This window comes from Gossypium arboreum, chromosome 8 (assembly GCF_025698485.1).
Source record: "Gossypium arboreum isolate Shixiya-1 chromosome 8, ASM2569848v2, whole genome shotgun sequence".
Lineage (NCBI taxonomy): Eukaryota > Viridiplantae > Streptophyta > Magnoliopsida > Malvales > Malvaceae > Gossypium > Gossypium arboreum.
Genome location: NC_069077.1, coordinates 129,333,981 through 129,406,069, shown reverse-complemented (window position 1 = coordinate 129,406,069; position 72,089 = coordinate 129,333,981). Strand labels below are relative to the sequence as shown.

General features: G+C 32.7%; 5 protein-coding genes across 9 annotated transcripts; 2 read left to right on the top strand and 3 right to left on the bottom strand.

Annotated features, from left to right (window-relative positions):
- Positions 1–25,083: 25,083 nt before the first annotated feature.
- On the top strand, positions 25,084–27,479 carry LOC108468133 (uncharacterized). Its single transcript, XM_017768996.2, has one exon. The coding sequence runs from the start codon at positions 25,084–25,086 to the stop codon at positions 26,005–26,007; it is 924 nt and encodes a 307-aa protein (XP_017624485.1). The 3' UTR covers positions 26,008–27,479.
- On the bottom strand, positions 27,118–27,954 carry LOC108467883 (photosystem I reaction center subunit II, chloroplastic-like). Its single transcript, XM_017768697.2, has one exon. It carries the CDS (start codon positions 27,952–27,954, stop codon positions 27,331–27,333), a length of 624 nt encoding a protein of 207 aa, XP_017624186.1. The 3' UTR covers positions 27,118–27,330.
- A 7,772-nt stretch (positions 27,955–35,726) lies between these two features.
- LOC108469631 (uncharacterized) lies at positions 35,727–43,210 on the bottom strand. Of its 4 annotated transcripts, none has more exons than XR_008287105.1 (4): positions 42,251–43,210; positions 39,765–40,309; positions 37,095–38,597; positions 36,153–36,986 (listed from the first exon to the last, which is right to left on the bottom strand). XR_008287105.1 is itself a non-coding variant. In XM_053031753.1 (2 exons), exons 1-2 carry the CDS (start codon positions 43,094–43,096, stop codon positions 39,899–39,901), a joined length of 1,257 nt encoding a protein of 418 aa, XP_052887713.1. In that variant the 5' UTR covers positions 43,097–43,210; the 3' UTR covers positions 36,153–39,898. The 4 variants fall into 4 exon arrangements, 1 of the variants encoding a protein (XP_052887713.1); XR_008287106.1 differs by having other exon boundaries at positions 36,153–36,983; XR_008287107.1 differs by lacking the exons at positions 36,153–36,986; positions 37,095–38,597 and adding an exon at positions 35,727–35,951.
- Positions 43,211–43,356: 146 nt separating this feature from the next.
- LOC108469632 (N-terminal acetyltransferase B complex catalytic subunit NAA20) lies at positions 43,357–46,686 on the top strand. 2 transcript variants are annotated; one of them, XM_053031754.1, is made up of 7 exons: positions 43,357–43,496; positions 43,621–43,711; positions 43,959–44,091; positions 44,724–44,793; positions 46,150–46,210; positions 46,297–46,378; positions 46,461–46,686. In XM_053031754.1, exons 1-7 carry the CDS (start codon positions 43,419–43,421, stop codon positions 46,669–46,671), a joined length of 726 nt encoding a protein of 241 aa, XP_052887714.1. In that variant the 5' UTR covers positions 43,357–43,418; the 3' UTR covers positions 46,672–46,686. The 2 variants fall into 2 exon arrangements, with proteins under 2 accessions (XP_052887714.1, XP_017626071.1); XM_017770582.2 differs by having other exon boundaries at positions 46,297–46,632.
- Positions 46,687–60,829: 14,143 nt separating this feature from the next.
- LOC108468330 ((-)-kolavenyl diphosphate synthase TPS28, chloroplastic-like) lies at positions 60,830–66,300 on the bottom strand. The gene is made up of 11 exons (XM_053018227.1): positions 65,993–66,300; positions 65,721–65,904; positions 65,308–65,643; positions 65,110–65,222; positions 64,794–65,020; positions 63,587–63,702; positions 63,327–63,425; positions 62,999–63,214; positions 62,605–62,743; positions 62,268–62,462; positions 60,830–61,156 (listed from the first exon to the last, which is right to left on the bottom strand). The coding sequence occupies exons 1-11, from the start codon at positions 66,246–66,248 to the stop codon at positions 60,920–60,922; spliced, it is 2,118 nt and encodes a 705-aa protein (XP_052874187.1). The 5' UTR covers positions 66,249–66,300; the 3' UTR covers positions 60,830–60,919.
- Positions 66,301–72,089: the final 5,789 nt, after the last annotated feature.

Sequence of the window (72,089 nt, the reverse complement as noted above, 5' to 3'; positions counted from 1 at the left end):
CCTCCTAATTAGTATTTCAAAGCAATTTCATACTAGAAACTTCTAGAATGCAAGTTTTGTAACTTATTCAATTTAGTCCCTAACTTCAAATTAAACACCTTATGCATAGAATTTCTTCACGAAATTTTCACACAATCATGCAATCATATCATAGACCTCTAAATAATCATAAAATAATTATTTCTATCTCAGATTTGTGGTCTCGAAACCACTATTCTGATTAGGCCCTAATTCGGGATATCACAATACTTCTAGGTTTACTCAATCTAGTTCAATCTTTTCAAAGTAGGGTAGTTGATTTCTTTAATCCAATCCAAATTGATTTTCTAGATATGTTGCTATAAACAGTTTAGATATCATACATGAACTTACACGCAATGTATGTAAATATCAAAACCAATAATTTTATTACCAAAATTTGTCAACATAAAATATGACAAATGTAATAGCCCAATTTAGACCCTAATCGAAACGGTGGTTTCGGGACCACGAATCCGAGTTAAAAAAAATATAAAAATCGTTTTCTATGTTTATTTTGTGTGAATTTATATCTGTAAAATTTTCGTGATTTAATTTTGTCGTTTAGGTATCTAATTAAATAGACTTAATCGTGTAAATCGAAAACTTGATAGTTTAAAACATAAGGGCCAAATTGTTAGTGGCTTTCTAAGTTGGGGCATTTATGTTGTAAATATCCCATTAATATATTAGTGGGACATCATAAGACATAAATTACATGGTTTTATATTATATAAGTAATTAAACATTAAATTAATATATATCATAAAATAATAATAAGCCATGCTCATCTTATTCTTTTGACCGAAACCAAAAATAAGAAAGAAAAAAAGAAAGGAAAACCTAGTTCGGCCATAAACAAGCTTGATTGAGGTATGTGTTTAGCTTGATTTTTGATAATTTCTACGTTTCTGAGATCGTTGCTTCGACTACTACAAAACCTATGCTTGAATTTTTAATTTTGGTGAATATTTTGAGTTATGCCATTGTTGAAAGCTTGTGATTTTTGTTGTTTAATAATGAAATATAAAAGATATGTTTTAGATTAACATATTTTGTATTGGAGTTTTTGATGATTTTGAGTAATTAGGACTAAATTGCAAAGATAATAATTTGAGGGAATAAAATGTGAAATAAATGAAATATATGGATTTGTATGAATACTAGGAATATTCTGCCAAACATGGGTATATTGAAATTTTGCATATTTTGTGTTTTGTACAATAGGGACTAAATTGTAAAAAGTGTAAATGTCAGGGGTAAAATGGTAATTTGACTATTTATGTGTCTTTGAACTAAATTGAATGAAAATATATTTGAATGATCTTAATCTGAATACGTTTAGATCAAGAACCAAAGAAATCGGATTTGGATAGGGGGAAAACGAAAGTTGTCGACTAGTTGTCCCGTTCCATTTTATATCGTTCAAGGTAAGTTTATAAGTAAATAAAAGATGTTAAATTTCAATATATGTGATTAATAGATAGTTATATTGATTAAAAGTAAATTATGAATCGATATTGAAAATGAAAATAATCTATGTTTGATGATAAGTAACGAATAAATTTAGTATTTGAAGTGATGACATGAATTATATATGTTAAAATGTAGATTAATTGTATATTAATTACAAGTCTATATTCGCTAAATGAAATATGTATGTGATATTAAAATGTGAATCATGGTTAAATGTATATATATAATCGAATATTTAATGATAAAGTGACTTTGATTATGAATGATAATTTTGTTAATGAACTTATGTATAATTTGGCTGATTTTTAAAGTTGATACCTGCAAAAATATGTGGCATCGATATGTGACTTTGATATATGTGTGCGAGTAAGACCACGTTGAATACGTTGGCATCGATATGTGATTCTGATATACGTGTGCGAGTAAGTCCACGTTTCATATGTTGGCATCAATATGTGATTATGATATGTGTTTACGAGTAAGACCCTATCAGGGACAGTGGCATCGATATGTGACTACGTGTAAGACCACGTCTAGGATGTTGGCATTGTACGATTTGTGAGATTATCCGAGTGTCCTATCCAATTCCGAATGGTTCATCGGGCAAAGGTAAATTGAGTTTGAATGTGTAAAATGAGCCATATGCCAAGTATGAATTAACTCATTACCTATTTGAGGTAAAGTAAATAAGTACCTTATTATTTTTGCAAACCTTGAAATGGTGCAAATAAAGGATATATGCGAATGTGATATGTGTACTAGACTTTGTGAGTCAGTAGCTTATTTATCATGAATAATCTTTAATCATGTGCATATATGATTAGGTGAATTCAGTTACATATCTAATATATGAATATGATGAATTATATTAATACAGGGGTTTAAGTATTCAAGTGTAATCGGCCTTGTAATTATTATTGAAATGAAACTTAGTATTAGACATGCATGACTATAAGTGTTCGGCTTCATAATTAGCATATATACATGAAACTATGCAACTACACATGAGTTTATATGCTTCTGGATATCTGAAGTAAGTTACAATAATTAATTAGTTGTGGGAAATAAATGATAATAGTGATAATTTGGCTTCATGAGTGTTCGGCCAGTGTGACATTTGAGTGTGAAAATATATATTTATAATGAATTATAAATATTTGGATCTGAAAGGTTATGATTTTATAATTTAGTTTGATTTGAATAAGTTGATAATATTATTGAGAAGTTAAATTGCTTATAACTTACTAAGCTTCAAAAGCTTACTCTGTTTTTTTATCTGTATCTTATTTTATAGATTTCGGATTCAAGTTACAAGCTCGAGGATCGTCAACAAAGTCTATCACACTATCTACGACTTCGGTACTTAAATATTCGAACTCGAATTATGGAATGTATAGGCGGGAATGTGTTTTTGTAAAGTTGGATTTTCGATTATGTGTAATCTAAGCCATACGAAAATGGCTAAATTATTATGTTAGAATTCAGTTACGTTAGGTAAGGCTTATATTAATTTGGTTATTAAGTTGTGTGCCATGAATGCATAAAATATGTGATAAATATTATATGTCACGAAAATGACTTGCTTATTATGTCCTGGTGAGTTCTTAGTCGAAATATTTAGTGAGCTTGTTTATTGGTAATTGATGATGGAAGTTTTGGATGCATATGTATTTCTATGTAGCCAGATTCAGCTATGAAAAAGTAATGGCATAACAAGTATTTGGTATGTTAATTAGTTGTGATGGGTAAAATGAAATGCGGCATATTTTAAGTGGTGAGTGAGTATATTCTAGTCTGACTAGTTGGGTTGTTAAATGATAAACAATGCATGTGAATCATGAATAATCTAGTTGACTGCTTAGTATGTATTTAATGCTCAATTGTTAAGAATAGCCTTGGCTTTAGGGTAAATGCGCACTATGCATATATAAATGTTGATTAGGTTACATATAAATAGTTGGTTTTGTAATGAGCCTATATTGAGAGTGTAACCATAATTCAGATCATTTGTGATGAGGTTAAATACATATATTCTGCCGTACGATTCATGATGAATATTATTGAGTTTTGGTAAATTAAGAAATTACGTAAAAAGAAAGACATATGCATGATACAAATTTGGTGTTATTTGTGGACTAAGTTAAGACATGCGTTTATAATATTGAGTCCATTTATTTTAGCTAAGTTTTTATATGCCTTATACGTATGTAAAGGTGTTCATATTAATGGATGCTATATACCCATGTATGTGACTACATGAATTTGCTAAACTTGTGTAAGTTTGCGTATGGGTACATTGATATATATTATATTTTATTTTGCTTCTTGTGAGTGATGTGGCTATATATACATAAGATATGTAATAGATTTCACATATTTCATTTGTGTATAGATTATTATGTGCGATTAAAGTGTAATAAAGTTTGAATGTCTGCATATTTTTATAAGTATGAATTAAAAGTATATTCTATTATGTTTTATTAGTAATTGCTACAACTATTGATGTTAAATAATTGTTCTTAAAAGTTTATATAAGTGTATTCATGTGAATGTTTGGATTTGTGCTTTGAACGGTGATACCTCGTAACCCTAATTCGGCGACAGATACGGGTTAAGGGTGTTACAACAAATTTATGAGTTAAGCAATGCTCCATACTAATAGGCACTATTTTGGCATTGCTGATCCTCATAAACTGCTTCAACAATATTTATTTTTTCTTAAATTTATTTGTAATTCTTAGTAGGGATTCTTTTTTTTTTAAAGAAAAAATTGTTACTAAAATTTTGTTTAATGAATTTGAAATTGTTTTTGTTTATGATAAAGTATACTTTTGCCCTAAATTTAAATCAGTCAATAAAGATTATTTGAATTTTAGTGAGAATATCGAAAATGAATTTATATTGACTCTATTTATTTAATTTTTAAAATTTCGTTGTATTTAATACATCTGAAGATTTATATTTTATAATTATCATGAAAAATAAAGAGATGAGTAATTTTTTCAATAATAATTGCCGACTGAACTTATTGGGGAAAAGATAGGTACATAACAAATTTAAAATTCTTGGAAACAAAATCTTAAAATACCGCAAAGTAAAATAGCATTCAAGAACAGAAGAAAAATTTTAGAGAAATGAACCAACCATTCCCTCTCTTTAGCAAAATTTGAGCTGAATCGGCACCAATCTCCATGACCAGCATCATAAAACATTTCGAAAAATCAAAAAAGAAAAAAGAAAAAATAGATTAAAGATGATTCCCCAAAAACTTGGCATGCACTACTAATCATCAAGGTGGAAAGAGGCGAGTAACTTGAATAAGTTGAAGTGATACATATATGTTTTATTTTATTTGGTTAAAGTATTAGATAAGTGAACCTCAAGTTGTAGCTTATTGGTCGAGCGTTTATTTATCTTAAGAATAGATTGAATTTAAATCATCGTTGTAAAAAATATTAAATAAGTAAGACATATGTATTATTCTATAAAATATTATATTTGCCTTTAATGAAAAAAATTAAACTTTGGAAATTTTATAGCACTATGATATTTAATGAGTTCCGATATTTAAACAACAATCTATTTATTTTGGATTTAGATTCAAATGGTATATTTAAATTTAATACACATGATAAATATATAATATCAAATATTAAAGAAAAAACTACCAATAAACTATTGGAAGAAAATAGATTTCTTCCTAAACATTTCGATTGAGTTCGAATATTATAATTATCATTTTTGAGAAAATTTTACGTAAATATCACCTGACCCAAATAAGATTTAAGCTAATAACTTAAAATAGATCAACACATTTGTATGATTGTAACCATTATCTTATATTGTTTCTTATATTTTTGAAACTCTTTTGTTAAGCTTTTATGCAATAGTATTCATTTTTACACATTACAATACTCAGAATTTTCCTTTTCCAAATATTTCTAGCTTTCCAATTTTCATGATTAAAAGTGCCTGCTAATCTGTTATTAAGATCAGATTTAAGCAATCTTCTTAGAGCTCCCATTTAAGCATGCCAATGGGTATATCACCTTGTGATATTATCCAAATATGAACACTTAATTATTTAAGTTTGGAAAAGCTAATGTATTGGATATTGACCTGTTTCCCTTTTAGCAGATTCCCGTAGCTCACCAATAATGATCTTAGCCCAGTCCTCAACAATAAGACATAACAAAATATTTTAATTAAAATGTCTTAAGTTTAATCATTAATTGGCCCAAGTTGAGTGCCAAGATCTGCCACCCACCAAGATAAAGCAAAGGGCTGATATTAGTGCTAAGAAGAAGAAACCTGCGGCCCGGATGGCCGGATATATAAGTTGTGGTGGTGGTTTGAGGCCTGTTGAAGCCGAAGTGGGAAGACTGGATTGTCATTTCATTGTCTATACTATTTCTGTTCATAATATTAAATGCTTTTAGAGAATCAAAGTACTGTCTCTTGAGTGGAAAATTTACTGAGCAATTTTTTATCTTTGCTCTGCATCATGATTCGTACACATTTTACATGAATACTTCACTATTTACCTCTGCTTGGAAATATTTACAGCAGAGTTGAGACAAATTTTGTGTCTTTTTTTTCTTAGATGATTGAGTACTTATATAATAATGTTCTTTTAGGACATTGACAAGATTTGAAACTGTTTCAAGAAATGAACCCAGCTGTATAAATCAATTCCAACAGTGGTTCTGAAGATTAATACAAAGCAAAGTTGTTGGCCCCAAAATTATGTTGCAGAAAAGACTAAACAGAAGCTTTAGATTTCATAATTGTCATTAGTTAGCCATAAACATCAACTTCTTAAATGAACGGTGGGTATTTTCAATCCAGCTGGTCAAAGAAAAAAAAAACATACATGTGAGATGCATGCATGTTGATGTTTACATAACCATAGGCCTATGGGTCATGCATTTTAGATGATTTGGAGCTTTCAGCACATGGGAATGAAGGTGATTTCAAAAAGGGTGTTCGAATTTATTGTTTTTTTTTTTCTTTTATTTGAACCTGTTTAGTTAGCCAACAAGAAGGACATAATTGCAGTGGTTAGGAGAAATGAAGAGTTCTAATAATTACTCATTGAAACCAGGGGACAAGCAAACAAGACTGAAAAAAAGGCATAAACCCCATTTCCACCACTCAAGAATTGTGCTTTGTTACAGCAGGAGAGAGGAACTTGATTTAACAGCTAATTACCTAAAGCTAATAATATAGAATTATGACGATTCCTGTCGTAATATTTTAAGATTTAACCTAATTTTCATATAATTTTCTATGCTAAATTAAATTAATCCAAATTTGGTTTCTCAATAAAAGTGATGCTGTTGTGAGTACATAAACAACACTATCATTGATGTACTCATGTATTTTAAAAGTAAGTAGAAAAATGGGGGATTAGGCACTGACATGATGAGTTTGTGTATAAATTCAACGAATTAGTTGTTTATTGGTGGGGGCAAATATTTTATTATTTTAGTTAAAAGAAAAGTTCTGCTTGTTCCTGGAGTAAAGGACGATATAAGGTAAAATGATATAAGTTTGGTTAAACAGGATTGGTTTTGGTGTCCAATCAACAGAGCCAAATTTCTGCCTTTGTAGCCATTCTCAACCACTGCATGTGATTCACCACCACTTCCTTAGTATGGCATGTTTGATACTTGTAGTTTTTGAATTTAAATGCAAAAGGTAAGGCTATTTAACCAATCAAATTCTACCCTGAAAATGATATACAAAGAGATGAATCTGTAAATACAAGTTTCTGATGCAAAATGATGGTTTTCATTTTGAAATATTTTCAAGTATTTTGGGATTCAAGAGGCAATGAGTCATCATAGTCAAAACCCAAAGACTTTAGCTTCCCAACAGCCACATTTAATATGTATTGTATCCTCTCTTACTACTTTCACTATCAATTAAATTTCTAGCTTTTTGGTTCACAATGTACATAATCCGATCTCTCTATGCCAGCCAAAATTAAAATTTTAACTCATAAATAAAAGCAACCCTGACCTGATTAGGAGTGGCTCTTACCTGGTTAATAATCTGCTCAGGCAGTAAATTATTTAAAAATGAAAAATCAATATTCGAATTAATAAAAAATTGTAGCACCCTAAACCCGGCCCAGAAGTTATGGCCGGATCCGGCATGCCACATCAAAAACGTAAAAAAAAAAAAATTCCATTCTAAGTCTATAAAATCGTACTTGATGTTCAAAAGATTAATTCATTAAGGGTTAAAGTGAATGGAAGCTGTGCACCAGGTAGGAAACCGGAAAAGAGATGGTGAGTCCATCGAACTGCTTAAGTACCAAGCTCCCTTCGGATCCAATCCTAGACATGCATACCGCCATTGCCACACCTTAACGTCATAGATATTTCTAGGAAACCGATTTGATTAAGTAATTTTTAGGAAAAGTGATTAATCTTGGAAAATACCTTCATTGCGGAAGCTTTGCTTGTTGTCGTGTTATTTTGAAATCAATTGTTGTTTTTGAAAACGCGCCCTAAAGCTATCCAATTTCAACAGTTAAAATAAGTAATACCTATCTTAGTAATACATATTAAAACCATCAAAAATAAATAAGCGGCCTTATTACATTTAAAAGCCCAAAACCTCAAACGTAATTAAAAGGATGTCCAGTTCACGGAAGAAAATCAAACTTTCGAGCGGTGGTCACTCCGAATTCCCTCACGACTCTAAGCCCACTATGGTTGGGGATTTCTGCATGGATGAAAATAAAAGGGTGAGTTTGGGAAACTCGGTGTGCAAGGAAAACCCATTCAAAGCCCAAGTCACTCAAGCCTATTGGGCCTAAGCCCATTCAGTAACAAGTAGTACTAGGCGAGCCCTTTTGATTACAATAAACTGGGCCTTAGCCCTTATTCAGATAATGAGATGGCCCATAGGCCCATTTCAAAATACATGCAACATCAATAAACATATGCAAGCCCATTTGGGTAACAGTGGTCTTGGGCGAGCCCTTTTCAGATTACAATAAACCGGGCTTTAGCCCTTATTCAGATAATGATGGCCCATAGGCCCATTTCAAAATACATGCAACATCAAGAAACATATGCAAGCCCATTTGGGTAACAGTGGTATGGGCGAGCCCTTTTCAGATTACAATAAACGGGCTTTAGCCCTTATTCAGATAACAAGATGGCCCATAGGCCCATTTCAAAATACATGCAACATCAAGAAACATATGCAAGCCCATTTGGGAGACTACTCAACCCACCAACCACTACACTCCACCGTACCAGCCATACACTCCATGTGGGAATAGCTCAACCCACCCATTAACACTCCACGATTGCGACCTTGTTGCTTAGTTAACGATAAATTGAGGCAAAGCCTCCAAGACGTGGACAAGCCACTTTCGATTTCCTCCGTTAATATCCCATCCATGCATCGATAATAACAACATGGCATGCAAGAAATAACAACATCAAACATGCATTTAGGTCAATTTAACCCTAGGGGTATTTGGTAATTTATCTCTTAGGGGTAAAATTGTAAATTTTCCACTTTTAAAGGTATTTCAGAATTTATCTATTTTAGGGTTTTTCATGCATATTCCTACTTTTCACGTACTAACAGAATCACGCATCGAGGGTTCTTACGAATTGGGCCGTTGGCCCATCATTCCAATTTTGGCCCATTAAGCCCAAAAATATCGAGGGTACAAATCATGCACTTTGCGGTCCAAACATTGCAGCTTACTAAAACATTAATCGATTTACCTCACGAGCATTCGCACACTCGCAAATCTACAAAATACGGGTTTTGGCATTTGACTTTTCGGCTTTTGCCGATCTAGACTAAGAAAGAGGTGTTAGTTACACACTGCTTGCGACGATATCTTGACGAGATCCACACACGAACCGCCTACAATTGGATTACTAACACGTTAATCTAACTATTCAAATACAAACTACGTATTAACCCCTTACAATATTCGGCCAACCACACCTACAGATAATAGTAAGCTTATAAGAAATCAATAAGCAACTCATTAACAAATTTTTGTCAATGTTTACCACATAATCATAATCTCACTGCAAGCTGTCTTCCTAAACAACAGTCACTAAATCATTTATAACTAGAGCTACGAAACTCCAAATCAAGTGCCGTTAATTTTCCCTGAAAATAGACTCATATATCTTCTATCCATAAAATTTTCAGAATTTTTGGTTTAGCCAATCAATACCAGATTTTTCTCAAAGTTTCCCATGTTTCACTGTTTGACTAATCTAACCACTCTTCATTACGAATCAAATTTCTCATTGTACAGAATTCAAAATATGTTCTTGTTTATTTCATTAGAAACTAGACTCAATAAGCTTTAATTACATAATTTATTCAGCTTCTAATTCATCTCCCACAATTTATGGTGATTTTCCAAAGTCACGTTACTGCTGCTGTCCCAAGCAGATTTATTACCAAATCACTCTTTCATACACCTATCTTGCATGCATGTTATTTAAACATGTATATCACCAATCAATCATCACATATCTATGATTTTTACTTAAGCATAATCTCTATTTCATCATTTTAAAGCACAACATGTTAGCCGATTTTTCCCTTTAGCATCTAAGGCACATGCATGCTCATTTGTTTGGCTCAACTTTACATATCTTCCATTTTTCATCAAAAGAACATGAAACAACAACTATTTCCTTCATTTTAATTCATGACCAAATGCTCACAACACAACTAAAAATCAAAATATACTTCAAGAGTTAAGGTAGAATCAAGAAGAACTTATGAACCTCAAAATAGAAGCAAGGTACCAAGAACTTACCTTCAATTTTCCTCCTCTTAATGACCGAATACTCAAGAGCTTTCTCCTCTCCTTTCTCTTCTCTAACTTTCAGCTATGATGAACAAAGATGGACAAAACTTTGTTCTTTTCACCCCTTTTTCTTTTAATAAAACTTCATATTTCATCCATTTAATTCTTTAATACAAAAGACATGATATTCTTATCATGAAACATTTACCTAACCTATTATCATGGAACATTTACCTAACCCATTATCATGGAACATTTACCTAACCTATTATCATGAAACATTTACCTAACCCATTATCATGGAATATTTACCTAACCTATTATCAATTTGTATCAATTTGTACCATAAATTATGGATATCAAGTGTACATTTTGTCTACAACAACATGATGGCTGGCCACTTCATGTAAAATGGGAGGTTTGTCATGCAAATCCTCCTATTTTGCACTCCTATTTATTTGGCCACTTCAATTTAGCCTATAGCATTTTCAAACATTTTCACATAGGTTCTATTTCATAATTTCACCCCCTTTTTGTTATGGAACAAAAATTAACTAAAATTGTCGGGTTCTATCTTAAGTTTGGGCTTTCTAGAGGCCCACTAACATAATTAAACCTATGCCAACATTCACAGGATTCCTGAAAATTGGGGCGTTACAAAAATATTGGTGTATGGGGATAAAAATAAATTTATAAAAAATTAACAAAGACATCAAGATTTGTATCAATGTCACTTTTTTAAAGTTTTATTTGCCCTCACTTATATTTTAGTGTGCAAAAGAGTTACTGGAAAACAGTCCTCTGAGTATTGAGTAGAGCATATCAATTTCTATAAAGAATTTCTACAACAATTTTTTATAGAACAATCTAAGAATAATAGAAAATGGTCGAGAATCAAAAGAAACAAAAGTTCCTATAATTTTGGTGCATCCGACAAATGAAATTTAACTCCTTTTTATAAGAGTTCTTATGTTTCTTCAAAGAGTTTCTTCAAAGAGTCTCTTCATAGAGATATAACTATTCAAATGGATAATCATATTTTTTTAGCAATAAACATAATTATTCAATAGATCTCTATTTGAATAATTACGACCCTTTGTTATTAATTAAGTGATATAACTTCAGATAACAAGAGACATAACTCATCACTATGAATAGTGACAACTCTTAGTTTATAACTAAGTGACATAACTTTTGGATCACTTGTAACTTTTCAATTATAACTATTGGAACATTATAGATATTTTCAAAATGTTCCGACAAATTGATAAATTCAACTACCTTGGTTCCAAATCTTGAGTGTAATGTTAAATTAAATGTCCATACGAAGTTCACCTATCTAGCCAAAAATGAACTTTGGAACCATCACCTACTTTCGATTAAAATCATTTACCAATAACTTCCCTACCATCAATACTCTTCCAAGTATGTGGATGATTACTAGTTCGATTCACCTAAAAAAAGCTCTCAATAGAAAGATACTTTGTTTGAATCATTTGTACCCATAACTTTGTAAACTTCAATGATCAGCCTCCATTTTAAATTCACAAGCAATACTAAATTCCACTCCCCCATTACTTTCAAACCTAGAACACCCACCTTAGTTGGCAAACAAAGTACTTCCTAATTGACAAAGTGTATAGCATCCAATGTAAATCTCTATAAAAAATTACGCCAAAACATATCAATCTGATCTTAAAACTAATGGGCATGGTATAGGTTAATAAGGTTACAACTTACAATTTAGTCAAAACTAGTCTCATAGCCAATGAAAGTTGGTTAACTTTCCAATTAGCAAATTTCTCTTGAGCCTTTTCAAAAAGATACCAATACATTTTTTTGTCACTATCCCATGTACTCCCAAATATCTACTAGATTACTTGTCAAAGATATACTTGTTAGAACTATCCCAACATTCTCCCTTGAAAAGTTTCTTTGACCCAAACAAATTTGATTTATCAAAGGCTAACTAACTAGCTAAACCACAAAATAAATTCTTTTAAACACTCACGAATCAATTTAATCTAAGTATCCCAACTAGAAGAAAATATAATCAAATCATCAGCAAAAATACATAGGATATACTAAGTCTTCCACAACTGCTCGAATAAGCTTTAATTTTCCCCTTTCAATCTTATCTTGTATAATATGAGACAAACGCTCCATGCCAAAACAAATAAGTATGATGATAATAGATCTCTTTGCCTAAACCCTCTAGAAAGCCTAAAAGAGTCTATAACTTCTCTATTTCACAAGATCTGAAAGAAACTTAAACTAACACAACTCATAATTAAAGATAATAAGGTACTATTTAGACCAATATCCATTAAAATATCTTGAACGAACTCCCAATTAATCTTAGTATATGCATTATTCAATTCAATCTTCAAGGCTATTAAACCCACTTTACCCTTCTTCATTCTCATTGAGTGGAGCATCTCTTGAACAATCACAATATGTTTTGTAATTTGTTGACCTAGAATGAAACTACTTTAATCAAGAAAGATTAACAATGAGAGCACCATTTTAGTTGATCAACAATAATATTAAAAAATGACTTTATAAATAACATTACAAAGACTAACGAGTGAAGTTGACTTATATATTATGGCATCTCCACTTCCAAAATGATTGTAGTAAATGTATTATTAATTCTTTTTGGAACAACCCTTGAAATGAATGTTTCTCTCACCAAGTGAATGACTTCTTTGCCAACAATATCCCAATTATGTTGAAAAAGAGAGCTTGGAAATCATCTAGACTTGGAGCCTTATTTATAAGTTCCTATATTAAACACGACCTCTTTAATTTCATCTTCAAAAATTGTTTTATGCAAACCTTTAGAGCAAGAAAAGATAAAAGATAAGAAATTAACCTCAATATTTGATCATTTGCTCGCACCCATTGATTCATTATATAAATCCTTATAAAAAATTAACCTCTAAGTTTTTTAGCTCTAAGTTTTTTAGTTCAGTTTGATCAATAACCTAATTTCCCTGTCCATCTTTAAGAGCTTGAATTTTCCCTTTTTTTTTGTGCTCTCGATGTCCCTTTTATGGTCCATGTTAAGGGTTCATATTTGCCCTTTACACTAAATGTTATCTCCAAAGTTTGAACCTACATTTTCTATTGGACTGTAATGTGCCTTACCACTGCACCCAATACTTTTTGGTGTTATTTTGAGACTAGTAGGATTTGAACCTAGTACTTAATAGATTTATTAAAACTATTTAACCATTACATCACAATATTTTTTTTATAAGGACTAAAGTAAGAAAATACGAGATATTCCTATTCCCTTCCTATAACCATATAGTCCAAGCTTTTTGAAACTAAATAAACTCCTTTTATTGCAATTCATACTTGAGTTTGGTTAAGAATACATTATCAAAATCATATAATTTCTCTTTAACACCTTTTAGTCAAGCTAAAATTATTTTACATCTCTTAAAAATATTTCCAAAATGAAATTGATTCCATGTTCTCTAGTCAATTGTCATTTCAACTAGCTTTTCTGACGATCCCTTATTTGACTTCTCTCTAGGTGATAGAGAAAAGCTCTGCACATCAATCAAAATAGGATAATGATCAGGTTTTACACATGGTAAATCAAATAAGTCCACATTCTAAAATAGAAGTTTCCACCCTAAATTAGAATAGGCTTTATCAAGCATTTCTTAGATAAAATTGTTGAAAAAGTTGATTTAGAAAATAGTGTCAAATGCACAATGAAAATTAATTTTTTTTAAAACTCAAGCCTTGTGGTATTTATATTAATAAACTCAAAATCGAATTAGTATTTGTGCTTTGAGCGAGGCAATCTAGATCATTTTTTGGTTTTCTACCAAAGGATCTTCTCTGCTATCATCGAACCTCGACTTGCTTAAAATGTAGACTCTACCTTCACGAATTGATTGCACAGAATAAAAACTTGAATTAATTCTCTCTATGAGAAACAAAAAGCTTGAGCTCTCAAGAAAATAAAATTTATTTTCTAAATAAATTGTCACTATTTTTTGACAAAATAATGTTGTTCAAAATTTGAATAACTAGTATAATTTTGACTCATCCCATAGTTTTTATTTATAGGAAAAAGTTACCAGAGTTTTATTTGAATAAGAGGTAATTAAATAAGAATAGTTTAATAGAAAAAAAATACAATATCCTCTTATAGGGAATAAGGGGGTGGCGGCACACCCTAATAGGGACTAGGGTTTACCACCCCTTACACCATTGGATGGGCTCTTAAGTCTATCTCATGTATTGTGTATAATTATATGTGTTATTTGGACTTTTAACTAACTTATACAATTTAACCAATCCATAACCACTTTTTCTATTTCCAAAAATATTAATTAATTAAAATACTTTACTCAAATTATTTTCTTAACTCAATTCTAATTATGTTAAAGCAATGACAACTTTAACGTATTAGAATCTATGAGGAAATATATTTAATTGCGCTGTTCAATAAAACTACGATGACTAAATAATTTAATTTTCACTTTGAATTTCAATTATTTAATTTCAATCAATAATAATTTGAAGAAATTAATTTAACTTCTAACTCATCTTTTTTACTTAGTGAAAAAATGCATTCACTTTAGACAGTGATGCATGCGATCTATTTCTCTTAATCGTTATTTTCATTCATTCCAAAGTATTAGTTTTACATGAAATTTGTTTTGGGTTATGTCGAGCTAGACATATGTAATTAGGACTCAAATAATTTGTAATTAAGTTCTAACTTTTTGTCTATTAATTACAACATTATTTAATCATGGAGTCATCCCATTAAAGTATCATGATTGAACTCCCCCTTATTATATACCATTACGAAAGCAACTTTATAGTTGATTGTCCAATGACTTTGACATAAGTGTATTACCTTTATAGGATATAATTTATCTCTAAGGGTTATATCTGTTCACCCAATATGATTCTATTTTATCTCATGGTAACCATTATATCTTTCTTCATGAAAAAGTCAATTACTAACAAATAGTAATTAAATCATTCGTCTTATAAAAATGACTAGTGACCACGTTACCTTTCTATGTATCATGTAATGCCAATAAGAAGACACCATTAACCCTTTATTGGGTTATGAATTTCACTGTTGTAAATAAAGCTATGTCATGCAAAAGTCATATATCCATTGTACTAGCTTTCATCCCTTTAGTTATTTGAACATAGACTTTTAATACATCAAAGTATACGAGTTGCACACACATAGTTAGTCACTTTCTTTAGATTGAGGTAAGTCACACAATGAACACCACAAGTAATTTAATCCATAAATGATCTAAGATTAGTTCAACTTGGGTCCTGTTCAATGTATTGTCAATCTAGACAATCACATATATTGTAACATCCCGTTACCTGATCCAATCACTAGATCTGAGTTGAGAGGTGTCACATTCATTGCCGAAGCAACTACAATTGAACTACATTCATATATAACTAGAACGATTATATAAAATGATACATAATCATTTTCGAGTCTTATTCGAGCTTGCAAAAGCTCTTTTGATAATCCTAGGTCGAAATAAGACCAATTTGTAAGAATTCTAAAGTTTTGAATTGATGTTGCGACGTTGGGGGTTCCTTAGTGACATAACTCACTATTTGGTGCTCGTCATGATCTTGAGCAACAATGTTGCCACCTAGATTTTGATCTGTTTCTTGCTGCGACATCAGTGGTTCGTCGTCGCGACGTGATTCACTATTTTCACAAGAATCAACTTGGAACAAGTTTGAATGACCTGAAACATGTTTAAACACCTTCCATACTACTAAATCAAACTCTTGCCAATGCATACAAAAAATTGTGCAAAATTTGGCACTCTCAAGTACCATCAAAGGACTAACTTCTAATAACAACTAATCAATTTAGCTTATACAATTCATACTTCTAAGAACCAACCAAAACATATTCATAACTATATTCACCACATTAAAACTAGCTAGATGAAGACATATAAACACAAATTCAAAGCATTAGCATAAGTTTATAACATATATAATTTGACATTTGAACATTCAACCAAAATCCCAAGGTACATGCCTTAACACCAAAATGAAACACAATTTACAAAATTTGTTAAGTTGTAAACAGTTGTCTCGATGCTGGCTTCAAGTTCGGGGGCTTTAAGAATCACTTGAACTTGCACACGGGGAAAACAAACCATATGCTGGTCAATAAAGCTCAGTTGTACATTTATAATTCAAGTATATAACATAAGCATTAAATAGATTAATCCTAAAGTAAACATGTATATCCATATGCACATATCAACCACTTATTTACAATTTGGAGTTATTAAGCTTTGCATTATCAATCTAAACATATTATGCGCATAAAACAAGCACCAAATTATCCCAATTCAATTCAACATATGTGAACATTTCATTTTACTTGTAATAGAAACATTTCAAACAAACCAATGTCAAAAACATTCAATTATAAGCCCTTTTATGATATATCACTTATAATATCACATATTTCATTCATTTTTGGACTCTACTGACTCATTCATATTCATTTCGACCCCCAAGGCTTGATTTCATCTGATTTAAATGCTCAACTGTATGATTACAGCATTTAATCACGAATCATTCTAAAGGTACCAATTTATAACTCATTCATTTCATTTTACCAAGTTTACATTTTGCAACTCTTATTAACCTGATTCGGATTCGGACGAATACTTGAATCATCTAACCAACACACCAAACTGACACCGAAATGCATTCTGGCATACAAAACGCATACCTAGCTCATGAAGTGCAAACTAGTGAATAAGCGCATATCTGGCCCACAAAGTGCATACAAACACATAAGCGCATAATCTCGTACTCAATCCAATCCTATGGCATACCAACTATATTGGATTCAACCCAACTAATTAATAGGGTATCAAATTCAAATTCCGCTTACAATTTAAGACAAATATAAAATTTTCAATCATATATACTATAACAATTCAGTTCACTAACTTAACATATGTATTTCACATCATTCAATACACATTCTCACTCAATTCCATAACATAATTCATATTTCAAATGATTCATGTTATTTTTTATTTTATCCAATTTAGTCATCTATTTCAAGAATTCATATTCAAGCTTGATCCAATAACTTGTATCATTACTATATACTTACCTTAGTACTCTCGTATACATGTAACATAAGAATGTAATCATTTTATATGACTTTAAATTATAAATGCACAAACCAAAATTTTCAACTACTCGTTGACCAATTTTGTTTTTCCTTTCCCTATCGACGGCTTCATGTCAACGTTAGCTACGAATGGTAATAAATATGACATACGATCAGATTCTAGCTAATTCACAAACTATTATCAATTCATGTAAATTTTACAATTTATTCAATTTAGTTCATAAAACTGGGATAGGGACAACTTTCAATTAAAAGCCTCAAATTAAAATCTGATTTTACAAAAAATTATTAGCGGCCCGCTATTTTTTATCCCTAGAAATAATTCACAATATTTTTGCATTTTATTCAATTTCGTCCATAATATATGAAACTAATAATTAAGCCTTACAATTTAGTTCTTTTCTTATACTAAGCTTAATTTCTAATAATTTAACACCAAAATCATTAAATTCTCAACCATGGAAACTTTCTAAAACTTTAATAGTTTCACAGATTAGTACATGGGTTTGCTAGATCAAGCTCCCATGATTCAATTTCCATAAAAATCAAAGTAAAATAGCTAGGGACTTACTTGAAATTAAAGCCAAGAAACTTAAAAACCCTTGGCTGTGGCATTTTCTCTTATTCTTTCTTTAGAATTGGGTGGAGAGGATGCAATTCTATCTCTTCTCACCGAACACACATATATATACCAAGCTTAAAATGTTTATTAACATAATTAACCTTACTTTAATTTAATAAACTTTATTTTAATTAAGCTATTAACCATTTAATCATATCGTCCACATATATGAAATCTAGCATAGTATAGTTGCTATTTTGAACCTTTGTTTAATTGCAATTTAAGTCCCCAAGCCATTTACTAATTAAAAATCTATAGCGATTGGACTTTATAATTTAGTCATTGGGCTCTAACTAACCACAATTTCTGCTAAACTAGCTGTCTAAAATTCAATTCATCTATACTTTAACTCCATAAATATTCTTATCAAATATTTATGGGTTCGGTTTATAGAAACAGGGTCTCAAAACCACCTTTTTCGACACTATTGGAAATTGGATCGTTATATCTATATCTCTATCTTTTGAGAATCAATTGATCTGATACCCAAGACAAGGTATCTCTTCAATTAAATTTGATAGACAACATAATAGTCTTTTAATCGATTTGATCAATTTCGATTCATTAGACTATGGACATTTTAGATTACCTACTAAAATAAGTTATTTTCTTGCATTCTGCTTTGACCACATAATGCAACTTAGTATTAGTTAAGCCTTAGATAACTAGTGAGCCAATATTTACTTATATTTTTATTTGCATGCAAAAACCATTGAGGAAAAATACAAATAATATTAATGGAATAATGAAATTTTATTAAACCAAACTGTTTGAAAAATTATAAGTACAAATGACGAATAAACTACACTTAGGGCACTAGATCCTAACAAAAATTCCAACCATTTGAAGACCTTTACCAAGTATACTTGGGTTCTACAAACTCTATATCCAACAAGTTACAAACTTGTGATACCCTTTGCATTCTGCAATATCTATTACAATCCAACGGGTCAAAGTTTGATTTCTTTATCGATGTCGCAATCTCATTAAAGCCACCCATTATAAGCCACAGTAGACTTGACAAGCATGAAATATTCCTCATTGTCTCCCAAAGTAGTTTTTTATGGGTCGATAATAGATTACCTAGACAGTAGTAAAAGCTTATTCTTTATCATTCCATTTAATCTTAATTGTAATAGCTTATGGCATCAAATTTGGTATATTGAATTAAGTTCACCATCATTCCACAACAACCAATCCCCTTGCAAAACCATATTCATCGACAATCCTCCATTTTAGCATACCAAGATTACTAACAATATTTCCACTTTAATCCTACTTATCCTTGTCTACATAAAGCCAATTGCAAAGGATTTATGTACCCTTAAAAGGTCCCTAATTGAGCTAAAAAAAACTCAAGCTCTGTGCACTCCTTACATTCCATAAAAGAATCTTATTCACTAATAATAAAATTGTATACCAATACCCGAGGCTAACATGCTTCCTCCGTGGTGACCACATCATCCTTACCATTTATGGCTGTTGAACTTTCAAGCTATAAAATGTTAAACCTATCATTCAAGTATCCACTTAAACCTCGAACCATACCTTTGTCATTACTCAGTAGCATATCTTTGTCTCTATCAAGAGCTAATGTAACAACCCACCTAACGAAGTCTCTGTATTTGTTTACTATTTATTGTTATGGTATTAAGGCGTAGCTCTGAAAAAGTAAAGTTTTAATTTTGTCTAATTATAGTATTTTGTGTATGCGCCAATTTGCGAATCCTGTGTTTTGGCTAATTGCGTGTTTTGGCGAGATTTATAGGGTGGCAGATTCTTTTGTTGAATATACGTCATCCTAGAAGTTTACGTGAATTCGTTAAGTTTGTAGTTAATAAATTTGTTTAATTATTTTAATAGGACAATTTAGTTAGCCAAGTGAGAACTGGTTAGAATGGAACTACGATACTGTGGTAGATAAGACTTAAATAATGATAAGTGCACATAATCATGAGATTCAAGGGTGTTAGTGGAACAATCTAATCCTTCCACTAAACCTTATCTTTGTGCTTAGGTATATAAGGATATCAGTGCCTTCAGTGATAAACTTTGTGTTTTCTTGGAATTCATCTTCTTCTTGCTTTTCTCCGCCTTTCTCTGAAAAAGCTTAAGTTCAGAAACTAGTCTGACGTTGGGTTCACTGTATTCAGCCAAATCTTATGTTTTTTTTAGCTCTTTGGTAAATACTGATGAACCCTAGGTTATTTTCATAATTATTTACGTATTTTTAACTCTGGATGCATAAGTATCAGATTAGTATGTAAGGAATGAAGCTTTTTGATTTTGGGTTAAGTGTTAATGTTTCTTGCATGCATTTTTGGTTTCAATGGTGTAATGATATGATAAGTTTAGTTATTTATATTTTAGCTCAAGACAGTATAGAAGATCTGAGTGATAAAGGCAAAGGTCCTGCTATATAGACCTTGCTATATTTCTGTTGTGTTCCTTCATACTTCTATGTGTGTAGTATTCCTGTTTTATATTTCGTGTAAAGTAAGTACTTATGCTTTGTAAAAGTGAAGTGTGTGTATATGAAAAGTAGTTATTCAGAGTTGTCAGTCTGGGTTTGTAATGTCTTTATTAAAGAGTAAGAACTATTCTTCATGCTTAAGCCACTACCTTCTACTTCTGACAAGAATGATATGATCGAATCATGAAAATGATGTTAAGGAAAAATATTCATGGCGATGCCTTTAATGGAATGTACATTAAACTGGCAGATCGTGATGCATGAAAATAGTTATGTAGCCTCAAGTAGGGTAAACATATGTTGCAAACCAGATTGACAAATCACGACAAATGATACAAGTAAAGGAATATGAATGGAGTATATTATATAAATCTAACTGAGGATATGGGTACGTGGCTGGCATGAAAGATGTTTATCTGTCTGGTCATATGGACGTAATACATACGCCAAAGAACTAGTAAACCGGCGTATAGACTGTCTATGTATAGCATTGGCCATCTGGCAAACTATGTGATTGTGTTTGACTCTTTGAGATGATCTGCTTGAAGTATTAGTGGTTTGATAAGACTTTTTCTAGAACTCACTAAGTTCCTTTGAACTTACTTAGTTAAATTTCTTTCTCAAGCTTGCTGTTAAATAAAAGGAAAATTTTGTTAGACTACGCTAGAGGATGTCTGCTGCTGTAGACTTTTGTTATTTTATACTATGCATGACATATGAGGGTGATGTTTGATTGTATTTTGAGAAGAATTTGTACTCAAAACCTATGTTGATAAACTATGTTTTAATCAAGCTTCATTTGATATATGAAATGGTTTTCCAGTGCTATATTTCATACGATGAAAATTATCTTATTAAAGCTTATACGCCCTATGGCTTATATACTATTTTATTAAATGTTTAATACAACACTTTATTTTTATAAAGTATACACCAAAAATGGTTTTAAAGATAGACGATTTCTCTGTTGTGACACGTCACACTCGAATCACTCTAAAGGATAGGGTTTGGTGTGTTACAACTAAAGCCTTCTTTTTGTTCGTGGACTAATCCATAGTACTAATATTATCCAAAATTCTTACACCATTACCTCCCCACTTTGATCAATATTATCCAAATGATGCAAGGGGTTAGAATTCGAGAAAGAAAAACTATTACCAACATGAACTCGAGGAGTTCCTTTAAAGATAACTCTTGTAGTCAAGCCCTCTGAATTATTTTTAAGCTAAAAAAATTTGTTGCTAAGTTTCCTCTCGAGCTAATGCCTTCAACCCTAGTCTTTACCAAGGACCTATCTTGAGCTTGAGTATCAATAATATCAAATAAAAATTTCACCTTACCTTTCTTTTAAAACCCCTCTTTTCAACATAGCAGACTCCCTTATTTCGTTAACACTAACAAGATCTTTTTGACCCATATTAGCCACACTTCTCCCTATACATCCTTTACCATTGATTCACTCTCCAAATTATCAAAGGCAATGAATCTTTTATTACTCCCATTTAATTGTTGAGCCTGAGTAACATGTTCTTTTTTGTTGCCTTCTCACATATTTCTTTTCTCAATAATCATCAAAAGGTTAAAAACAAAGGTGGTTGAACTTGGTTGTTCTCTTGACCAACATCATTGACCTTTACTCTAACTTCCTCTCCTATATTCTCTTGGGTACAAGCAACTTGAATTCTAATAGGAAAGTTATCAACCTTATGACCATAAATACATATCTAAAAAAAATCTCATGTAACCCTTCATACTCAACTTTCTGCCAATGTGGTCCAATCATTAGACCCCCAATAAGAGGTTTGCTTATATCAACTTCAATACAAGATCGAGCATACGTACCTCTCGATGAATCCTCCATAGACTTATCAACTTTAACAATATGCCTCAATAAATTGCCCATTAAACTCAGTTTCTTTCAATTAAAGAACGCAATTAGTAATTCACGAAAACGAACCCACTTAACTATCAATTTTATAATTTCTTGGCTCAACTGGAACAAGGGTTTCCACCTTCTCACTTTTAAATAGTGCCCAACTACAATCCAAGGACCTTCAAATAAGATATAGAAGTAATCAGTGGGGTTGTTAACTCTTACCAGAAAAAGAAATCATGTCCAAGTTATACTAGTGATAAGTCTTTTACAAGTCGTCATAATTGTTTTAGTTTATTCAAAAAAAATCATACCCCATTGCCTTATCCAACACTTTCGCTATCAATGTTTTCCTCCAAGGATCACAAAGGGCTTCAGGCTTTTCCTTTGAGACCAACACTCTAAGCTAATTAGTATTTTCTTTACCCTAAAAGTTCCAATCCTCATTGGACTTTGTCGACTCTTGCAATACCTCTTCCCAATCAATTTGGTTAGATACTTTCTATAAGAATTGCATGTTTAAAATCGAGGTTCCCTACAAACTAGAATGTCTCACGATCATTCGTTTGTATCCCTTTATCTTCATACATTATCTCCTCATCACCATTCCTGGATCTCTTTATTGTAGGAGCTCATGAAGACCCTATCATAATGTTGGATCTTGGTGGTAAATGTTGATTTTGGCTCATTAAAATCTCACAGGGAATAGATAGTGGCTGCCTAAACCACTATATAAAAAAGACTTCATGCCACAAGTTTAAAGCATCCCAATCTCTTCCCTTCTCATATGATTATAAATTAGTATACTTCGAGAAATCCTTTTAATTGAAGATTTAATTAATCTGTATTTTTTTTATAATGAAGTTATTATTTAGTGTAGGCGATCGAGGACATAGGTAATTTGCTGAACCTCGTAAATTTAATGAATCCTCTCATTTATGTTTTTATTTGCATCTCTTAAATTTTCTATTGCAATTTAATATTTAATAATTATTTATCGAGTTGATTTAATAGTGATATTCCTAATTCGATTTTAGTATTTAATTGAAGTTATATTTGTGTAAAATATTACCCTATGTACCCAACAATAAAGCATTCTAATCTCTGATCGGCGAACGCTTCTCCATGGGAGACAAAATTGCAGAATCCAACTAGAGAGGTAAAGGCCGGACATTCACTTCTATAATATCTTTGTCAGTTAATCTCAAACTTTATTCAATACGAAAATATCATATTTTAACCATTTTCTTAGCATTTGATGTATTTGGTATTGGCCGTAATAAATTCCACATTCTCCTCGACATGAAGTAATCATTGTCCTTAAAAGACCAAAAAAAAGCGTATTGGATCAATCAAATTCAAAACTCCCGTGAGTAATGGGGTGTGCATACGTAACTGGAAGCAGGCGGCTTTTAAAACAACTTGCTTCACACTCCTAGCTTTGTCTTGTCAGTCAGTCAAACCGCCATGGCAGCAAACAATAAAAAAAGAAGGCAACCTCAATTCAATGCTTGGAAACCCCATTTTCATATTTAGTGCCTATGGTTAAGTGTTGAAGCAAAGCATTGACTAGCATCCCAATGATTTTTGTGGTATCACGCGAATCATCATCATCATATCTGTTAAAACATGAAAGCAACATGATGAGAAAAGGTCATCAACATGGTAAAAAAGAAACGAAGATTCTAATGAATACTGGGTTCCAGTTTAGTGTTTTGATATAATTACTTCACCATATAAATGCTTTTGCTAAAGCATGATGTTAATACACACATTGAATGCTCAACAACGTGATCAAGCCCTCCAAACATCTTCCTTTCTTTTCTGTCCTTTTTGGTGTTATCCAAATCCAATTGTAGAATTATTTCCTTCTCTTGAGACAAAGATTGGGTGTCCAATGGATGATGTAGATTTCTCAAAACAAAGTTTGGCGTTTTTGGATTGTTTTCCCTTACAGTAATGGCATGTTGCAATGTTAGTTTAAGGAATGGGTCCATTCCATTAATAACTATTTCTTTTTTGCCTTTAATTATGGGCACAACACAGCAATGGAGAAAAGGAAGTAGATAAAAAAACAAAATTCAGATAAAAAATATTAAAAAAGAATGAGTGTACATGAATGAGAGAAATACCTTTTTTAGCTTTTCTTTCTTTTGTGTAACGTTTATATTAAAAACCAAGCCTTTTTGCCAGTTTTCATGAAATTTTCCTTGTATTTTTTTTTTGCCCTCCACCTCTCCCATGTGACTCATCCTCTCTCTTCCTATGTGTTTTGTTTTGTTTTGTTTTTAAATCAAAATAATTTTTTTGGCCATTCCTGAGATGGAACTAAAGCGGACATTGATAGTGAAGCATATCTAAGTCTGCTCTATCTATATATCTCTCTTTCTCTTCTGTACAACCTTAAAAGTTGTCCAAAAACCAGACACCCAGGTTGAGAAACTGAGTTTTGAAGCTTTTTGGGAAGTGGGTTCTTGAGTTCATCATCAATTATCTGAGGTAGGACTGTTGTGCTATCAATTTGTTCTTTCTTTTCTTTTTTTGGGTTAGCAAAAGGGTACCAAAATCTCTGCTTTAGCTAGAGAGGATTAGTAAAAAGAAAGGAGAAAATTTGCCTTTTATGGTTACTATAATGAGGGACTTCCCTTCTTGTTTCGGTGAAAACGGTGTTCAAGTTGCTGATTCATCGTCGTCGTCGTCGTCAAGTGCAGCTAAAGCTGCTCAGAACATGGTTACTTGTGTTTATCAGTGTAGATTACAGGGTCGTTCATGCTTGATTACAGTTACATGGACCAAGAATCTGATGGGTCAAGGCCTTAGTGTTGTAATAGATGATTTAGCCAATAATTGTTTATGTAAAGTTGATATAAAGCCCTGGTTGTTCTCTAAGAGGAAAGGATCAAAGAATTTAGAGGTTGACTCTGGTAAAATTGATATATGTTGGGACTTGTCTAATGCTAGATTTGGTGTTGGGCCAGAGCCAGTTGAAGGGTATTACTTGGCTGTTGCATTTGAACAAGAAATGGTGTTACTTCTTGGGGATTTGAAAAAGGAAGCTATCAAGAAGATTGACACCAGTGCTCAGCTCAATTCCAATGCTGTTCTTATTGCAAAGAGAGAGCACATTGTTGGGAAGAAGTTTTATGGTGCCAAGGCTCAGTTTTGCGACAAGGGACGGATGCATGATGTTGTAATTGAATGTGACACGGTCGATCTTATGGATCCATGCCTTGTTATACGCATCGACAGTAAGACGGTCATGCAGGTGAAGCGGCTCAAGTGGAAGTTCCGCGGCAATCATACCATTTTAGTGGATGGACTACCAGTGGAAGTGTTCTGGGATGTGCACAACTGGCTATTTGGCAATGCTTTGGGCAATGCGGTTTTCATGTTTCAAACTTGCCTCTCTGCTGAGAAATTGTGGGCAAACCAGTCGGTTATCGATCCATCTGTATTGACATGGTCTTACTCTCAAAAGTTTAGAGATCATCAAGCACAGGGACTTGGTTTTTCATTGATATTGTATGCTTGGAAACATGAATAGAAATGTAATTTTTTCCTTGTGAGATTTCAAATGTACTTTCTGCTATGAAATTCAGAGATATGTGATTAACATATATTACATGCAAACCTAGCAGTTGTTATTCATTTGCTTCTTCTGGCTGATTGGGAGCACTAACCTGTTTTTTTAAAGTTCTTTGGAGAGCTGTTATGGAGACTAATGGATTGCAGGAAACTGTGAAAGCAAAATACGGAAGCATTGCTGTAAGCTCCCCCCATTTGTTCTCTGTTAGCATGAAAACTTGATCTCTGTAATTGCAGGCTGATGAATCCTCGAAATGAAGGACATGGGGATGAATGCAGATTGAACATTTTCATGCACTAAAATGATGGGAGGCATGTAACAGGTGTGGTATATTTTCTCCTTTGCATTTTAGTTAGTTTTTGTTATAAGGTAGGAAAGGTGGAAAGAGAACTTGTAGAGCTTATGCCAAGCCCTAATATAGCTAAGCTAATTGAACTTAATTTTCAAAAGCTTTAGTTTCATAATAGTTTGCTGGATGCTTAATGACATGATTGCAGACTTTGTGAAGGCTCATGATATCTGCTAACGGCGAAGGAAATGAGAATCTATGGTACTCGAATTCTTCATTTTTTTCTAAATTATTCATTACCGGCTCTTATGTGCTACACTTGAATATGAGTGTGAGGGTATGATCTTCGAAATTCCAAAAACATAGAAGAAAAATAAACGAACTTGTTTAGAAAACACATCTAACATTCACCCCGAAACCCAATAACATAGATGAAAATAAGTGGAGAGATGACATTTATTGGAGGTGGATGTCAACATCTCAATGGGAAGAAGTTTGAATATGGCTAAGACTGACTGACTGTTCTCATTGATTAAAATTGCACATCTTTCAAGGATTGTAGGTCTGCACATGATTCACTTGGAAGCCCATGCTGAGATTAGGCTTCTATATACTTCAATTATAAGGGTCATTCATGAAGCTCAAGCTTGTCTACTGTTAGGAATTTAGCTGTATAGCAGATGCAAAACTTGCCATTGTGTTCAAGCAAATGCCGACAGAAGTGAAAATTGTTAAATTATTTTATAGCTCATTAAGGATGCAATGTAGAAATTTCGAAGTTCTACCAGAAACTCCTTTTGCTTATCATAGACATCAAGCACTTACATCTTCAAACATAATTCATAAGCCTATGAAGATGGACGAAATACAGGAAACCAATGGGCAATGAAAAGGGAAGTACATGTGCCACATATAACAATTAACAGAGACTTTTATGTAGTCAGATAATCATGGTTGTTACATCATCATCCCTAATTAAGCATTCTCTCATCTTACAAGTCATAAACTTGTTTCCCAGTGAACTTAACTTCAATGGGACTGACATTCTTCCCAATTGATCTGAAGTTCTGGCCAACTCCTTGGCGACCTGGGTTCACTTTCTCAGGATAAACTCCATCTTTGGGGTGGAGGTATTGGACCTCACCATTAGGGAAAACCCTGTAAAACTGGTACTTGATCTTGTACTTAGACCTCAGTCTGGTACCCAAAGCCAAGCATTGTTCTTTCCTGGCCAGCTTGAGCAAGTTAGGTCCTTGTCTCATGATGGCTGCACCACCAGTTGGCATCTCAAAGATTTGTTCTTTGGGTGAATCCCATGTGATGACATAGAATTCTTCAACTTGGGCTTTTCTCAGCAGCCCACCAGTGCTTCCTCCGAAGATGGGTGATGGGGTGTTTGGGTCCAATTCTGGAGGGGTGAAACCCACCGGAGCTTCCTTTGTGGCAGCGGTAGCAGCAGCTTCATCTGCAGCTGCAGCCCTGATGCTAGTTCTCTGATCCATGGAGAAGTTGATGGACTTGGGGGTAGCTAATGAAAATGGTGAAGATGGGTTCCATGGAGCCAGGGACTTTGAAGTGGTGATAGTGGGAGTGAAAAGACCTGCTTGAGTTGCCATGGGGATGCTGATTCTGGGTGTTATCGAGGTGCAGTTGCGGTATTGATGTTTATGGGGAGAGCTTGGATGATGAAAGAAAAGAGGATGAGATGTAGATGGGGGTGGTAACGTTTTGGATTTAGATCTTCGGATAAGATGATGATATTAATTGGACCAATAGGAAACTGGATTTTGATGCTTCCCTCTTACCCATGCCTACTTCCTTTTTCTTATCATTATATTTCTTATTTGATGCTAAATTTAAATTTTAAATAAAAGTGGATTGGATTGTTTTTTTTTTTTTTTTAACATAATGTAGTGAGATTGTTAATAAGAGTGAGTAAAATTTGATTCAATTCCAAAAATTCGATAAAAATTTTAAATTTTGAATTAAATAATTCAAGTTATTTGAGTTAATCAAGTTATTCGGATCAACTCGAATAAAAAATTAAGTTTTTTGGTTTAACTCGAATATAAATTACACAAGTTAAGTTATCTAAAAATCTAAATAAGAAGATAAAACTACGTTGTTTTGATAAATGTTTACTTTTTTTAAAGTTAAAAAGTCAAAACCATTAAGTTAAAAGGTAAAACTACATCGTTTTGATAAATGTTTACTCATTAAGTTAAAAGACAAAATCATTCTATTATTTATGAAGTTAAATAATATTGTACTTTGTTTACTAGTTAAATAATTGGTCCATGTAAATGCAATATTGAATATAAATAATAGGATTCGTTAACTCGATTCAACTTGACTCGAAATTTTTTGACTTGATTCGATTTTATTCGAAAAAAATTCAAATTGAGTTCTGCTTCTAAAATCAAATTGGCTCAACTTGATCGAATACTCACCCTTAGTTGTCAGCGGAACTAAGATTTATGGGTGAGAGGCTGATTGAATATTAGCTTGATTGATATGGATATTGTTGCCAATCTAGGAGGATGTGGGTTTAAGTGCGTTCAAGTGCATTATTCTTCTATTTATAGATTGGGAAAGTGTTATGGGTAATTCTAGACATTGTGTCAAAAAAAACATATAAATTCATTAAAATTATTCAAAAAAAATATTGGAGAGAGAATTGGATTATCGATTATACATTTTTTTTGGGGATTATTTTTAGGGGAAAGTATTCAAAACTCTAAGGTTTGACAAAAAAAATCCAATTATATGGTTTGAAAAATACACACTTATCTATTCTATTTATTATTGATATTTTCAACCTTTATATTCAAAAATTCCAATAATCTATTAAAACATAATGTAATTTATTTATTTTATCTTCAATTCTTACATTCAAAATTTTTAATTAGAAACAATTAAAATCTAATAAGCTAAAACATAATTAATATTTGTCAGGTTTATTTTTTCTTTGGAGTTACATATATAATCATAATTTTAATTACAAAAATAAATTCTAATAACTATAACTAAAATTGTTTGGGATTGACTCGATTAAGTAACCAACAAGTAAAAATAGCAGAAGAAATTGAGAAATTGAAAATAAAAATTTAACGTGGAAAAACTTCTCCAAAGATGATAAAAAATCACGAGTAAAGATAATTTTACTATAATGGCAAAAGAACAAAGAGTACAAAAGATGAAGATAAAACTAACCCCAAAACCCGAAAATAAAGAACCTTCAAAACATAAACACAAAATTCTCCAAAAGTATTATGAGTTATGATCTCTAATGATGTATTTTTTAAGGCTGTAAAAGCACCCATTTACAGGCTAAATTTGTAGGTCAAATAAATTATGCTAAGAAATGTTAAATATATTATACTTATAAATACTAAATCTTTTAGAAAGAAAATATATTTTGTTTAACTTGACTTGTAAGCAATCTCTTATTTGACTGAAATATGAGGCATATTCAACAAATCTCCACCTTGACTTGTATTCCCACAACGCCATTTTTGTCAAAGTCCTTCATAGTCTTATCTTGAACTATGCAAGGAATTAACTAAGTCGAATTTGTGCTTAGAAGCTATAAGACTTCTAGCCTTCGACTTGTGCACTGTCAAATCAAAACGAACCCAAGTTTAATTTTCATGAACACAGTGCCCTAACTTTTCAAAACCTGCATCCAAAAAGGAGCCTCTTTTCAACAAAACGATCATACATTTTCCCCTCCTATGACCAAGTTGCCTCTGTTCTAATCAAGTTGACTTTGACTCTGTAACGGACGAGGGATGTCTGATTTCATCGGTCACTATAGAACCTTCTAGAATATAAAGGCTGCCGGTCCTTTTACCTTTTGAGAAAACTATAGCCCCACGAAACACCTTAATGTCGCTTGACTCGATATTGATTCTGCAACCTTTCAAGTCTAAAATACTCAAAGAGATGAGATTATTTTGTAAATCAGGTACATGCCTAACTTCTGAGAGTGTCCTAATCGTCCCATCGTGCATCCTAATTTTAATAGTACCAATACTAATTACCTTATTGGATGAATCGTTTCCCATGCGCACAACTCCACCTTCAATCGAACTGTATATGGAGAACCATTCTCTATTGGGACAAATGTGGAAAGAACATCCCGAATCTAGGATCCACACAGATGTAAGCTCAGAGTTTTCGCTCGTTGACACTAATAAGAAATCATCACTGCTTTCGTAGGCCAAATTAACACCAGCTACATTTTTCTTGTTACTCTTAGCAGCTCTTTTATGTCGCAGTTTATAACAATCTGCTTTGACGTGACCTAACTTCTTACGATAGTGACACCTTTTGTCTCGCTTCTTTGATGCTACCAAAACGGAAGCTTGATTATCCGTCTTGCTATCCGAACCAAACTTATTGTCGAGTTTGTCTTTACTCAAAAAATGACCCTTTACATCCTCAAAAGAGAGTTGCCTCTGTCATAAATCAGGGTCTTCTTGAAAGACTTGTATGAAGGGGGTAAAGAACATAATAATAGCATAACCTGATCTTCATCGTCAATCTGAACCTCAACGTTATTTAAATCACCTAAAAGGGTAATGAATTAACTGGTGTGATCTCTAGGAAGCTCACATTCGTTCGTGCTAAACGTAAATAAATGTTGTTTTAACACTAAACGATTAGCCAAAGGCTTAGTGGTGTAAAGAGTTTCTAACATTTTCCACAAGGCGAATAGGGTCTTCTTCATCAACACCTCCTGCAATACCCTATTAGCGAGGCACAACTGGATTGTAGACAGGGCTTTTTCATCAAGCTCTTCCCATTCTAACTGATTTAGATTCTAGGACTTTTTCTCGATAACGACCTTTTTTAGGTCATTTTGAATTAGAATTGCCATCATCCGAACTTGCCACAAATTGAAATTTGTGACACCATCGAATTTATCAATGTCAAACATTGTTGTTGCCATATCTGAACGGGCTGATTTGCGGAAATTGAACTAGCTCTGGTACTACTTGTTGGGGATCGACCCGGTTAAGCAATGAACAAGTAAAAATAGCTGAAGAAATTGACAAATTGAACACACAAATTTAACATAGAAAAACCCCTCCAAAGAGGATAAAAAACCACGAGCAAATATAATTTTACTATAATGGCAAAAGAATAAAGAGTACAAAAGATGAAAATAAAACTAAACCCCAAAACCTGAAAACAAAGAACCCTCAAAACATAAACACAAAATTCTCCAAAAGTGTTATGAGTTATAATCTCTAATGAGTGCATTTTCTAAGGTTGTAAAAGAGCCTATTTATAGGTCAAGTGAACTATGCTAATAAATGCTAAATACATTATACTAAATCTTCTAGAAAGAAAATATATTTTGTTTAACTTGACTTGTAAATAATTTCTTATTTGACTAAAATATGAGGCATTCTCAACAAGAATTAATCAATCATTAGAGAAATATAAACTAGTATAAATATAGACTAAAACTCTCACATGTTTCATATAAGGTAAGACTCAAATAAAGGATCTTAAAATTTCTTATAAGCTCATAAAAAACATCAATGAAAATTATGTTTCGTTTTTGTCATTCTCTTTTACTTTTTTTTTATAAATATTTTATGTAAATACATGTTAAATATTTAAAATTTAATTTTAATTTTATATTAATTTTAGTTGAATTTATTTTTATTTTTATTTTAATTAATTTATTTTTCTATGAAAACCTTATAAAAGATAAAAAACTAAGTAATTTTCAAGGTTAATATATAAATAAACTAAATCTAAATTTGAAATCCTTAATTTTAATTGAAGTAAAACATATTTTTAATGAAATAAGTCAAACATATTTAATTTTATTGTATTTTAATATTTTAATATGTAATTAAATTTTTACTATTTTAATTAAAATATATAATAAATAAATAAAAATATAGATAAATAATAAGAATGTAATTATCTTTTTAAAAGATATTTTAAAATTTTATTCAAAGATGAAGACTATAAAAATATATTTCATAATTTTTAATCTTAAGGAGGTAGATAATAGATATTTATACATTATTATTATGTTTTATACATATTTTTTGATATAATGATGATTCAAAGTTGATTTTAGAAAAGTGAACACCCACCAATAACTCACAAGTTTAAGTTGACTGTTATTTAGTTTATATTTTACTTACATTTGAAATATAATTTAAGCATTTAATAAGATGCACTTTTCAAAAAAAAAAAGTAAACTCCTCAATTGGTCACCAACTTCCATAAATTTTATTTTAAGCACTAAAAAATTAAAATATTCATTTTAGGCATCGTAGTATAAAAATATTTTCATTTTAAGTACTGTGGTTAAAAACTATTCTCATTTTGATCACTCACCATTAATTCAATGCTATTGTATACTCATTCAGTCACCTAACTTTATCTATATATATATATATATATATATAGATCTTTACAAATAATTGAATTATTCAATTGCAATGATAAAACTTAAGTTTTCTTTATAACTTAATTCCTTGTAAAACGTAAGTTTTTCCTTGTAAAACCCCTAGGTAATTCATTACTAGAAAAAACTTAAATTAATTTTAGAAGGGCAAAAATGAAATGAAAAATATAGAATTTTTTAGGTAAAAACTCAAAATTTCCCTATAAAAACCTATGTAATTCCCTGTAAAACTCTCCGATATTTGCCTTTTTATTAGGAAAAAATTTAAAATTAATTCTAGAAAATAAAAAAGTTAAAGGAATTAAAGAGATAAAATGATTTTTCTTGTAATGACCCAAGTTTTTCCTACAAAATCCAATTAATTCCTTGTAAAGCCACATGCTTTTCCTTTTAGGGTAAATTACACCATAGGTTACCCAACTATGGGCTTTTTTTTGTCACTCAACTATGTTTTTTTTTTTTAAATTGGTAACCCAGCTATAGATTTTTTTTTGGTCACCCAACTAATTGAGATTATTTTTTTTTGGGTCCATTTCCGTTAATTACACTAACGAGAGGGTGATGTGCTAGTTGAAAAATTGATATAATAACAAATTTAGCTCTCAAATTTTACATATTATATTAATTTAGTTATAATTTTAAAAAGTTAACCCTTAAAATTTACAAACGATCTCAATTTGATCCTAATTCTAAAAAAAATAAAGAAATATATAAAAATACATAAGTATTTTCAAAAAATATATAATAATAAATTTTAAAAAATAAAAAAATTATTTGTTTACCAGACTTGCTTTTGGTGGCTATTTTGTCGATATTTCCGATTGTGACTCTTCCATTTGGTTTTCTTGCCAGCACTGAAGTAGTTTCATCGTTTTTTTGAGCTCCGCTAGAGATGCACATGCTATTTTGCAGTTGCGGTAACCTTTCACTCCCTCACGAATCCCTCTCCCTCTCTTCCTCATACTATAATAACAGTGGCAGTGAGCAACAACAAGAGTTTCTTTTGGCACTGGACTTTGGTTGTGATGTGATTCCAGTCACATCATGTGACTCATCAAGAAAAACTCAAGATTGGCCCAAGAGCGAGGGGCCAAAACTAAAATGAAAATATTCAAATGAGTGCTTAGCTTAATATTTCCATGTTTTGTTGATTTAACGTGTTATGTGTCAAGTTATTTGTTAGTTAAATTATTCCACATGTTTGAATGTGTTCATATGTTTTATCTCTAAGTTGCTAAGCTAGTTTTAATGTGTGTGTTATTTTAGTTATGTGTCAAGTTATTTGTTAGTTAAATTATTCCACATGTTTGAATGTGTTCATATGTTTTATCTCTAAGTTGCTAAGTTAGTTTTAATGTGTGTGTTATTTTACCATGTTTGAGTCATTTGTTTTTGAATATATGTATATACGTGTGAGTCAAAGTATAGTTTCTAAGTTCATGGTTGAATTTTGAGTGAAGAAAATGTGTTTAAGTGTTCCTATTTATACTTGATGTAGGTGGCCATGCATTTCGACAATGCATGCACAAAGGAACCTTTCAGAATCTTCATGATTGAAGCTTTCAATAAGGCTCATGTGGCTTTTCATATGGTGTGCAAGATACATGTCAACATGCATTCCTTAAAGGTAAAGGATTCATGACAATAATACAAGTGCATGGACGGTGGCAACATGGGAGATGAATTCATCAAATTCAAGCTGTCCATTCAAGTATCCAAGACGCATTAAATCATCAAATTAAGATGTGCATGAGCCATTAAATGTACTTTTGGCCAGGGGGATTAAGGTGAATTCAAGGGCTGCTCATTCATGGAACTTGAAGAATGCTTCATGACTAAGCATGCATGAATGCACCAACTGAAGCAACATGATTATTCGACCAATTCATGCGCCATCCTTAAGCATAAACCGAACTTTAATGCTATGAGTGCGAACATATAAATACAAGTGCGAACAAGTTTAAAACTAGTATCAACACAATTAGATACCGGATTTGAATAGGCAATTTAGAGCATATAAATAGCTTCGTAATTGAGCATTTTGGGAAGACCATTTTTAATACAAAAACATATTTTGTGAGATTCTTCTTTCTACAGTTCTTAACTGAACTTATCGATTTTATCAAACTTTCATAAGTTTGTGGCGTTTAACTGTTGTCTTTTCTCTTTGTTTTCCCATTCTGAAGTGTGGTGACTTCCTTATACCAAGGTTCAAGTAATTCGTCAAGTTTAAGCAGGCCGGGTTCCATTATAACTTTGGTTCCTTAAATCATTTGAGTATTCCGGGTCAGGGTTTCCACCCCAATTTGAACCTATTCGAGAGGATCCATCCTTCAAGCAATTTTTTAAACTTTCTAAGTCTCAAGAAATTGCATCAGGTTGGGCCAAACCTTGCGCTTTGTTGTAATTTTCTTTTAGGCTTTGTCCCTCTATATTGAACAAAAGGTGGCTTTGAACTCAGATTAACAACGTTTTATTTTGTTACTTAATTTTGGCTCATGAACTATGACTCCATAAAAGAAAACAAGTGACAATTTAGACAAATCAAATCATAACACATGAAAAATAATTAAATTAGTTTCCTTTTTCTTCCTTCTCTCTCCATCTCCTCACTATTTTCTTCCTCTTTCTCCTCTCTCCCTCTTCCATGTATATGGTTCCAGCCTTGATTTAGTTAGTAGTTATTATTAATGTGCAAAATGATCAAATTAGCGCATCTAGTGTAGTGGTATCATAGTACCCTCCCACGGTACTGACCGGGGTTCGATTCCCCGAATCGCAAATTCCTACATCTGTGACATCCATCTGCACAGAGATGGATCAGACACCATGTGAGCAGTTTCAACGTTATTTTTAGTTTTACAAAACCTGTACTTAATATCCAAAATAGTTGATTACTGGTTCCAACGTATGACTAATATGGTTGAGCTTATTCTGTCAAGGAAACCATTGTGTGTAATTTGCCATCCAAGTTTGCATAAATTTATAACCATTCCTGATAAATCAGTTATGAGATGCATCAAAGCACTGCTCTATTCTTGGCAATAGCAGAGGCAATTATAAACATTGTGCAATGTCTAGGTATACAGGCATCACTGTTCTGAGCCTGATCAAACTCCTTTGGCAAGTTTTTGGTCAACCTAATCCGCCATTCAAGTGCCTGCATATTTTTCACTGAGAAGCCATGAAACTAGATGTGAAAAAATAGCTAGGGATGAGAATAAAATTTGAAGCAGTAGCAACATCAAGATAATATAAAACAAAAAGAAAATATTGCTGGAAATTATCCATGAAATTTGTATCTGCATGACCGGCATTCATTGTCTTCATTTGATAAGAAGTAATGGAAATATAATAGGTAATAAACCATGACAGTTATCACGAAAAGCATTTATCATTCAGTAGTTACAAATTACGGCAAATACAAGCCGACAAGTTAGACAAGCAGCCCTCTGCGTAGGCTATACAATCTGCAAATTTTTCTTATCCATTAAATCAAGGCTAAGCACTACTGATGATCCATCAAGGCAGGAAGCATATGCTCAAAAAGATCTTTTAAAACCGAAAATATAGAGCAGAGAACACTGTCAAAGGAGGATATATTGAACAGTGAAAAGATGTTGCCTTACAGTCCAAACAATTTCAGCCACATCTCCCGCTAGACTTGCCATGACTAACCACTAACCCAAAAAGATTTGAATCTAACATAAATAAAGGAATAAACAAACAAACTATTTCGACTCTTTCAACTCACATGTCAAAAGACTTATTTAAACCAAAACAACTACAAATAATATTTTGAATTATTTTCCGGCACCCCCTTAATTCAAAATCACAAACACCAAGACCAAGCACGAAGTAGTTGTGTTTTTGCTTTAAGAAGTGCTTTGTTAAGTATATATACTGCTTGTTCTTCAGTGTTGCAGTGCTTCAACTTGATCAATCCTTTTGCAACCAGCTCTTGGTTAAGATAATACCGAATCTCTATGAGCTTTGACCTTCCAGGGGAAACTGGATTTTTTGTCATTGCTGTTGCTGATAAATTGTCACGGAAAATTGCCGTTGCTCCTTTTTGCTCTTGGTGAAGGTCAGCAAGCAATTTTCTCAACCACAATGTTTGACATGCTGAGGATGCCGCTGCAACATACTCGGCTTTAGATGATGACATTGCAACCGTTAGTTGTTTTTTATAGCTCCAAGAAATAGCTGCTGATCCAAGAATAAAGAAGTTTTCAGAGACCTTTTCTATAATCCAAGGCTCCTGCCCAATCACTATCAGTAAAACCACATAAAATGAAATTAGGATTATGTGAGTACCACAGCCCAAAAGTTGTAGTTCGAGCAATATAACGCGAGATTCTATTAGCTGCTCCAAGATGATGCTTCGTGGGGGCTGTGCATGAATCTTGAAATGACTCCAACTGAGAAAACTATATTTGGACGTGTCTGAGTCAAGTAGATCAACCCTCCAACTAAGCTTCGAAATATCTACCATCAGACTTCTCAGTACCATCTTCAAGCTGTAATTTTTCATTCACATTCATTGGAGTACCAACAACCTTGCAACTAAACATAAACTTTTTCCAAAGATCAACAACATAGTTCCTTTGCGAGATCAAAATTCCATCTTTCCCTAGTTTCACTCTAATTCCAAGGAAATAACATTTTACTATTTTTGCCCACAGATGCAAGCTCTTCTTCCATAGCATTTCTCCACTCTCTTTTTTGCCGCAGCTTCCTCAAAGTAAGTAGGATCTAACCAAATAGAGCAAAAGTACATATTTCATAAATTTCGTCAAGTGAGCTGAACCCACGTGGAGTGTCATTTGAATCTTCTGAGTCTGGTACCATTAACATTAAAATGAGATGTTTTAAGAATGGACAACGGATCTTCTTCTAAGACTTCCTGTCTGCTTTCCCATTTCCAGCATGATTCTTTACCAAATTCCACATCTCTTCTGATAATGATTTTCCCATTTATGGGATTACACGGTCTAAAAGCTTTGGATTGGATTGTGAACAATATCCAACAAAGATACACTTTTCAGACCCTTTATCAAGCTTATGAAACTATTGACAATTCACTAGAGTAAATGCAATGCAACCAAGAATTCTCAAATGCCTCATCAATGGCCTTCTACCTATCCAAGCTTCAAAAGGTGTTCGGTTCAAGATTGCTCTAGTAGAAGAAATATTCAGCAAGTAAACTGCACAAGTAAACTGCAGTACGAACAGCCTTTGCCCGAAGTTGATCTGAAGGTCTTGGCTTTTCAACATGCTTTGGGCCATCTCTACTACAGTTCGATTCTTCCTTCAAATGAAAAACTTGAGCAGGGTACTCCGGGATATGAAAGAGTTACTTTTAGAGGTAGGGGACATGGTAGAGGTAGAAGCCAATACAAACGGAAAAATAGTCGTGGCAGGGTACAATGCCATCATTGTCGCAGATTTAGACACATTGAAGCAAATTGTTGGTCTAAGAATAATTGCGCTAGTTATGCAGAGAAAGAAGAAGAGGAAAGTACGTTGTTTCTGTAGTTGCTGAAAAAGAAGCTGGTGTTTGGTTCGTGGATAGTGGTTGTTCTCATCAAGTCCGTTTTTAAGGAATTGGACAAGACGAAAAAGAAGAAAATTTTGCCTTGGTGATAACAAGCAGATACAAGTGGAAGGCGAAGGAACAGTTGCTGTCCAAACTAGTCAAGGCAAAATAAAACTCACTTAAAATGTTTTATTTGCTGTAGTTTGGCACATAACTTGCTTAGTGTCAGACAACTGTTGGATAGTGGATCTCTATCTTGTTTGATGATGGAAAGTGTGTTACTAAGAGAAAAAAACAGGTCAGGTTTCAGTCAATATTTGTATGACAGCAAATAAAATGTTTCCCCTTAAAACTTCAAATATTGAATATGCTCTGATACCAAAATGCTAAAAAAGATCTTTTAATACTGAAAAAACAGAGCCAAAAGAAGTAAAAAAAAAAGTCAAAGGAGGATATATTAAACAGAGAAAAAAAGTCAAAGGAGGATATATTAAACAGTGGAAAGATATTGCCTTACAGTCTAAACAATTTCAGCCACATCTCCAACTACACAAACCACTAACCCACAAAGATTTGAATCTAACATAAATAAAGGAACAAACAACAAACTATTTTGACTCCAACTCACATGCCAAAAAACTTATTTAAACCAAAACAACTAGGAAATGATATTTTGAATTATTTTCCAGCAGCATATACAATTGGGAGAGAGAGAGGAGGAAGAAAATGAAAAAAGAAAGAATTTAATTAAAATTTTTTTCCGTGTACCATGTGTTTTCTAATAAAATTATAGTTCAAGGTCAAAAATATGGGACGGAATAAAACATTAGACGGAATAAAACATTAGGAACTACTTATGACAAAAAAAACCCATAAAGAAAAACATTAAAGGTTAATCTGGTAATCAGAGTATACTTCAAAGACTATTTTACTGTTAAAGCCTTTCTTTTTCCTTCTTTTACTTTTCTTTTGAATAAAGAAAAGAATTGCTTTGACAGCAAACCTTTTGAAAAATCAATTTTATTAAAAATAAAAGCAATATTTTTAAAAACATATTTAAATTTAATCATAATTTATTAAATTTTATTAAATTCTCTCTTTTCAAAATAATTTTTTCTTCCGTTAATTCTTTTGCTGCTAAAAGAGAAGAAAATGAGACATAGAAAGAACAGAATAATTTATTCTTCACTTAAAAGTATTTTCTAAAAATTAAATGAATTTTCTAAAATAGTTTTTTTTATTTTATAAAAATCAATTAAACAATCATTTTATCTCACTCTTACTCTTAATTTTGTCCATAAGGAACAGAATGAAAACAAAAATCATCCAAGCTTTAGGCTTTGCCCACACACCAACCATAAGATGACCTAATCCAATCAATCCAATGCTATCCATCTTACCAAACACACCAATAGTGTATGTATATATCAGTTAATGAGAACTTATACCTCATTTTATAATGACGAGATAAGCGTCAGCTTGCAGATCTTCTCTTTGCTTTTCTGGACATATTTCCTCCAACATAATCAACTTCTCGGGAATAATATAGCAATTTAAAACCCCAGGAAAAATAAGAAGATAATCAGGTGTCCGTTGGAGTGGGCATTAACCTAAGCTTGTCATCTGAGGAACTAACCCCGGAATCCCTCTCTTCTGCTAGCAATGACTGTAAATCACTACCATTAGCCAAGCTGTTGAACTCAACTGCTTTAGATGGAAGGGTAGGATATCGTCGTTGGCAAAAGGTCATTAGCCTTTTCACTGATTGCAAGTATTTGCGAGTAGTCTCATCGTTCATTATGTGGGCAACACTATTGGTATAGATCTTCTCACGAGCTGAACGTTCATGGATACCAACCATGGTGACACCGATTGGCCAGGGTGCATTACCGATAGCCATCTTAATGTAATGGTCCATGGCAGCCAGGTAGTCCCTCTTCATGCAGCATTCGACCACCACCAACAATGCTTGACGGATATCATCAGGAAGCACCTGCCATTCGAAAACATGACAAGTAAATACTGAGTCTTGTGAAATCTAAGTTCTGTGCACAATGCCGCAAACAAACACAGTGGATACCTATAGAAAATTTCAACAAATAACTGGTTGGCTCTCTGTTTAATCTTCTCATAGATTGAAAAAAAAAAAAAAAAAGGAATCAAAAGGTGCTGGGGAAAAAAAGGCAACTTCCCAACCATTAAACACTGCTAAAACCATAAGGAACTGTAATGCTTTGTAGAAACCAATTTCACACAATTAGTATGGGGCAATAATGCAAGTTCAAAGCATGGGGATCAATTCATATTTGAAAGCGACTTAACTTCATAATATCCAGCAAAGGGTGAGTCATGCTCGTGAATGGAATCATACTGAAGCAGTATGCACTTTTGGAGCTTAAACCTTTTTAATTGTGTTAGAGAAACTATAGGTTCAGTGACTCTATTTACCACAAACAGGGACTCAGGGAGCAGACCACCAAGATAAATGCTGCAGGACATGGTTGACTATAAATCTAACCAGAATGCAGGCAGTAAACAACTTAGCATGCAACAAGGCTGACAAAACCTTGATATAAAGATGAATCTACTATCCATCTGAACTCCAGGTTTACCAATGATTGGCTATACAACACAGTCCCCTGAATATCTTCATGAAGACTTCATTGACCATTACACTTTAATGCTATTTGAAATTATTGACCATATTAACAGTCTCATAACTCTTTACATGGAATTAATAAACCAAGCCAAACAGACAAGCTTTAATGTCGCAAAATTGTCCAAGTCCACTTTATCCAAGTAATTGGCAGTTCCTTGCTCCGCTTTGTCTTACTCCTCCCAAAATCGTAGCTTACTAGAATCATCTAAGCCTATTGGAGGTGCATAAGTACTGATAATATTTAAATTTTAAAGTCTTTGCTACCTAGTATAAGTTAAAGCCAAGATCCTATTGTCCTCCTAATGTCAACAACCTCATCAACCAACTGGCAGTCTAAGCCAATGAAGCCTTGGCTGACTAAGGTAGAGGCCTAGAGAACTTAGTGATCCTAGGTTTGAGTCTCACCTTGTATATATGTGAGTTCTGGTTAGCTAGTTAGTTAAGTTGGTTGAGTTAGTTATTCAGTTCAGTGCTTATAATGAATGTTTCTGATCAAAAGATAAAGGGCAGTCTTAAATTATACCTATCCAATTCCTATTCCCATCTCAACTTGAATTTTATACCATAATTTGCAACCCTATTTACCAATGGATTTAACTTTCTTGCCCATCCATTTAGTCTCATGCAGGCACACAATATTAATATTCTTCCTAATTTAGCCTCCACTAGCCTACACATACCTGAAAGAGAACCTATGCTCCCATTAGCTTGGGAAAACAGGAAGCCTTTGATCATTTGACATCACACCAGTAGATGTGGTCACTTAGTAGGGAACACTTGTTAAGAAAATATTAAAAATTACGGATCATCATGATTTCTGTCCCCTAACCAAGCAACTGTTTGAGCGTTCAAAGGGAATAAATCTCAAAACAAGCGATGAGAAAGCAACAGACATTCAGACACCAATAACACTTTGATCACTAGAATTCCAACTCGAAGATACCATGAATATATGTGAATAGCAGTAGAGTAATAATTCAACTCATTAATTTCTATAGCTTCGCCCATCTCTAGACCCCCAGATTAAGGGAACAGAAGTCACAGAATATCTCTCAACATTGCAGTCTTCTCAAATAGCAAATACAAGTCCTATACCTCTAATTTTGATTTAACAAACAGCTAGTCCAACAACTTAATTCTTACCGATTTCATTAGTATGTCAAGTAAAATTTCAATTCCTTTAGTTACAAAACCTGTACTCCATCATTTAACTTGTTAACATATAGAGAAAAAGAAGGAAGATGCAATAATTCAAATCAGCGAAAATATGTTTACCTTCTTCCTACAGAACTTGAACAATGGATTCAAGTAACGAGCGCACTGCTTAAACGTGGCTACCATGGACTTCCCTTTTGCCGTTCTCTTTTCAGCCTCACCCATCTCATCCAGCTCCTGTTTCCACTCATTCAACAACCTCTTGAAAAACACCAGAATCTTATCTTCATCACACAGCTCATCGAAATTCACCTTCATTCTCTTCAAATCCTTATCCATATCGACTCCGCTGGACCCACCATCACCACTCAACTCTCCTCCTCCTCCTCCCCCTTCTTCTTCCCTATCCTCTCCTCCTCCTTCCCCTTCTTCCCTATCCTTTCTCTTCCTATCGCTCAAAATCCCCGTCTTCTGCCGCTTCCGCAGCTCGGCAATGTCTCTTAAGAAGTCATTGGTTTGACCGTCGGTCATGTCGCTGTCGACCTCGAAAATACCCGCTTTTAAGACGTATTTTAACCTTTCGAGACGAGCTGCGTCATCTTCGCCGAAGAGCGTAATAGGCTGTTTGAGGAAGCGAAGGCGGCGGATGACTTCTTGCCTTGGGAGGTCGAGGTTGTCAATGTTTTGTTCATCGGTGAGGGATTTGGAGGAACCGGCGGTGGAAGTTGCAATTGTGGATGCCGTGCTGGGAGCGGACGGGTTAGGTTTGGCGGAAGTATCGCTGACATTGGAGGGGGGTGCAGTGGATTGGCGGTGAGATTTCGCTTCGAGTTCGCGTTTTTCTTGCTCGCGAAGCTTTTGGATTTGCTTTTGTTCTATCTCGGAGCGTTTGAATACGCGCTTTCCGCCAGTATCCTGAGCTAAACTTTTCCGTTTCTTGAGAAGCTCTTCTTTGAGAAGATCCATTTAGGATCGATTATGGTCATCTCCGAGGCTTGATCTGAGTTTCGTTGAAGATAATGACGGTTAGGGAAGATCGACGGTCGGCCATTTTCTCAGGTTCTTGACTAACCGTTTCAATATTCAAATGGACTCGAGTAGGCCTAAAAGGAATTTTCAAGTCCAAACCAAAAAATGTGAATTTTAATGGCCCAACCCAAATATAATCCCAAAGGACCTGCTTTATCTCTTCGGCCGATGGCATCATTGACCTTTGAAGTTTGAACCACCATTCTGGTAGCCCTGCGTTTCATTAAGCTTCCATTACCGGCAGCCAAAGAAGATTGAGATGACGACTATACGCCGATTTTGCTGCAATGATCTTCTTCGTTTCGCATCCGTCAATCTCGACCACTTAACGGAAACCGTAAGCTTTAAAACTCTTGCCTTTTAGTTTTTGCCTTTTAGTTTATCTTTCTTTTTTTGAACTTGCAAATGCTTGGACGAGTTGTAAATTGTTTCCATCAATGATAATTGTGTTATTATTACAGTTTAACATGTCATTTTACATGACATATTTAGCTCGATGGCCCGATTACTTTCATGTAGCTGAAGGCCCCGGCAATCGAATAATGGGTTACAGTAAGCTTTCTTTTCTTCTTTCTTATTTATGTAACTGGAATTTTAACACTCATACTGTGAAAAGAAAGAATTGGGTTCTATTTCTGATGTTCATTGCCTTATGTATTTAGTTTATTACTATAAGTAATTGGAATTACATTTTATCGGTCACGTTCAAGGTTTGACTTGAATAGGGATATGCTTTTTACTGGCAATGCTGTTTTGGGATTGGTGCATCTAGATTTTATTCCTTTGAAATTGGTTGCAGTTATGGGGAAAGTTGAGGGGCAAGGTGAGTCTTGGCATGGCCATGTAACGGCAGTCACTGTAGCGCCAGAATATCGTAGGCAGCAGCTGGCTAAGAAACTGATGAACCTTTTGGAAGATATCAGTGATAAGATGTAAGTACGTTTATTGTTCATTGATTTGAGTAAATTCTGTCTGCAGCTAGTCTGTAGCAAGGGCTGGTTACAAGACTAGAAATTACAGAAGTAGTAAGTTTTCTAATAAAATTTTAGGATTGATTGCAAGATTAGAAATGATCAGACTAGTAAATTCTTTAATATATATATTTCATCCTTTTAGAAATTTGCTCCATGCTTTATTCATTGTGTAATATGAACTGCTAAGATAGTTATAAGGTTCGTTATTTGATATTTATGATGAAACTAATACAAGTTTCTGAGCACAAACATTTTTGGTTCAAATGGTGAAGGTTAAGTAACTGGCTAACGAGCTAGGTCATCTTGTAGTTCTGTGTAGGAGATCTTCCTTTGAAACTAACTTGTAATTGCTGAGTCGAAAAGGATTTTGTTTTGTTTCTGGTATTATTTAAAAAAATAATTTACAGTGCACCGAGCTTCAAGTTGTTTTAAATTTGGTCATGCTTGATTGGTTTTATCTTGCTTTGTACTTTCATGTCAGCCAATTTTATAATTCATCTTGACCTAATGCAAAATTATATAGTATATATGATTTTTTTTTTGTTTAATATACTCTAGTATTTTTTTAATATTATAATTTACTTTGGCAGAGACAAGGCATATTTTGTGGATCTGTTTGTGAGAGCTTCTAATACACCAGCTATAAAGATGTATGAGAAGGTAATAATTCTAGAACTTTCCATTTTGGACATTATTACATCATACTTTTCCCATTAAGATTGTACTGCCTGGCATGCAGTTTGAGATGTATGTCGCTGCTGTTGTTCAGATTTTTTCTCCTCTGTTCTGCGATCACTGTTTTCCCATGTCATTGAAAGTGTGTTTGCATGTACATGCATAACGCACTCCATGTCTTCTATGTTTGCATGAGAATTAAGCACTACCTGTTAGAATCAGGGAAAATGGCAAGAAAATGTTTGATTTGGTAAAGTTTGTAAAATGTGGCTATCATGCCTAATTGCACATTATTCTTCACTAGTGGGTAACAGCAAGGTAAATCCAGAATTTTGTTTTCTAATCTTTGATATCTGTATGCATATTTGTTTCTGGATGTTCCATGGGGATGAGATTGGTTTATGATGTTGCAGAGGATGAATTGATCCCCTTGAGTCATGATCAAGGAATTGGATGGAGCACCAATGATTTTTGGATAAAAGAGATGCTAATGAGATCTGTAAAATACCTTCAGTTCTATGCTTTTTAAGCAAATTAGGATTCATAGTTAAAACTGAGAAGTACGGATGGTCATACTTGTACCAGTATTAATGCTTTCTTCTTCATGTTATGAGAGATAGAAGAAGAAGAAATTGGAAAAAGAGGAAAGGAGAAATCACACTAAGGTTATGTATGTGTTAAAAAACCCTTCATTTAAGGCCCCTCTAAAATTTTATGTAATGTGAGTTGGTTAAACAAATACTGCAATTGAATTTATCCTCATGAAAAGAAATTATGCAGTTAAAGTCAAAATTACGTCTGTTGTAAGTCATTATCTTGTCTTAAGTTCACTTTAAGTTGGGTTTGTCTAAGTAGCATTAGCTCATAGCTTATTGTTCTATATCTATTGAAAATTAAATTTGGTTGCTCCTAAACCATCTCTATTTTAGGAAACGCCTTTTACAGGCCATATCTATAGTTTTCGCTTCTTAATAATATCAACCACTACAGTGCATACCATCCCAGTGCTAGCAATTTGTTTCATTCCTTTGGTAGTATTTTCTTGTTATCTAGGAGCTGCATCTACTATTGTAGAGGTTGAATTCTGGAACTTATTGCTCTTGATTTGGAATGGTTCTACACCATAAATAATTAGTTGGGAACTGTCAGAATCATTTTTTCTTATATTGACTAGTAAGATTGCTGGTAGAGTCTTGCATGACTGATGGATTGCATTTCTGAGTGCCAGTAATGATATGATGCTCTCCTCTCTGTCTTCTGATGTCTTCATGTGTTTGTGCCTGTCAATGCGTATAAAGCAAGAAAGACTTACCTGCTTTTTTTTTTTTTTTTCTTTTACAGCTTGGATATGTAATATACAGAAGGGTGCTACGCTATTATTCCGGAGAGGAAGATGGGCTAGGTATGTGGATTTTGATGTCCAACCAGAATGTTTCTTTTCTGCCTGCATATCTGCTTCTTAACTTTAATTTTGCGGTTTGGTTTTAGATATGAGGAAAGCATTATCTAGAGATGTTGAAAAGAAATCAATCATACCCCTTAAACGGCCAGTGACACCTGACGAATTGGAGTATGATTAGATCCACTTCCTATGGAACTTCTCCCTGCTATTTTTTATTGTGTTGCTTCAGAACATTTTCATGTTTTTGCAGAGATGGGATATCAGAGAGCTTTAGGTATGCCAAACATGTGGACAAGAAAATGTTCTTAGTAATGAACACATTTAATGTTTTCAGTGTGGTTGTGACCTTTATCTTTCATTGTACCTTGTATTTGTATAACTCTTGGATTATGCTTTTATACAATGTTATCCTTCTTTACAAATTACAATACTCCGAATTTTCCCTTTCCAAATATTTCTAGCTTTCCAATTTTCATGATTAGAAGTGCCTGCTGATCTGTTATAAAGTTCAGAGTAGATTTTTAGAGCTCCCATTTAAGCAAGCATGATAATTGCTTTTTGGAGCTTCAAGTTTGTTTATATCATTTCTATTCCTAAATTTCTATTCAAGACTAATTTCTATGTACATTTGAAGGCACCTTTTCTATGTACATTTGAGAGGTGGTGCCCTGTTGGGCTGAATGATTATTTTCAGCAAGTAGCCTAACACTATTATCTTGAACCGAAAAAACCCAACTCATCTTTTCTTTAAAACGGTTGTGTATTAGTATAATTTTTCAATAAAAAAGTTGTTTGGTTATTCTAGAAAGACTGGTATAGTGTCAAACATGATAAAAAAAGGTTGACAGAAAAGTTATTGCTTTATATCTATCAAAGGGAAATGGTTTTTGTGGCCTAAATTTGTGCAAAAATGTTAGGAGGCCCTTAGGAAGGCAGGAATAGGTTTGCCGTAACTTCTTTTGGGTCCGGTCTCACGTGCCTGTTTGCCTCTTCGGAAAACGAAGGGGTCTCACGAACCTTTGTCTGATTCAAGAAGAAATTATGAACCGATCAGCCATCAGTGCAGCAGACCACATTTTGGTGGATTTTTGCTAAAAATGGGTTTTAATCCCAATGGGGTCCTCACTTTTTTTGGCTTTTGTATGGACTCTTGCTTTCAGGTCGTCCATGCATTTTTCTGAAATCTCCATATCTTTGTTTTCTGGCTAACATGGTCACGGATGAATAGTTCCAACTTTAATCCCATGCTGTTAGGCGTGCTGTGGCCCGGTGGTTTTCTTCATGTTTTTCATGATTCCAGTAAATGCCAAACCATGAAGAGTTGATGATGCCAACATTAAGGGATTTGCGTGTTAGGATCCTGATTCCTACAGTTGTGCTGCCCATTGTCAGTTTCAGGTGTGCTACTCTGCTCACATTATTAAATTTTGGATTCTGATGTGGGGCTTGTAATCCCTTTGATTATTACTCATTTCACGTGGTCCTGCTCCTATTATGTGCCCCTCCAAGTTGTTAAGAAGCTTTTCTTTAGCATATTAGAATGCTTGACAATCTAAAAGTATGTAGTACGTTAGCTATAGTCTTTGAATTGATATTCCTGATGATGTTTAGTCGTCAAGGAATTTGCTTTATCTGAAGAGTTTTACTGCTTTAGAAATAAAGCTTGCCAACTTTATTGTATCATCATTATCTCTAGCAACTTAGTGACAAGAAATTAAAAGTCACAGCACCAATGACCTGTTTCATATTAGGACATAGAGACATACCAAAATTTAATAATTTCAATAGAAGTTCCTTTTGACTGATATTTGTAAATGAGTTTTGTTTAATTGGTGCTTTTATATGAGCAGCAGTAAAAGGTGGATAGACTTTTATTTACAAATTCCAATTGGGATATCAAAATCTTTTGGATGTGATATTTTTAATCTTCTACCATATGTTGAAAGAGCACCAACCTATTGGATGCTGTCTGCCATGTTTGGTATACTTTTTACCAAACACAGCTCAAAGCAGCTGGATCTTGTGGACTTGTCAATTGATCATTTTAAAAGACATCAGTAAAAAGACTTGTGTTCCTTTGCTACCCAGGCTTAATGATCTTGGTTTCTTTGTCTTAATCATTTTTTTCAAAAGTAAATTTTAATTTCTATTTTCATTATCTCTGAGTTGGATTTCATGGGAGTTTTTATTGAAATGGTTTTAATTTGTTCTCATAGCTGGATAGGATATTACATGTAACAATGTAGTATTAGATTTGAAATAAATTAATTATTATCATTATCCTAGTTTTAATTTTTTTTCTGAATTGTTATTTTATCTTATTTTTCGAATTACTAATTTGAATTTCATGTAACACTTGTGTCTTAAGCCGTGTGGACATTCAAAGTAAGGACACACGGCCCTGTTGTAATTCCTGACCGTGTAACTCTCTGACTTGGGTTACACTGCCAAGTCACACGCCCGTGTGTCAGGTCATGTAACTCTCAAAATGATCTCATACGCTTGTGTGACAGGCCGTGCACTAGGCCGTGTAACTGTCTGACTTGCAACCCTTTGAAACCTACAAAGGACACATGGCTGAGACACACGCCAGTGTCTTAGATCGTGTGGACAAGAAATAGGCCATTTTCAAGCCATTTCTTTCACCCAAAACATGGTCACACTTACAAGCCATTTGCGCCTATTTAAAGCTTTCAAAATGTACCTAAAACATGCATAATCAAGCTAGATGATAATGGTATTTATTCATACAACCAATGTGCCTAAAAGGCACTTCAATCACAACAACCAAACATATACATGTTTTGGCATAAATCAACTATACACAATCATAATTCAACATGCCAAGATAAAGCATAATTGACCACTTGTCAAACTTCAAAAAAAATATACCAAATTAATCATTAAAAACATACATCTACTTGACCATTTCAACATCAACCATTTAAGCACCAAAATGCTAAAATGTCATCAATCATAAAACCACATATCTAACTGTCAACATGAAAACTAGTTTATCAATCAAAATACTATATTTACAAACCAAATATAATGGCTATTTCATCAAGCACAAAACACCTATACATGCCATTATAACCATGATATAAAATATCAAAATCTATCGATATAGCCGATGGATAGTGTGATAAGTCTTTGACAAGCTTCCAAACCGATCAAGCTTCCAATAATCTATAAAACATAGGAAAGAACACAAAGTAAGCATATAATACTTAGTAAGTTCGTATAACATAAACTTAACTTACCATTTCATTCATAACATTAAAATTTAGCATGGCATAATCCAACCAATAGCTTGGCCAAAGGTTAAGCATCAACACAAACATGTTAGCATATTTGAACATAATTCACAGGCAATTAACATAGATGTCCATTAAACTTAAATATGATTCATTTGGGATTTTCATCCATCTCAACATAGCATATTTTCCATGTAACTCACCATTTCAAAGTCTTTCAATTCATGCCCGTTGAACTAATTAGAATATCGTTTTGATACGCAAGATAGCTCACACAAAGTGTGCTAAACATATAACCGTAGTCTGTCCTTTCCTTTACATATATGCTCACACAAACTGTGAAAAGAGTATGCTCACACGAGCTGCGAAATGAGCCTGCTCACATGAGCCATGGGTCGGAATATAGTTACACGGTGCTGCCCACAAGCTGTCGAGCATCCGCAACAAATGTCAGAACTTAGCCACCTGTAGGACATTCAAGACCAGCACTCGAAACATGTAAACCCTAAGGAAATGTCATTTATATCCTACGAATTCCTAAGGTTCAAATGGGGCTCGATAGTCGACATATCATCGTTGGATATGCAACAATTATTTACGATGCAATCCACAATATATACATAGTTTGATAGAAAGCATATAAACACTATTGAATTACACGAACTTACTTCAATAATAAAAACATAGAAATGGAGTCGATTAATCTGAAGCTTTATCCTTATCCTATTCTAAAGCTATACGAGGTCTATCTTGATCTAAACGAATAAATTCAATCCATTTAATATCTATTCTGTATAATTCAATACAAAATTCATAATTTTTTACAAAATTACATTTTTGCCCCTATAGTTTTGATTTCTTTACAATTTAGTCCATAAGCTAGTAAATTAAAATTCATTGAATTTCATCTCTACCCAAGCTAGCAGAATTTCATATACAGCCATAGTAGCTCATACATTTCATTATTTCATTATTTCATAATTTCCACCACACATTTTACACATTTTACAAATAAATCCTTATTTGACAATTCAACAAAATTTCTTTACAAAAGTTGTTTATCTAACAACAAAGATTCATTTTGTTTTATCAAACTTCATAATAAACATGAATACTTTTATGGAAAACCCCTAATCTTTTAACAATTTTACAAATTAGTCTCTGGGCTAGCTAGATTAAGTTACAACGACTCCAAAAACATAGAAATCATTAAGAACATGATGAAAATACACTTACATACAAGAATGAACTATGGCTGAACCTTGGAGCTTCATTAATGGCTTTCCTTTAGGTTAATTACAGTGGAAGAAGACAATAACAAAGATGATAACTTTGTTTTCTTTAATTTTATTAATTTTATTTAATAATTTACTTATTTAACCGTATTATTAACATTTAAAATCACTTTTAATTTTAGAAAGCAGCTCTAAATTCCATAGTCGCTTGTAAAATTTCTTGTAATTGTTCTATAATTGATTCTGGCCTTCATGTACAAGATACTTGTGTCCATTGCGGACCGAGTACTTACCAGTCGACTCTCTTCTCCAAATAGTTTGGTCTTCGTGCGAACTCAAGGACAAATGAATGCACAAAATTCTCTCTGCCTCATTCTCTATAAAGGTACTATAGATCAAATCAGCATTCCATTTCCTTGTATTAGTATCAATCAGATTTGTAACCTTTATCAATTCCGAATCAAGATTTAAATTCTGAAGTCTGACTTCCTCTAATCCAGGAACCCAAGCATCTTCCCAAATGGAGACTTGTTGTCCATCACCAATCCGCTATCCCAAGCCCTTCAAGAGGAGTCCCTTAGCAACCATATACTCTACTAGGTAAAGAAAGTTAAAATGCCCAACCTAAAGCTTAAAAAATCAGAATATTTATAATATTTTGCCTTCAAAGTACGCGCTAGTAATAAATTAGGAATACATAATAGACGCCAACCTTGTTTGGCCAATAACACAATATTAAAAAAACTCAAATTACGAAAGCCCATGCCACCCTCTTCCTTAAGCACACTTAAAGCCTTTTAAAATGCATACCTCTCTTTCTATGACCTTTTTGCCACCAAAAGGAACTCATTATGTTTTTCAGCTTCGAACGTAAGGATTTTGGCAAAAGAAAACATGCCATCGTCTAGGTGGGAATTGCTTGCAAAACATCTTTTATAAAAACCTTTCTACCTCATTGAGAAATAGCCCTTATGCTCCAACTATTAATCTTCTGTTTTAAACTATCTTTCAGATTTTGAAAAGCCCTCTTCTTTTTTCTTCCTACCCTATTTAGAAGACCTAGATATTTCTCCAAATCTGACGAACAACGAACATTCAGCCCCTGGAACACCAAATTTTTCTCTTAATCAGTTACATTTGTGTTGAAAAAACTGTGGATTTTTCAAAATTAACGAACTGCCCCGAACAAGCCTCATATTCCTTAAGAATTTTTTTGAACACATTTACCCCCTATTCGAAACCTCGCTAAAAATAATACAATCATCTGCAAGCATAAGGTGGGTGATTGTTGGAGAAGATCTATACACCTTAACCCCAATCTTCTTTTCTTGACTTGCTAATCTTATTAACGGCGATAAACCTTTTCCACAGAACAAGAACAAATAAGGGCTTAAGGGATCACCTTGACGCAATCCCCTTGTTGCTTTGAAATTTAGCCCCTCCTCCCTATTAATTAAAATAGAGTATTGAACAGAATTTATGCAACAGAGAATACCATCAATAAACAAATTTGCAAATCCCATTTTTGACATCACTCCTTTGATAAAAAACCATTCGACTCGGTCATAGGCTTACTCATGTCAAGTTTCAAAGCTAAAAAACCTTTTCTGCCAGATCTTTTGTTCTTAAAAGAATGAAGTACCTTATATGCCAATAACATATTGTCCGTAATGAGTCTTCCAAGAATGAACGTGCTCTGGACCACATCAATACAATCATCTAGTACCTCTTGAAGTCAATTTGCTACTGTCTTAGCGATAATCTTATAAATCACCGTACACAAACTGGTAGGGAAATTTTTTTTCAGATTAATAGGATTAACAGTTTTTGGAATCAACACTATTTGAGTCCTGTTAATATCTTCTATCGATTTATCATAATTCAAAATAATCAAGAAAAACTCACTAGTATCTTTACCAATAATATTCCAATATTTTTGGTAAAAGACTGCTGAAAAACCATAAGGTTTGGAAGCTTTTGTAGGCCCCATCCCTTTTAGCACCTCCATAATTTCTTCATCTGTGTAAGGAGCCAGCACGTTGATTCATGTTGTCAGTAATACACTTATGAACACCAGAAAGGATATGCTCTAAGTTTCCAACACCTCTAGACCCAAATAAGTCCAAAAAATAACCCCGCGCAATATTCTCAATGTCTTTTCCCTCACTAGCAAGCGAACCATTAGGTCTTTGTAAACCACAAATTTGATTGATACGTTGTTGTTGGGAAGTATATCTATGGAAAATAGAGGTATTTTTATCACCCATCTTCAACCAGTTAACTCTTGCTCTATGCTCTCAGTACCTTTCCTCCTTGTCCATCTCTATATTCAAATGCAATTTAACCTCCACAAGTTCTACCAAATTCCCTTCTAATCTATCATTACAATTCAATTCCTCAAGTATTCTATTTAAACGTTTCACTTCCCTCCCTCTGTTGGCCTCTATTTTTCTCGCCCAATTCTTCAACCCCGTAGTAAGACTTGACATACGACAAAGGAAGGAACCAGAACTCCCAGTCCATAGCTTCCTAATCTTTTTTTTTGCACGATTCCTCCAAAACCCACCAAGCTTCAAACCAAAATTTTGTATGACGTCTATTCAGCTTTCCCTCATTCGTCTCAATTAGCAATGGACAATGATCTGAAAAGGAATGAGGAAGATGCCTTAAAGAGTACGTTGGGAAAAGTTGGAACCAGCCATCAGTAGCAACCCCTCTATCAATTCTTTCCTTGATATTTCGATCCATTATTCGACCCCTTTCCCACGTAAACCAAGAGCCGAAAAAACCAATATCCTCCAATTGGCACTCATCCAACGTTCAACGGAAAGCCTCCATGTGGACCTCTTCCCTAGGTAGTCCTCCCTGTTTTTTATGGGCAAAGAGAATATCATTAAAATCATCGCCCACAAGCCAATGCAGCGAATTATTTCTCCCTAATCTTCTAAGTAAGTCCCACATCTTTGCTTTATTCCTCACATCCGGGGCCCCATAAAAACCCGTAAAATGCCACTGAGGTCTTTCCTCATCTTCTTGAATCTCAACATCAATATGGTTTTTTAAAAAAACTCTTCAAAGTGACTAATTGTCCCCTATTCCAACCAATACTTAAACCCCCTCGAGAACCTTTAGTAAAGACATCAACTCTGTTAAAAAAAACATATCATTTCCTAACACCTTCCATTCTATTAGCATTCAATTTAGTCTCCATAAAAAAAACAATTTGGGGATGATAAATTTTTAGCATATGCTGAAGTCTTTTAACTACTCGCAAACTCCCCAATCCACGAACATTTCAGCAATAAATTTTCATTTCTTCCGGCCAGCCACCGATATATGCTGTTTATGAGCTGAAAGCCCACCACTAACCTCCAATAAATCTTGAACATTAGAAACATTAGAGATCAAAAATTTGAATTTCTGTATTTTTTTCTTCCTCATTAATTATTGGATCATCTTCTAATTCACATTCCATATTTGAAAACTCCATTCCAGCCATAATTCCCTTATCCACTGTAGTTTTCCTCAAATCATCCCCCTTTATAGAAGGCCCCATCAATTGACTTTTTCCATGCCCTATATTCTGCCCCTCATTAATCTTGAAATTCCCCCATTGCTGGACATTATTCAAATCAGCTGGAAATTTGGATCCTTCTAAATTTATTCTCAGAAAACTGTTCATATTAGCCCATGGTCCACGCCTCAGATTTTGACTTGAATTTTGGCAAGATTGTTGCCCAAAATGAGACTTTCCAAAAAAATTGCTTTTACCCTCATTCCTAATCCAAATGCTATTGACAGTGCTAGCTCTCCTCACCTGAGCCCTCAACGTCAAATCCCACCCCAACTCCATTACCTGCAGACCATTTTGTAAATGCAAAGGACATAAATTATCCTCATGGCCAAGGCAGCCATATAAAAAGTAAAACAAAGTTAATTTCTCATACTTAAGTTTGGCATAAATGGACTTCGAAACAGAAATCATAATTTTCTTCTTCCTTTTCAAAGGTTTTCTAACATCAATCTACACACGAATCCACATATAGTTCTTATAACCATTAAGAACCTGGTTTGTATCATATTCCAAGAATCTGTCAAGGAAATTACCAAACTGTCTCGTCATTGAATTTTTGAAAAAACCAGGTGGCAAATCATGAACCTGAACCCACCGATCCGAAAGCACAAATGGCACAGACATCGGGTCTTCATTCTCTTGAATCCTATGAAAAATCAATAAGTGATTGTTGAAAATCCACAGAGCGCTTGTAATAACCCGTGAAATATCAAGCTCATTAAAAAACTTAAACAGATACCGTTTTTCCCCCAGATCCGATATTTGCACCCCTTCAAAGGATGCCAAATATTTGCCAAAGTATTCCTCATGGCAAGGAAATACACAACACTAGCCGTAAGAAAACACCCCACCAAACATAAGCTATACATAGTGTTCTGTTCGTCTAACTCTCACTGTATAGAAAATGCATCTTCTTCCCCATCATCCAAACCCAGATCTGAAATACCGCTTTCCTTCTCTCTCACCCCACCTGCTCCCCTTTTCAAATCATAAAAGAGACCAGAAACAGATCACAAAAAAGAAACAAAAATAGTAAAAGAGAAGAGAAAAGACTCCAAAACGTGCCAACAGGCAGGCAGAAACATGCCAACAGGCAGACTAATAAAAAAAATATTTAAATGTTTCTAAATAAAGAAGTCCTACTTTTCTTCTAAACTAGTAGAATTGTTATTCCATAAAATAAAATTTATACTTAGAAATAAATTATCACTATTTTCAAGAAAAATAAAAATATTTTAAAGTTGTGTAAAACTTATTCTTGTGCATTTAGCTCTACCGATGCCATCTATTTATAAGGAGAAGAAGTGAAAACCTTGTTGAATTAGTAGAAGTCTGTTTCAATAAAAAAACAACTCCCTAGTTGAACTAGAAGAGAGAGGGGCGACAACCCTAGTTAAATATACTAGGGTTTTCCGTCCTATGTATCCATCATGAGGGGCTTTTAGGTCTCTCAAGTGCCGGGTTTAATTATAAGTGCTTCTTAGACTTTTAATCCAACAGTATAATTCAATCCAACCCAATAATTGTTTTTCTATTTTTCGAAATAAACATAATAAATTAATTTAAATTAATTAAATAATTTTTTTAAACCTATCCTAATTCTGTTAAAATCATAGCTACTTTACCATAAAAGAATCTATAAGAAAATATATTTAATTTTTCTACATTCAATGGATTCACAATTACCAATTAATTTAATTTCATTTTGAACTTTAATTTTTAATTAATTAAATAAGAATTCGAAAAATCATAAATTAATTCTCAGGTCATTTCCATACTTAGTGAGAAAACCATATTCATTTCTAAATGTTTTTCATTTCTCTAATTTTACCATTTCTATCAATTTATGTTCATTTGATTCAATATGCAATTTATTTCTGATTTCAACGAGCTAACGAAGGAACCAATTGGACATATGCGATTAGGGATCAAATGATTTATAATTAAGTTCTAGCTTTTTGCTTATTAATTATAAACTCATTTAGTCACGAAGTCATTCCACAATAGTATCGTGATTGAGCTCTTTCTAATGACATACCATTACGAAAACAACTCAACCAGTGCTTGTCCAATGACCTTGTAATAATTGTGTTACCTTCATAGGATATATTTAACCTCTTTGGGATAAATCCACTCTCCCAATATTATCCTATTTTATCTCATGGTAACCATTACATCTTCCTTCATAAAAAGTCAATTACTATTAAATAGTAATTAAGTCATTAATCACAAAAATGAACGACCCGTGGCCACGTTTACTTTTCATCTATCATGTAATGCTAATGGGAGGATATCATTTACCCATTTCTTGGGTTATGAATCCCACTATTGTAAATGATGTTACATACGGCAAAAGTTGTATACCCAATGCACCAACTTTCGGTTCCTTATCTATTTGAACTCAGACTTTTAGTTACATTAAAGCATATGAGTCACACATGTATAGACTATCATCTACTCAAGATTAAGGTATGTCACACTATAAATGTCACAATTGAATAATTCCATAAACGGATTTGATCTATTCTGCTTGGGTCCAATTCGATGTACTGTCAGCACAGTCAGTTACATCTATGTCTCTATCTTCTGGGAGTCATCTGCTCCAATGCCCAAGATACATCATCTTCCTAATTGGACTTGATAGGCAGAATATTAATCTTTCAATTGGTTTACTCATTTTCAATTAGACTAATGACATGTTTAGGTTCGTCTACTAATATAAGTTGTCTTTCCGTATTACAATCCAACCACGTAATATTGCTTAGTATTAGTTAAATAATATACAACCAATGAGCTAATATTTGCTTCCATTTTTCTTTACATGCAAAAACCATTGAGGACAATATAAAAAAGATATTAATGTAATTCATGAATAATTTTATTAACCAATCTATTCGACAAAATTATAAGTGTACATAGATGAAAATACTACACTTAGGGCACCAGATGTAAGAACATCACCCCTTACATAGATGAAAATACTACACTTAGGGCACCAGATGTAAGAACATCACCCCTAGCCCTTGCAGGGTAGGCAAAATTTGAGCTCTTTGATTAGAGGCAAAAGCATTACTTTTTACTTCACATTTACAGCTTGTCTTAAGTTAGCGAACATGGATAATCTATAGAAAAAATCAAAGCCAATTTAAATCAAGGATACATCACACTATTATAGACTACCGTTGCAAGTATTTCTAAACTTAATGTATATCTTGTTTTAGTCCTAGAATCAACTAAATCTAAGCTCTGATGCCATTAAATGTAGCACCCCATATTCGACCCGATCGCTGGGTTCGAGTTACTAGATGTCACATTCGTTACCAAAGTAACAACAAGCTATTACGATTCAAATAAAAAATTTACAAATGTTATTGTGATCATTACACAATCTTGACACTCTTTACAATCATATTCTAACTTTATACAACTCTATGAGAACTCTTGGATACTTCGAGATTTAAAATAGGTTAAAATGCAAAGTTTTCAAATTTTTGTGAGTTAGAGTCGCGACTATGGTAAACCCACATTGTAACTTCGTCGATAGAGGCTCAACATCGTGACTTTAGATGCGTAGTGTCGTGACTTGAAAAGCAGTGGGTTACGCTGTGACATCATTAAGATTGTGTTGTGACTTTGGTGGCAAACTTCCTCAAATGTTACCCATTCAATTCAACCTACTCAAATTGAAAAATGCAATTGATTTTAAGGCCCCAAATAATGCCATTGTCATTAATATTTTCATCCATAATCACTTAATTTAACATTTCAACTAAAATACCGATTCATCTCATCACATTATCAAGTAAACTTATGCACATAAAACTCATAAGGTTTTTGAAATCAAAAGAATTTAGTTGGCATTAAACACATGACCATAAACTTGACATTTCCAACCTTATCTTTCAAAATCAACTTTAACATTCATTACAAAAGATTGACCACTACAAGAAAGACTCCCTATATACATGCCACAATGATAAGTACAAAAATAAACATACTCTTTCCATCTTAATGATAGTGTGGTATTTGCACTAAACTAGATTTAGAATTTCTGATGCCTAAGGATCTACATGAAAAGAAACAATGATAGGTAAGCAACATTTAATGCTTAGTAAGTTCAAATGGAATTTATATAGGTGAGCATACTAAATACCAATTGAACTAAGCAAAAATCTAGCTAAAAAAGGCACATAACATTACGAACATGATGAGTATAGGAAACATATGTGTTCATGTGTCAAACATCATAACTATAACCAAATCACCATAAAGATGTACCAATATTTGTAAGAGCATTCTATTCTCAATTCTTTTCACTAGGCTACTCGTCTATGCCATTACGATTATAACCGCATACTTTTATAGTTTAGCAAATCAAGTTCTTTTTTTTTTTCCATTACCTGGTTTCAAGATTCAATTTAATGTTTTACTCAATGTAATCTTAGTAAAAATGGGCTTGAACACATGGGTGAACTACACCACACCAAGATAGCTCATGTGAGCATAAACTACACCACACCAAAACACCTGAGTGCGAAGCCCGTGGGCAACAAATGCATATACATATGCAAATACATCCCTCCATCACACCAAGGTCTCTAAAGCGACAATGAATACTCGATGATCCACAACAAATGTTGGATCCTAATCGACATATCATAATCTCTACATTGTTAACAAACCCGTACATAGATGAGCATATGACTCTATTGGCAGGTCAACTATATCCTAACCTTTCTACTAAGTTTACATGGGCATCAACCATTCATATATGCATATATATATGTTGTGACCCTTACATATCAATTTTCGAAATTCATAGGTTGTAGCTATGTACAAATCACACTACAGTTTAATGATACATTGAAAGATATTTTCCATTCTTTTAGCTACAATTCAATAGACATAACATCATTCAACTTATCACAAGTTCACCCTCGTTCATTTATGTTTCCTAGCTAATATGTCAATTTCCATTATAATCTTAGCATGAGTTTAACCATAGATAAAATTAACATGAAATAAATACAAAGCATACCTATAAAAAAAGGAAGGATAGTAACTTCCATGAAAACTTACCTTTCAAAACAAAAAATTAGTAGATCTTTCAAGGCTCAATCAACAACTTTAGCTCTTCCTTTACTTAGCTCCACTTCTTTCCAATTTTTGCTCTAAGTAATTTTGGTTTGGATAAATGGATGAAGGACTTGAAGTTTTATCCCCTTTTCTTTCTTTGGATGGTGGAAAAAGATGAGCATTCTCATCTTTCTTCCCACTATTGTCATTTTTATACATAGTTTAATCTTATTAAGCTTACTTAATTAGTTTAATTAAGTTATTATTATACTTAATCAACCATTAGCTAAACAAAGTGCTAATCAACATCATCATCCACTAACTCATGATGGGCAATGGTTAAATAACTATTTTAGTTCATTAGATAATTATTATCTAGGTCCTCAAGCTTTTTCTAAATTAAAACTCAATAGCGATTGAACTTTTATAATTTAGTCATTGAGCTTTAATTAACTACTTTCTTAGTTAATTTACTTAACTGAATTTCAATACATTTTCATAATAACTTCCCTAATCTCTATTTTTTTCCTTACAGACTTGATTCATGTAAATTGAGTTCTCAAATCGTATATTTTGATACCATTGAAATTGGGTCGTCACATGTAACTCACAATAAGAGTTTGTTATTACAACGTCCTCAATTAGAATACCCACTGTTCGAGTTTTGTTTCATCATCGTCAATCCAAGATTGTTCTCCACTAGCCATCAATCGTATGAGGTGCAATAATGTAGTCTTAAATTTGAAATAAACTAATTATCATTATTTTATTTTTAAATTTGAATTATTATTTTAATTTTGAATTAATAAGTTGTATTTTATAAAATCATTTCTACCTTTATAAATAGAAATTAAGAGAGCCATTTGATAATCCCCACTACTTCATAAACATGATGAAAACTATGCAAAGTGTTAGATAAGTCTATGAAGGAGTTATATCATGGATTGATTTCGGTGGTGGGAGAGAGGGATATTTAAACATGCTGTTAATTTCCAAATTTATGGGTTAAAACCAATATTATTAAATGAGTTCTTTCTTTGTAGAAATTTATGAACATCTATGTTGATAAAATTATTCATTTTGGATTTTACAATGATCAACATTTTCATTTTGGGTATTGTCATTTCATTTTGCATGCATGATTTGAAGTTTCAAACTTTAGAAATGATCTAACCAGATGCTTGGTATAATTGGACAAACCTATGGATCTTATCAAAGACTTCATATCTGTGAGCCATTGCTTTTTTCATTTTCTATTTGTTTACTTAAAAAAGTAATTTCAATTTTTCGTGGCCATGGAATCAGATATTATTGATTTTTTTTTCTTGTTTATGACTTGCTTTATTCATGAAGGGAATTGATTTTTAAGAATGATCACAGTCACATCAACCATGAAAGGAGGATTGTTCCGTTTACTTTCTCAAGGAGTACTTATTTCAATTTTTGTGGCCATGAAACAGATATTATTGATTTTATTTTATGTTTTGCTTTATAACTAGCTCTATTCATAAATGGAATTAATCTTTAAGAATGATCATAATCACATCAACCTTAAAAGAAGGATTGATCAGTGTACTTTCTCAAAGAGTACTTTAGCAATGTGAAATATGATAGTCTCTAGGTCACAGTGTGCAGCATAGTAAAAACTCTGTGCTACTGTGAGAAATGTTTGCTTGAATCCGGAGTCAATGTCGTCTGAGGAATTTTCGAGTACTACTTGAACAAGTTCTTGCATGGCAGATTCTATTTTCCGGGTTCTGCTCTGATCTGTATCGGTGTTATTAAAGCACCCATTGTCATGCACCTGCAACATCTCGCATCATAAATGATAAGTAAATTGTTTGACACTATCAAAAGGGATTACTTATCCCCTTACCCTTAAAAATCACCTATAAGATCAATGAAAGCATCTATGATATATATGTAAATTATGTTACTTAGATTTGAATTTAAGAGTGAGTGTAAGCATCTATGAATTCTATGTATTTAGTGGGTCCTGGAGGATCATATCCTCATACTTATGTCCGGATATATATAGAAAAATGCTGAAAGAATGCATCTGAATTGATAAGAAAGATTTCTTAGCTGAATTGATAAGAAAGATTTCTTAGGCTGCCTTTGGTACCGCTTTTTTCACCAGTGAATTTCAGTTAGGTTACCCAACCTCACTGAACTGCTGTTTGGTTCACCAGTCCAGTGCAGTGAAATTTCATTTCAATCTCACTGCTGGTGCTGAAATGGGATTGAAACTTTCAGCAGCAATTAAAGGCAACTGAGAAAATAAGCATATTTTTATTTATTTTTTTAACATTTTATCCTTGAAATTTTGGCCTAATTTAATGAATCAATATTTGTAAAAACAATTTTGTATCATAACCTAATTTCTAGTAATAATGAAACTTGTTATGTCTTATGTTACTATATATTTTTTTATTAAAAATCATTCGTTTAGATACTTCAAAATTTGATCCAAATATAATGTTACTATTTACGAAAATAATATTTATCATTGTTATAAAAGAATATTTAACTATAAAAATTAAAATTATTATCATTTTATCTAATAAATAATTTAAATTGATTATATAATTCATTAAAATATTTATAATAAAATATTGGAAGATACATTTTAATATTTTATTAAATGAATTTATAAATTCACATATTTTAATAATTTTATATAAGTAAAATAATTTAAAAACTTTTATTATATATCAATTCTAATTTAATGTCCTTAATAGTTATTTTTTATTTTCACCTACCGCTACAGCTGCGTTTGAATCCAAACACACGCTCCACCGCTATTTTTAATCTCACCGCTACAGTATCTAATCTCACCGCTACCGCTATTTTTAACCTCACCGGAGGTAAACACACCGCCCATCCAAACTAAGTCTTAGTCTCATGCAACTGACCTCTTGCTTTTGGTAGTGACAGAGCTGATGGCAAACTGTATTGATGAGATTAGATAGTCGCAGGTATTGGGGGTGAGGCACTAGCTCCTCCGTGGGCCAATATCCAGAGGTAAGATTGATTGTTTGCACCACTAATTCTGCTACTTCTTGGTGCGTATCACCTTCCTCTGCCCATTTCAACATCCACTTTTCCCACTGTTTTCAACCCCACAAGGAAAATATTAACATTTAGAAAGCACCAAATTACCACATTGGAATTTCTAGTTTCCAACACTAGGTTTAGCTGTCCGATTTTATTTTTACTGGAAAGATAGATATGGATAGAATGATTACTTACAGCACGGCGAATGTCACGGCTAATGTCTCGACCATGAGCCACAAGTGCATCCAAGGATAGGTAGTTGAGTGTCCGAAGTAAAGCGTCAATGAGCTTCTGCATTGTCCTGTTTGAGTCCAACTTCCTACAACATAAATCACATGTAAACATCACCTTTGTCAATTTCTTAGGCACATCACATTGACCTAGGTCAGTCTTTCCATCCTGTCCCTACATAAATGGTTTACAGGAATTCCTTTGTTTGACTAATACAGCAGTACAGCTTTTTACATAAAATCTGAACAAATCTGAACAAGCATAAGTTTTATGATTTATCTTAAATTAATGTAAGCAGTTGTAGTTGTACCTTCCATTAAAGTGGCTAAATGGTGCATCACCCAAACTTGTGAATACTTGGACAAATCTTTTTCTGAGCTCATAATCGCTAGGTTTGGGTATTCCATTGTGAAAAGAAGAGGCGATGGTCTCAACCAAGAAGGCGGTCTTAGCCCATGCCAGCCGCTCTTGGGACCTTTCTGGCTCGAAAATGCTGGCCGCTGCCATAAAGTAAGATAAGAGAAGGGATCTTCTGCTCATTCCAAAATCACCCAGACCCATTTCCGAGTACCACCTGCTCCAACTCAGAGAATACCCATAACTCATTTTATTGTTAGTTACTGTGAGTAAACATCATTATATCTATATTTAAAATAATTGAGGAAGCAAGGGGGTTAACGGGTTGCCTTTGCATGCCATTCCATTCCATCTGATGTAAAGCTTGACAATTGTTGAAGTCTAGCTTTGCAAGCTCAAGGTATGCATTGTTGTTCACATACGGCATCCTGTAATTTATTTTAAATGGAATGTAAGCTATTTAATTTCCTGTCTTCAGCAGAATATATATATATATATTTATTTATTTGTAATTTTATATAGAATTTCTTTTGAATAATAAAAGTTTCTATTTTTAATTATACTATGAAAAGGAAAAGGAAAAGGTAACCTGTAAAGAGTCTTTCCGATCCATACTTCATCTTCTCCACCATACTGTTCTATGTAAAATCTGGTTTCCACTCTTGGAAGGCTTGCAAGCCATGGGAACTTCAATGCAAACCCAACCTGTTAATTAACTAAAAGGTATCAAAATATACCAAGATAATTTTCAAGTGTTGTACATTCAATTTATGATTAAAAAAACTCTTTTAATTCAAGGGTTTTTTTTTTTTTAACTCAAAATTTTGATTATATTTAAACTTTCAAAACTTGATCTAATGTTTTGTCATATTGTAAGATAAATAAAATACTAGTTTTAGAAACAAAAATATTTTATAATTAACTTAATTGGCTTTTAACTTGCAAACTCCCACTCCATGGAGATGGAGTAGTGCGCTAATAAACTAAATAGAAAAAATAAGCTACAGGGTTGGTCTGTTGGAACTAGATCTGATAATTTGGTCCAAAAAATAAACTTATAATTTTACTTAAATTTAATTTAAATTAAAATGTTAAACTCAAACTTAACCTGATCTTCATGTATTCATATAAAAATAAAGTTAAAAATACAATACATCAAATATATTAGAAATATTAAATAAATGTGTCTCAATAATTAAAAATACATTAAAAAATATTTATACTTAAATAACATTAAAATAATTATTACTTAGAAAATAAATGCATCTAAAATAAAAGTAAAATTAACAATATCTAAATAATAATAACAAAATAATAATAATATAATAGTGAAATATTAACAAAGTTCTAACCAAATAATCTACCTGAAACTCAACCCATTTAAAAATAAACCTTATTTTATATTCAAACATATTTTACTTATATTTTTACTCAAATTATTTTATTTTTAAATAAAATTTCAGATTATTTTACTTATATTTTACGCAAATCTCACTGGATAAATAATATATCCTTTACTTAAAAGTACGTGCGAAATAAGACAAATACAGTCACTGGAAACGGAAAAAAATTCAACACACTGTATCTAATCACTATTGACAGATCAGTCATAAGAGAATCAATTTTATAAAGAAGTGAAATATAATAATATTTTATTCATACGAGTTTAAGTACCATCATGATATTTTTATTATTTTTAATATAAACTTGGTATTTATTTATTTCTTTTTGTTTTATTCAATAAGTTGTTATTATTTACTGATTATTCATATTTGTATATGTAATATATAATTTACCTCGCCAGGTAAGTGTTTGCTTATGATCCATTTGTCTAAAAGTTGATTAGTAGCTTGTTTCTCTCTTAAGAAATCGGATGAAAAACGGTTGGCATCTTCAAGAATCTGGTCTCCGGGGAACCGCAGTTGCGAAGCCCTATATAGGTTGAAAATCCCAGTTACTGCTTGGTTTGACTGTCCCACAAAGCAGAAGAACTCGCCGCCTTTCTCAAAATGTCGAAAAACGTCTGTTCCATTCATATCAAGTCCAAGAATGTTAGTAACCTAAACAACAATTCATTTTCAGAGCTATATGAAATGATCCAAAGCTTTATACCGGCAGAAACCTCGTATCCATGTAACCTTAGTAACCTAAACCCCATGGCTGTATCGTCAATGTCTTGAACCCGAGTGTTTCTTGCCCAACATATCCCTTCTTGAGTCCAGTGTCTGAAATTTAATAAAAAAAAAAAAACCCAAAGTTGACGATCAGTTTCAACTTTAGGAAAATTAATTAATTATATGCTGCACGTACCGATAAGTATAGTCTAGGCATTGTTTAATCTCGGGGTTGAAATATCTAGAAATCCCAAGGCGTTGCAATCGGTCGATAGCCCAAATATGTTCGAAGAGATCAACGGGGTATACGTTGGGGACTCCGCCATTGAATCTTTGAACAATTTTGGTTAAGTAATTAAGACAATTCTCGTTTTTGGTTTGCATGACAGCATAGGCAGTGGAGGATGGTGAGAACAAGAAAGACCCATCTTGACACTGCAACTTCAAAAGCTTTTCCCAATCCAAGTCTAGCATCCCTTCAAGGCTATGTAGTAGTGTTGTGGCCACATTGTGCATTATCTCCTTTGGTATCCTATCCCACACATATAATACTTACATTACATTATGCACAGATAATAATTGTGGAAAGCTTGGGAATTATATATATACCTTGTGAGCTTTAGATCTCTCTGTTCGTAGATGTTTTGAAAGATAGGTGAATCATACGGTACTTCAATGCTCAAACTTCGAGCTGTTTCCAAAAGCGAAGGAAAAGCCACTTCAAACCCTATTGGCATATGCTCTGCTTTCTCATCTTCGAGTTTGCTTATGTTCTCTTTGAAAAATGACAATCCTTTCAAGAGAGAGAAAAAGAAATGTCCCGTTTGAATATTAAGTATCGGATATGGATATAACATTCAAAATGAGAACCTTTGAAGTACCTTTTTGGCATTTGTCTGGATGAAGATTCCATGTTTTCAACGCAACAACACAAGCTAAAGTGTTGATCAATCGATCATGGGCCAAGAATATGTGTTTGTCACCCCATGATCCGTCAGGAAGTTGATTGTCGGAAATCCATTCAAGGGTTGAAGGGAACTGAGGGGAACCATTGCCATTAACGTCTTCAATGAGAGCAACCCAAGCCGTGTCATAAGCTGAACAACTTATCTCTCCATCCCCCATGGAACCCAACATGGATCTAATATTGTCCACATGTTCCTTAATCTTACTCAATTCCAGAGTCTTTTTGCATAAACAAACAAATCACATTACCACGTGTATATATATATATATATATAATGCTTATGATTACATATTAATAAAAAAAAGTTTTTTATTTTTTTTTTAACTTTTAGTGGGAGGCTGAAATTATTCACCTTAAAAGCTTCCCCTTGGATGTCATCATCCACAATCTCGTTCCACTTTATCACAGGCAAACCATTTTGAAACACACCAGCATATTCTGCAAATAAAGATTAGTGCCTTAGTTAAATAATATGAAATTTGTTGATAATCATAGAGGGAAAAAAAACCAAAGTGGTCAAGTTGCAATTAAGGTAAGCAAAGTACCTTGAGTGCGGGGCTTGGATATAGCTCTGCATAAGCGGTGAATATCAACGTTATGTCCTTTGTCTTTACCCCATGACTGCCAAGTGCCTATAGTCGAATTAATTAATTTAGTTACTATTATTATATCTTCAGTGATTAGTGATTATGACCTTCAATATAAGAACATAGAAAGAGGACAAATAATATGGACCCCCATTTTGGTACTTGGTTGAACTAAAATGACTACTCTCTACTGATATAATAATCAACTTCAACGAATTCCGGAATTTCAGAGTGATGATCAATTCAATCACTATGAAGTCCCAAAGAGTTTTTCCCAAGTTTTGTGTTTTTTGCAGGAAAAAGAGAAAGTAAAAAAGAAGAAAAAAGCTTTCTTTCCACCCCTTTCTCCTACCATATGGGGGGAAACATGATTCAACATACATGAAGTAGACAAAGTGAAAATACTGATGAAACGAATAAGTTAATAATTTAAACTATACCTGCAAAAGGTATGCTAACATGGTTGTAGGAGAATGATAAAGAAGAAGAAGGAATAGTAGAGGAGCAAAGGAAGAGGTGGTGAATGGAATGGGAAGACATGTTTGTCATTTGGCAACCGGAGCAAGAAAGGAAAGAGAGAGAGAGAGAGAGGCAATTTGCTGAAAAGTAGGTGCATGAGAATAAGGTAAATTGAGGCTATATATAGTTTTCGTATTTTTGGATTGAATTTTACTTTTGGAATGTTTTTGATTTGGTTCTAATTACAAAATCTCTTTGAATAACTTACCTTTTAACTCTTTAATATTTTTAATATTGATGATTAATATATTCAAAAGCCATGAAAAAAGAATAATTTAAATATATATATATATATATATATATATACGATTTTCTGTTCAAACTTTATCCGCACAATTTTAAATAGGAATAAAATTATTAAAGATTGAATCCAAATTTTATATCAAACAAACTTCACTGATATGAGCTAATTATTAAAAAAAAAGTATGAATTAATTAGTATTCAACATTCCTTATCTATATGCAATTAAAGAAACATTTTAGGCAAACCATCTAATTATCATATTCATATAGGTATTAGTAAAAGAAGCAATTAAGGAAATAATTTTACGTGTCTTTATAGATTTTGACACATCTTCTGAATATTAACATTATTCTATGTGGGCTATGTTTTTATATTACTTTCTATTTTTAATAAATTATTTCAATTTTATATAATTAATATTTTATCCGACAATATAAGTTTAATTGTATGTATCAATTAAAATATATTAAATATATTTTATATTTTATATAAATTTAATTTAATTATTTATATTATAAATAAATTTGAATCATTTTATTGCAAGTAAAATTCTAAAAGAAAAATATTAGTAATAAAAATAAAAGATATTTTTATCTTAAGTAAAAAAATTACATACTTTTCAGAATTTTTTTTTACATTGAAAGCTTATTTAAAAAAAATTATTTAGTTATGGATGCAAACATTGGTTTCTTGGAATCTCTGGATTTGTTTACGCCAAATTTTGTTCCATTTAGACTTTAGAGTGTATTTCAAAAAGGTGATGTAATTAAAACAAAAAAAAAAAAAACATTTATTAGATTGCATATAACGTAGAATCAATGTTGGATAGAAAAAGTAGTGCAATATATATTTTTTATAAAAACTAACCTTGATTTGATTATCTCAGATCAAAAGCAATGAAGTCGTTGATATTTTGGCTAATAAAGCAACCCTTTTGGCAACGAGAATTTATGCTTTTGAAAGTCCACCAACTGCGGCCTCGATGGTTTTATTAGGTGATGCGAATGGGAGAGCTATTCCCTAAAATACTAGGAAAAAAAAATCCTTAATTATCGTGTTGATACTTCTGTAGTTGCAATATTTATAGGGTGAATTATGGGAACGTTTTTAATATTCGAAAATCTAAAATTATGGTGAAGTTTTAATATTTTTATAAATTTAAAAATATGGATGTAGAATTACGTCAATTTTTTGTTAAATAAAGTATTCAAGTTATGGGGAAGTTTTAGTATTTTTATAAATTAAAAATTGTTTATATAACAATTCGTTTTTTAGTGGTTTTGAAATCAGGGGTGAAGCCAAAATTTTTTTAGGGGGGCTGAAATGAAATTTTAATTTTTAATAGTCTATATATTTATAATTTTTAAAGGGTTAAATTAAATTTTCATAATTTTAGGGGGCCAGAGTGCAATTTTACCTTTACTAATTTAAAATTTTAAAATTTTCTAAAGGGCCAAAACAATAATTTTTCATTTTAGGGGGGTCGGGGCCCCTACTAGCTCCCATAGATTCGCCTCTGTTTAAAACTCTATTCTTCAATAATCGAGTCTTTAAATATTAATAATTAATATTTACGAGTTAATTTTAGTATCATGCTGAATTTTGGTTTGACAATTTTGATAATTCGATAATTAGTTAAGGTACAAGTGTTAAGACTAGAAAGTCTGTAGTATTAAAAAATGAGATATCGGGACCTTGTTTCCATGAATCGAGCCCGTAAATTTTTTTTAAAATATTTGTAGAGTTATTGTATATGTGAATTGAATTTTGGATAGATAATTTTGTTAAATTAGTGACTAATTAATGTATAAGAATTAAATTGTAAAATTGGTTAAAAAATAATCAATATAGAATTTTAATTAGCTGAAGGACTAATTGAGCAATTTAACTGATTACTATTAGCCAAATGGGGTGCAAATTTTCATCCACTAATGTTGTTAATTAAGCTTTAGAATTAATTAATTAAGTTTAGTTTAAAGTAAATAAAATTAACCAATTTAATCACATGTATATAAACTAAAATTAAAAGCCATCATTCTTATGTTTCTTCTTCTTCACCGTGGAAACAAAGAAAAACCTAAACAACCATTGTTTTTACTTCAAACCATTTGACCCTTAATTTGGTAAGCCCGATTTAGTCTTTTTCTTGCAATTACAATTTATAAAATTCTTAAATTTTTAAAAAGTTACCATTGTTGATTACTTGATAAAATTGGCGTTAGATTTTAAGCTTAAATATGAAAAAGGAATAGTTCGTAAAATTCAATTGCTAGTTTTTGTACATAGGGATTAAAGTGTAAATATTTTAAAATTGATGTTAAATTTTTATAATTTATGAAAATAGAGGGTTATAAAAGGATGTAATTGAAATCGAATTGAAAAACGAAGTTTAAATTTGAAAGATATAGTTATTTCAGTTTTAGAGACTAAATTGAATGAAAAGCAAAACTTTGGGAAACTTTTGAAAAGTGAAATTAAAGTGACTTTTGGTTATAATAGGTTGTTAAAATATCTTTAGAGTTGATAAATTGTAATGAATTATTATGGATTGGCATTTGAATCAACTAGAAGATAATTGAATAAAAGGAGAAATTACGGATTAGTCCTTGACACCTTGTTTGTTGTTTTCTTAGGTAAGTTTATATGGAACTTACTATGTTATATTATGTTATGTTTGAATTATATTATAATTTCTATTAATTTAGGTTAATTGTAATTTCAATGATTTTTACATCGAATGGACTAAATTGTAAAATATGAAATACACGGTTAACATGAATAGATATATGGTATCAAATGATATGACATTGTTATAAGATTGGCAGATGTTACGAGGTTAAGATGTATATGAATGACTATTCGATATATGAAAAGTGTGTATATGGCTATAGGGTTTGAAATGATACGGAAAAGAAAAACAAGTGTTGTGATTAGGGATTAATACGATGACTTGAGATGTAACATATGTTGCAAATTCTTTAAAGCTAGTGTTAGCAACATCGTACTAAGCTAGTTTTAGCAACCCTAATCTAAAGCAAGTGTTAGCAGGTCGAATATGTCAACTTGTATAAACAAATGGATGTTGTGATCAAGGATTAATTCGATGACTTGAGTTCCAGCATAACTTACTGGTTCTCTGAAGCTAGTGTTAGCAGCATCAAACCAAGCTAGTTTTATCAACCCTAGTATGAAACTAGTGTTAGTAGCCCAATAATATCAGGATATGTGGTCAAATTAGTCCCAAGCATTTGAATTCAATGTACTATGGTTCTCCGAATTAAAGGCAAAAATGGAAATGATATTAAATCGAAATGAAATGGTCAGAAGGAATATATAAATGAATGAAGTTATATATATGTTATAAATTGATATGATGGATTGTTATATATATTTGTGTTATAAGTTCATGATATGTATTTGATCTAACCTATTTGATATATTTGTTGAAATGCTTATGAAAGTGTAACGTTGTCAAAGATGCCATGTTAGATATGAATCTATTGCTATTGTATAAATTGTTGAAATGTTAAGGTAAATTAAGTAAATTTCGTATGAACTTACTAAACATTCAAAATACTTACCCGTTGTCTCTTCTTTTCCTTGTAGATTTCTAATTTGCGAAACATGTTGGTCGGATCGCAACGATGATTACACTATCCTATCAATGATTTGATAACCTTTTGAATGTTTTACATTTGGTTATGTGGAACGTACATAGTTGTTTTGTAATGTTAGTTGAACTTATGGAACATGTCATTGTGGTTTGTAATGTGGTTTGTGAATACGGTATATGTGAATATATGAATTTTGTAACATCATATACCTGACTTGACCGTCAGGTCTAGGTACTGAATGTTACACTAACTCAAATAACTTAAAGATATTTCTGTTTCCAATTTAACTACATACTTAAACAAATTGAATTTGAAAATCTAACTGCTATTAAAACTCGTATAAAACTGGTGATAAGTTCTTACGAGTTTGGTTCCAATGAATATGTACAAAATTTGGATTGAGACTTAACCTGCAGTCAAATGTAGTAGTCAATTTGGGTCAATTTTGCACTTAAGGAGCTTGTTTTCTAAGCAATTTAGGATTTTATATTTCATTTTTAGTATTTAGGCATTAGGATTGAAAGTTAATAAAAGAAGTGTTTTTAACACATTTTGTAGGTGTTGTGACTTAATAGGTTGACACGAGCCTTTGGTTGTGCTAATGTGTTCAATTAAGTGTGTAGGATGAAGATATAAAGGCCCAATTGACGTGAAAACAAGGGATAGGTGATGCACAAACTTCTCAAGCCATCAAAGCACCAAACAATTGGCTAAGGCTAGAATTGGGCATTGTGTTGTGCTAAAACCTTAGCACGGCACACATCGACGTCCTACCCAAGTAATTTAGAGTTATTTTCGTTTGCATAATCAAATTTATATGAAGACTTAGGACATGCTGTAGACCTAATTTGGGTTGACCACACCTTTATAAATAAGACATTAGAGTTTGAATGTAATCAAGTCATCTTAGATGCCTTCAAAAACCCTTGTAGTTTAGAATTAGTTTTACTTTATTTTATTTTTGATTTTTAGATACTTTCTTGTTTTTCTTCTTAAATGATCTTTTATTTAAGGACTTGTTTATTTAATCAAAGTACTCATTTTATA

Bases quoted from the DNA above. Each gene is read 5' to 3' on its own strand.
- LOC108468133 (XM_017768996.2), top strand. From the start codon at position 25,084: ATGGTTACTATAATGAGGGACTTCCCTTCTTGTTTCGGTGAAAACGGT.
- LOC108467883 (XM_017768697.2), bottom strand. From the start codon at position 27,954: ATGGCAACTCAAGCAGGTCTTTTCACTCCCACTATCACCACTTCAAAG.
- LOC108469631 (XM_053031753.1), bottom strand. From the start codon at position 43,096: ATGGATCTTCTCAAAGAAGAGCTTCTCAAGAAACGGAAAAGTTTAGCT. The intron at 40,310-42,250 runs GTAAACATATTT...TTCGAATGGCAG, and splicing joins TCAAGTTCTGTAGGAAGAAG to GTGCTTCCTGATGATATCCG.
- LOC108469632 (XM_053031754.1), top strand. From the start codon at position 43,419: ATGACGACTATACGCCGATTTTGCTGCAATGATCTTCTTCGTTTCGCA. The intron at 43,712-43,958 runs GTAAGCTTTCTT...AATTGGTTGCAG, and splicing joins CAATCGAATAATGGGTTACA to TTATGGGGAAAGTTGAGGGG. The intron at 44,794-46,149 runs GTAATAATTCTA...TTTCTTTTACAG, and splicing joins CTATAAAGATGTATGAGAAG to CTTGGATATGTAATATACAG.
- LOC108468330 (XM_053018227.1), bottom strand. From the start codon at position 66,248: ATGTTGGGTTCCATGGGGGATGGAGAGATAAGTTGTTCAGCTTATGAC. The intron at 65,223-65,307 runs GTACGTGCAGCA...ATTAAATTTCAG, and splicing joins TGCCTAGACTATACTTATCG to ACACTGGACTCAAGAAGGGA. The intron at 65,021-65,109 runs GTATAAAGCTTT...TGAATGGAACAG, and splicing joins TGGATACGAGGTTTCTGCCG to ACGTTTTTCGACATTTTGAG.